The following is a 72,089-nucleotide window of genomic DNA, read 5'->3' on the forward strand; positions in this document are numbered from 1 at the left end:
TTCTCTACCCTATTACAGGGTCACTGGCTTACTGGAAATCTTTGTGGGCTATACTCGGCCTTGTCTCAGGATGGTAAGTTGGTGGTTGAAGATATCCCTCTAGTGGTGTGGGGGCTGTGCTTTGGCAAAGTGGGTGGGGTTATATCCTGCCTGTTTGGCCCTGTCCGGGGCTATCGTCGGATGGGGCCACAGTGTCTCCTGACCCCTCCTGTCTCAGCCTCCAGTATTTATGTGGCAGTAGTTTGTGTGTCGGGGGGCTAGGGTCAGTCTGTTATATCTGGAGTATTTCTCCTGTCTTATCCTGTGTCCTGTGTAAATTTAAGTATGCTCTCTCTAATTCTCTCTTTCTCTCTTTCTTTCTCTCTCTCGGAGGACCTGAGCCCTTGGTCCATGCCTTAGGACTACCTGGCATGATGACTACTTGCTGTCCCCAGTCCACCTGGCCGTGCTGCTGCTCCAGTTTAAACTGTTCTGAGGGAGAGAGAGACAATTAGAGGAGAGCGGGCTGGAGAGGAGAAGATAGGACGAGAGGAGAAGAGGAGAAGAGGAGAGAGGGCTGGAGAGGAGAATATAGGACGAGAGGAGAGGAGGAGAGAGGGCTGGAGAGGAGAATATAGGACGAGAGGAAAAAAGGAGAGAGGGCTGGAGAAGAGAAGATAGGACGAGAGGAGATAAGGAGAGAGGGCTGGAGAAGATAGGATGAGAGGAGAGAAGGAGAGGAGAGGAGAGGACGGGAGAGGAGAGAAGAGGAGAGAGAGGAGAGATGAGAGAAGTTGAGAGGGCTGGAGAAGATAGGAAGAGGGGAGAAATGTAGAGAAGGCTGGAGAAGATAGGACGAGAGGAGAAGAGGAGAGAGGGCTGGAGAGGATACGATAGGACAAGAGGAGATAAGGAGAGAGGGCTGGAGAGGAGAAGATAGGACGAGAGGAGATAAGGAGAGAGGGCTGGAGAAGATAGGATGAGAGGAGAAGAGGAGAGAGGGCTGGAGAGGAGAAGATAGTACGAGAGGAGAGGAGGAGAGAGGGCTATTCTGTAACATCTTAAAGGTTTAGTCATGTTCAGTGACATATTAGTCATGTTCTGTAACATCTTAGTCATGTTCAGTAACATCTTAGTCATGTTCTGTAACATCTTAGTCATGTTCTGTAACATCTTAAAGGTTTAGTCATGTTCTGTAACATCTTAAAGGTTTAGTCATGTTCAGTAACATCTTAAAGGTTTAGTCATGTTCTGTAACATCTTAGTCATGTTCAGTAACATCTTAAAGGTTTAGTCATGTTCAGTAACATCTTAAAGGTTTAGTCATGTTCAGTAACATCTTAAAGGTTTAGTCATGTTCTGTAACATCTTAAAGGTTTAGTCATGTTCTGTAACATCTTAAAGGTTTAGTCATGTTCTGTAACATCTTAAAGGTTTAGTCATGTTCTGTAACATCTTAGTCATGTTCTGTAACATCTTAAAGGTTTAGTCATGTTCAGTAACATCTTAAAGGTTTAGTCATGTTCTGTAACATCTTAGTCATGTTCAGTAACATCTTAAAGGTTTAGTCATGTTCAGTAACATCTTAAAGGTTTAGTCATGTTCAGTAACATCTTAAAGGTTTAGTCATGTTCAGTAACATCTTAAAGGTTTAGTCATGTTCTGTAACATCTTAAAGGTTTAGTCATGTTCAGTAACATCTTAGTCATGTTCATTAACATCTTAAAGGTTTAGTCATGTTCTGTAACATCTTAAAGGTTTAGTCATGTTCAGTAACATCTTAGTCATGTTCAGTGACATCTTAAAGGTTTAGTCATGTTCAGTAACATCTTAGTCATGTTCTGTAACATCTTAGTCATGTTCTGTAACATCTTAGTCATGTTCAGTAACATCTTAGTCATGTTCTGTAACATCTTAAAGGTTTAGTCATGTTCTGTAACATCTTAGTCATGTTCTGTAACATCTTAGTCATGTTCTGTAACATCTTAAAGGTTTAGTCATGTTCTGTAACATCTTAGTCATGTTCTGTAACATCTTAGTCATGTTCTGTAACATCTTAGTCATGTTCTGTAACATCGTAAAGGTTTAGTCATGTTCAGTAACATCTTAAAGGTTTAGTCATGTTCTGTAACATCTTAGTCATGTTCTGTAACATCTTAAAGGTTTAGTCATGTTCAGTAACATCTTAAAGGTTTAGTCATGTTCTGTAACATCTTAGTCATGTTCAGTAACATCTTAAAGGTTTAGTCATGTTCTGTAACATCTTAGTCATGTTCTGTAACATCTTAAAGGTTTAGTCATGTTCAGTAACATCTTAAAGGTTTAGTCATGTTCTGTAACATCTTAGTCATGTTCTGTAACATCTTAGTCATGTTCTGTAACATCTTAAAGGTTTAGTCATGTTCTGTAACATCTTAAAGGTTTAGTCATGTTCTGTAACATCTTAAAGGTTTGGTCATGTTCTGTAACATCTTAAAGGTTTAGTCATGTTCTGTAACATCTTAAAGGTTTAGTCATGTTCTGTAACATCTTAAAGGTTTAGTCATGTTCTGTAACATCTTAAAGGTTTAGTCATGTTCTGTAACATCTTAAAGGTTTAGTCATGTTCAGTAACATCTTAGTCATGTTCATTAACATCTTAAAGGTTTAGTCATGTTCTGTAACATCTTAAAGGTTTAGTCATGTTCAGTAACATCTTAGTCATGTTCAGTGACATCTTAAAGGTTTAGTCATGTTCTGTAACATCTTAGTCATGTTCTGTAACATCTTAGTCATGTTCTGTAACATCTTAGTCATGTTCAGTAACATCTTAAAGGTTTAGTCATGTTCTGTAACATCTTAAAGGTTTAGTCATGTTCTGTAACATGTTAGTCATGTTCTGTAACATCTTAGTCATGTTCTGTAACATCTTAGTCATGTTCTGTAACATCTTAAAGGTTTAGTCATGTTCAGTAACATCTTAAAGGTTTAGTCATGTTCTGTAACATCTTAAAGGTTTAGTCATGTTCTGTAACATCTTAAAGGTTTAGTCATGTTCTGTAACATCTTAGTCATGTTCAGTAACATCTTAAAGGTTTAGTCATGTTCTGTAACATCTTAAAGGTTTAGTCATGTTCTGTAACATCTTAAAGATTTAGTCATGTTCTGTCACATCTTAGTCATGTTCTGTAACATCTCAGTCATGTTCTATGACATCTTAAAGGTTTAGTCATGTTCTGTAACATCTTAAAGGTTTAGTCATGTTCTGTAACATCTTAAAGGTTTAGTCATGTTCTGTAACATCTTAAAGGTTTAGTCATGTTCTGTAACATCTTAAAGGTTTAGTCATGTTCTGTAACATCTTAAAGGTTTAGTCATGTTCTGTAACATCTTAAAGGTTTAGTCATGTTCTGTAACATCTTAAAGGTTTAGTCATATTCTGTAACATCTTAAAGGCTTAGTCATGTTCTGTAACATCTTAGTCATGTTCTGTAACATCTTAAAGGTTTAGTCATGTTCTGTAACATCTTAAAGGTTTAGTCATGTTCTGTAACATCTTAAAGGTTTAGTCATGTTCTGTAACATCTTAGTCATGTTCTGTAACATCTTAAAGGTTTAGTCATATTCTGTAACATCTTAAAGGTTTAGTCATGTTCTGTAACATCTTAGTCATGTTCTGTAACATCTTAAAGGTTTAGTCATGTTCTGTAACATCTTAGTCATGTTCAGTAACATCTTAAAGGTTTAGTCATGTTCTGTAACATCTTAGTCATGTTCTATGACATCTTAAAGGTTTAGTCATATTCTGTAAAATCTTAAAGGTTCAGACATGGGTTTAAACCAGAGAAGTAGTTTTTTTGGTTCAGTTGCTCTTTAATGCTTTAAAGACTCATATAAGGTATTGTTGGCAGCTAGCTCCTTAATAATTTGCCATATAGAGTTTATATATTTATAGTACCAGTCCAAAGGTGTGTATTTACAGTGAAAGAGTGTAATAGTTTCTGAGAAACAATCTATTGTCAGTGTTTCCTCATTCTTTGGTCAACACAGTTTATTGTACAGTTTACCATCAACACTTAATTTCCTTGATTTACCTGGCATCCATCTATCTTCCTGAGCCTTTGTTTCTTTGACCTGCATGGATAACAATGAGATGAAGTAGGATTAAACAGAGATTGTGTCATAACAACACCTTAGAGCTGTTTCCATTTTCTTGTTCCATTATTTCCTCAAGGGGAAGAAAAGACGATAGAACTAAATATACCCGGATGGCTTGACTGTAATAATAATCATCTCACGAGAAAATAAATCAGCTTTTCATTAATGGCATGAGAGCCTATTGTATGAGCAATGAGTAGACATATGCTGTTGAACAGTATCTATATCCTGAAGGACCGAACATCTCTGAACTGTTCATCTTAGTGGTGATATGTGTGAACAGCAACTGACAGACAACAACAGATGTATTAACTCACTGTAATACAATCTACCATAGGTTTCAATCATGGACTATATGAAGGGGTTGTAATATATCAGATATATAAAGGCCACCTGATACTCATTTATGAATGAAGACCGGAGATTGAGTCACGCCTCATAAACAGCAGACCCCCCCTCTAATGTACGTGATTGTCAACCTGAAAGTTGGAGTGGTGAGTTCAAGGAAATGGAACGCTATGAGAGAGAGAGAAAAGACAACCTCTCAGCCTGTCTACTGACGTGACAGGGCTGTTGACTTGTCCTCTGAAACTTCCTCATGGCCATACCCTAAGTAATGATTTGGTATTTGAGTCCTTATGGCTTTTACTTCTCCATCACCTGTTAGCTCCTTCACAATGGGGGGGGAGGTAGGAGGCGGGGAGGAGGAAGAGGAGGGGGAGTCCAATGAGTAAATGACTTCCTCTTGGATGATTTCCAGCTAAACCTTGTTACCTGCAGGAGGCCTTTTGGTCCTCACCACCACCTGTTATCTCTAAACACTGTTGCAATCTCCACCCATTCCTGGCAAGCCGGAGCGCCAAGCCTAGGTCCAAGAAGCTTCTAAACAGCTTCTACCCCCAAGCCACCCCCATTCCTGGAAAACAGCTTCTACCCCCAAGCCACAAGACTAACTGGCTTGACTCTGCTGTGTAAACCCACCCTGACTGTGGAGTGACTCTGCTGTGTAAACCCACCCTGACTGTGGAGTGACTCTGCTGTGTAAAACCCACCCTGACTGTGGAGTGACTCTGCTGTGTAAACCCACCCTGACTGTGGTGTGACTCTGCTGTGTAAAACCCACCCTGACTGTGGAGTGACTCTGCTGTGTAAAACCCACCCTGACTGTGGAGTGACTCTGCTGTGTAAAACCCACCCTGACTGTGGAGTGACTCTGCTGTGTAAAACCACAGTGACTGTGGTGTGACTCTGCTGTGGAAAACAACGGACTAGTCTCTACCCAAACACTGACTGTTTTCTGCCCCTCCCAAAATATATAATTTGTAGATAATTGGCCCTCTTTCTGGGACTCACCCACAAACAGGACCATGCCTGACCTGCTGAGGAGTGACGGACTCCATCCTAGCTGGAGGGGTGCTCTCATCTTATCTACCAACATAGACAGGGCTCTAACTCCTCTAGCTCCACAATGAAATAGGGTGCAGGCCAGGCAACAGGCTGTTAGCCAGCCTGCCAGCATAGTGGAGTCTGCCACTAGCACAGTCAGTGTAGTCAGCTCAGCTATCCCCATTGAGACCGTGTCTGTGCCTCGACCTAGGTTGGCGGTGTTCGCCTTAGCAATCTCACTAGGATAAAGACCACCTCCATTCCTGTCATTACCGAAAGAGATCACGATACCTCACATCTCAAAATAGGGCTACTTAATGTTAGATCCCTTACTTCAAAGGCAATTATAGTCAATGAACTAATCACTGATCATAATCTGGATGTGATTGGCCTGACTGAAACATGGCTTAAACCTGATGAATTTACTGTGTTAAATGAGAACGAGTGACCATATCCCCCGTGCATCCCACAAAGGCGGAGGTGTTGCTAACATTTACAATAGCAAATTTCAATTTACAGAAAAAAATGACGTTTTCGTCTTTTGAGCTTCTAGTCATGAAATCTATGCAGCCTACTCAATCACTTTTCATAGCTACAGTTTACAGGCCTCCTGGGCCATATACAGCGTTCCTCATTGAGTTCCCTGAATTCCTATCGGACCTTGTAGTCATAGCAGATAATATTCTAATTTTTGGTGACTTTAATATTCACATGGAAAAGTCCACAGACCCACTCCAAAAGGCTTTCGGAGCCATCATCGACTCAGTGGGTTTTGTCCAACATGTCTCTGGACCCACTCACTGTCACAGTCATACTCTGGACCTAGTTTTGTTTGTCCCATGGAATAAATGTTGTGGATCTTAATGTTTTTCCTCATAATCCTGGACTATCGGACCACCATTTTATTACGTTTGCAATTGCAACAAATAATCTGCTCAGACACCAACCAAGGAACATCAAAAGTCATGCTATAAATTCACAGACAACACAAAGATTCCTTGATGTCCTTCCAGATTCCCTCTGTCTACCCAAGGACGCCATAGGACAAAAATCAGTTAACCACCTAACTGAGGAACTCAATTTAACATTGCTCAATACCCTAGATGCAGTTGCACCCCTAAAAACTAAAAACATTTCTCATAAGAAACTCGCTCCCTGGTACACAGAAAATACCCGAGCTCTGAAGCAAGCTTCCAGAAAATTGGAACGGAAATGGCGCCACACCAAACTGGAAGTCTTCCGACTAGCTTGGAAAGACAGTACCGTGCAGTACCGAAGAGCCCTAACTGCTGCTCGATCATCCTATTTTTGTAACTTAATTGAGGAAAATAAGAACAATCCGAAATTCCTTTTTGATACTGTCGCAAAACTAACTAAAAAGCAGCATTCCCCAAGAGAGGATGGCTTTCACTTTAGCAGTGATAAATTCATGAACTTCTTTGAGGAAAAGATCATGATTATTAGAAACCAAATTACGGACTCCTCTTTAAATCTGCGTATTCCTTCAATGCTCAGTTGTCCTGAGTCTGCACAACTCTGCCAGGACTTAGGATCAAGAGAGACGCTCAAGTGTTTTAGTACTATATCTCTTGACACAATGATGAAAATAATCATGGCCTCTAAACCTTCAAGCTGTAAACTGGACCCTATTCCAACTAAACTACTGAAAGAGCTGCTTCCCGGCCCTCCTATGCTGAACATAATAAACGGCTCTCTATCCACTGGATGTGTACCAAACTCACTAAAAGTGGCAGTAATAAAGCCTCTCTTGAAAAAGCCAAACCTTGACCCAGAAATCATTTAAAAAACTATCGGCCTATATCGAATCTTCCATTCCTCTCAAAAATTGTAGAAAAGGCTGTTGCGCAGCAACTCACTGCCTTCCTGAAGACAAACAATGTATACGAAATGCTTCAGTCTGGTTTTAGACCCCATCATAGCACTGAGACGGCACTTGTGAAGGTGGTAAATTACATTTTAATGGCATCAGACCGAGGCTCTGCATCTATCCTCGTGCTCCTAGACCTTAGTGCTGCTTTTGATACCATCGATCACCACATTCTTTTGGAGAGATTGGAAACCCAAATTGGTCTACACGGACAAGTTCTGGCCTGGTTTAGATCTTATCTGTTGGAAAGATATCAGTTTGTCTCTGTGAATGGTTTGTCTTCTGACAAATCAACTGTAAATTTCGGTGTTCCTCAAGGTTCCGTTTTAGGACCACTATTGTTTTCACTATTTATTTTACCTCTTGGGGATGTCATTCGAAAACATAATGTTAACTTTCACTGCTATGCGGATGACACACAGCTGTACATTTCAATGAAACATGGTGAAGCCCCAAAATTGCCCTCGCAAGAAGCATGTGTTTCAGACATAAGGAAGTGGAAGGCTGCAAACTTTCTTCTTTTAAACTGGGACAAAACAAAGATGCTTGTTATAGGTCCCAAGAAACAAAGAGATCTTCTGTTGAATCTGACAATTAATCTTAATGGTTGTACAGTCGTCTCAAATAAAATTGTGAAGGACCTCGGCGTTACTCTGGACCCTGATCTCTCTTTTGAAGAACATATCAAGACCATTTCAAGGACAGCTTTTTTCAATCTACATAACATTGCAAAAATCAGAAACTTTCTGGCCAAAAATGATGCAGAAAAATTAATCCATGCTTTTGTCACTTCTAGGTTAGACTACTGCAATGCTCTACTTTCCGGCTACCCGGATAAAGCACTAAATAAACTTCAGTTAGTGCTAAATACGGCTGCTAGAATCCTGACTAGAACCAAAAAATGTGATCATATTACTCCAGTGCTAGCCTCCCTAAACTGGCTTCCTGTCAAGGCAAGGGCTGATTTCAAGGTTTTACTGCTAACCTACAAAGCATTACATGGGCTTGCTCCTACCTATCTCTCTGATTTGGTCATGCCATACATACCTACACGTATGCTACGGTCACAAGACGCAGGCCTCCTTACTGTCCCTAGAATTTCTAAGCAAACAGCTGGAGGCAGGGCTTTCTCCTATAGAGCTCCATTTTTATGGAATGGTCTGCCTACCCATGTAAGAGATGCAAACTCGGTCTCAACCTTTAAGTCTTTACTGAAGAGTCATCTCTTCAGTGGGTCATATGATTGAGTGTAGTCTGGCCCAGGAGTGTGAAGGTGAACGGAAAGGCTCTGGAGTAACGAACCGCCCTTGCTGTCTCTGCCTGGCCAGTTCCCCTCTTTCCACTGGGATTCTCTGCCTATAACCCTATTACAGGGGATGAGTCACTGGCTTACTGGGGCTCTTTCATACTGTCCCTGGGGGGGGGGTGTGTCACTTGAGTGGGTTGAGTCACTGATGTGATCTTCCTGTCTGGGTTGGCACCCCCCCCCCCCCTTGAGTTGTGCCGTGGCAGAGATCTTTGTGGGCTATACTCGGCCTTGTCTCAGGATGGTAAGTTGGTGGATGAAGATATCCCTCTATTGGTGTGGGGGCTGTGCTTTGGCAAAGTGGGTGGGGTTATATCCTTCCTGTTTGGCCCTGTCCGGGGGGTGTCCTCGGATGAGGTCACAGTGTCTCCTGACCCCTCCTGTCTCAGCCTCCAGTATTTATGCTGCAGTAGTTTATGTGTCAGGGGCTATGGTCAGTTTGTTATATCTGGAGTACTTCTCCTGTCCTATTCGGTGTCTTGTGTGAATTTAATTGTGCTCTCTCTAATTCTCTCTTTTTCTCTCTCTCGGAGGACCTGAGCCCTAGGACCATGCCTCGGACTACCTCACATGATGACTCCTTGCTGTCCCCAGTCCACCTGGCCGTGATGCTGCTCCAGTTTCAACTGTTCTGCCTTATTATTATTGGACCTTGCTGGTCATTTATGAACATTTGAACATCTTGGTCATGTTCTGTTATAATCTCTACCCGGCACAGCCAGAAGAGGACTGGCCACCCCACATAGCCCGGTTCCTCTCTAGGTTTCTTCCTAGGTTTTGGCCTTTCTAGGGAGTTTTTCCTAGCCACCGTGCTTTTACACCTGCATTGTTTGCTGTTTGGGGTTTTAGGCTGGGTTTCTGTACAGCACTTTGAGATATCAGCTGATGTACGAAGGGCTATATAAATAAATTTGATTTGATTTGATTTGATTTGATTGACTCCGCTGTCCTGGCGTCGTGAGGGAGTTTGTTCCACCATTGGGGGGCCAGAGCTGTCATGTTTTGTCTTATATTGTCTTGTCATTTTGCTTTCCCTTCTGTTCGTTTTCCCCCTGCTGGTCTTTTTAGGTTCGTTCCCTTTTTTCTCTCTCCCTCCCTCTCTCTCTTCTCTCTATCGTTCCGTTCCTGCTCCCAGCTGTTCCTATTCCCCTAATCAATCATTTAGTCTTTCCACACCTGTTCCCTATCTTTTCCTCTGATTAGAGTCCCTATTTCTCCCCTTGTTTTCCGTTTCTGTCCTGTCGGATCCTTGTATATTGTTCACCGTGCTGTGTCTTTGTCTCGCCCTGTCGTGTCGTGTTTCCCTCAGATGCTGCGTGGTGAGCAGGTGTCTGAGTCTGCTACGGTCAGTGCCTTCCCGAGGCAACCTACAGTTTATGGTCGAGTCTCCAGTCTGTCCTCGTCATTACGAGTGGAATTGTTTTTATGCTTTGTTTACCGCTCCGATTTGTCTAGGAGTTTTGCATATTTCCTTTACTGGAATAAAGACTCTGTTTTCGCCAAGTCGCTTTTGGGTCCTCATTCACCTGCATAACAAGAGCAGCAAACAGTTTTGACTGGGCTGAGCGGGAACTGTACTTCCTCAGTGGTAGGGAGGCGAGCAGGCCAGAGGTGGATGAACGCAGTGCCCTTGTTTGGGTGTAGGGCCTGATCAGAGCCTGGAGGTACTGAGGTGCCGTTCCCCTCACAGCTCCGTAGGCAAGCACCATGGTCTTGTAGCGGATGCGAGCTTCAACTGGAAGCCAGTGGAGAGAGCGGAGGAGCGGGGTGACGTGAGAGAACTTGGGAAGGTTGAACACCAGACGGGCTGCGGCGTTCTGGATGAGTTGTAGGGGTTTAATGGCACAGGCAGGGAGCCCAGCCAACAGCGAGTTGCAGTAATCCAGACGGGAGATGACAAGTGCCTGGATTAGGACCTGCGCCGCTTCCTGTGTGAGGCAGGGTCGTACTCTGCGGATGTTGTAGAGCATGAACCTACAGGAACGGGCCACCGCCTTGATGTTAGTTGAGAACGACAGGGTGTTGTCCAGGATCACGCCAAGGTTCTTAGCGCTCTGGGAGGAGGACACAATGGAGTTGTCAACCGTGATGGCGAGATCATGGAACGGGCAGTCCTTCCCCGGGAGGAAGAGCAGCTCCGTCTTGCCGAGGTTCAGCTTGAGGTGGTGATCCGTCATCCACACTGATATGTCTGCCAGACATGCAGAGATGCGATTCGCCACCTGGTCATCAGAAGGGGGAAAGGAGAAGATTAATTGTGTGTCGTCTGCATAGCAATGATAGGAGAGACCATGTGAGGTTATGACAGAGCCAAGTGACTTGGTGTATAGCGAGAATAGGAGAGGGCCTAGAACAGAGCCCTGGGGGACACCAGTGGTGAGAGCGCGTGGTGAGGAGACAGATTCTCGCCACGTCACCTGGTAGGAGCGACCTGTCAGGTAGGACGCAATCCAAGCGTGGGCCGCGCCGGAGATGCCCAACTCGGAGAGGGTGGAGAGGAGGATCTGATGGTTCACAGTATCGAAGGCAGCCGATAGGTCTAGAAGGATGAGAGCAGAGGAGAGAGAGTTAGCTTTAGCAGTGCGGAGCGCCTCCATGATACAGAGAAGAGCAGTCTCAGTTGAATGACTAGTCTTGAAACCTGACTGATTTGGATCAAGAAGGTCATTCTGAGAGAGATAGCGGGAGAGCTGGCCAAGGACGGCACGTTCAAGAGTTTTGGAGAGAAAAGAAAGAAGGGATACTGGTCTGTAGTTGTTGACATCGGAAGGATCGAGTGTAGGTTTTTTCAGAAGGGGTGCAACTCTCACTCTCTTGAAGACGGAAGGGACGTCTTCAAGAGAGCGAGAGGTACTCCCTGTATATAGCCATGTTACTACCTGATACTCCCTGTATATAGCCATGTTACTACCTGATACTCCCTGTTTATAGCCATGTTACTACCTGATACTCCCTGTATATAGCCATGTTACTACCTGATACTCCCTGTGTATAGCCATGTTACTACATGGTACCCCCTGTATATAGCCATGTTATTACCTGGTACTTCCTGTATATAGCCATGTTATTACCTGGTACTCCCTGTATATAGCCATGTTATTACCTGGTACTTCTTGTATATAACAATGTTATTACCTGGTACTTCCTGTATATAGCCATGTTATTACCTGGTACTCCCTGTATATAGCCATCTGAATACCTGGTACTTCCTGTATATAGCCATGTTATTACCTGGTACTTCCTGTATATAGCCATGTTATTACCTGGTACATCCTGTATATAGCCATGTTATTACCTGGTACTCCCTATATATAGCCATGTTATTACCTGGTACTCCCTGTATATAGCCATGTTATTACCTGGTACTTCCTGTATATAGCCATGTTGTTACCTCCCTGTATATAGCCATGTTATTACCTCCCTGTATATAACCATGTTATTACCTGATACTCCCTGTGTATAGCCATGTTACTACCTGGTACCCCTGTATATAGCCATGTTATTACCTGGTACTCCCTGTGTATAGCCATGTTATTACCTGGTACTCCCTGTATATAGCCATGTTACTACCTGATACCCCCTGTATATAGCCATGTTATTACCTGGTACTCCCCGTATATAGCCATGTTACTACCTGGTACCCCCTGTATATAGCCATGTTATTAGCTGGTACTCCCTGTATATAGCCATGTTATTACCTGGTACTCCCTGTATATAGCCATGTTATTACCTGATACTCCCTGTATATAGCCATGTTATTACCTGGTACTCCCCGTATATAGCCATGTTACTACCTGGTACTCCCCGTATATAGCCATGTTATTACCTCCCTGTATATAGCCATGATATTAAACCAAATCAAATCAAATCAAATTTATTTATATAGCCCTTCGTACATCAGCTGATATCTCAAAGTGCTGTACAGAAACCCAGCCTAAAACCCCAAACAGCAAACAATGCAGGTGTAAAAGCACGGTGGCTAGGAAAAACTCCCTAGAAAGGCCAAAACCTAGGAAGAAACCTAGAGAGGAACCGGGCTATGTGGGGTGGCCAGTCCTCTTCTGGCTGTGCCGGGTAGAGATTATAACAGAACATGACCAAGATGTTCAAATGTTCATAAATGACCAGCATGGTCAAATAACAATAAGGCAGAACAGTTGAAACTGGAGCAGCAGCACAGTCAGGTGGACTGGGGACAGCAAGGAGCCATCATGTCAGGTAGTCCTGGGGCACGGTCCTAGGGCTCAGGTCCTCCGAGAGAGAGAAAGAAAGAGAGAATTAGAGAGAGCATATGTGGGGTGGCCAGTCCTCTTCTGGCTGTGCCGGGTGGAGATTATAACAGAACGTGGCCAAGATGTTCAAATGTTCATAAATGACCAGCATGGTTGAATAATAGTAAGGCAGAACAGTTGAAACTGGAGCAGGAGCATGGCCAGGTGGACTGGGGACAGCAAGGAGTCCTCATGTCAGGTAGTCCTGGGACATGGTCCTAGGGCCCAGGCCAGTTGAAACTGGAGCAGCAGCATGGCCAGGTGGACTGGGGACAGCAAGGAGTCATCATGTCAGGTAGTCCTGGGGCATGGTTCTAGGGCTCAGGTCCTCCGAGAGAGAGAAAGAAAGAGAGAAGGAGAGAATTAGAGAACGCACACTTAGATTTACACAGGACACCGAATAGGACAGGAGAAGTACTCCAGATAAACAAACTGACCCTAGCCCCCCGACACATAAACTGCTGCAGCATAAATACTGGAGGCTGAGACAGGAGGGGTCAGGAGACACTGTGGCCCCATCCGAGGACACCCCCGGACAGGGCCAAACAGGAAGGATATAACCCCACCCACTTTGCCAAAGCACAGCCCCCACACCACTAGAGGGAAATCTTCAACCACCAACTTACCATCCTGAGACAAGGCCGAGTATAGCCCACAAAGATCTCCGACACGGTACAACCCAAGGGGGGGGACCCAGACAGGCCGACCACAACAGTGAATCAACCCACCCAGGTGACGCACCCCCCCCAGGGACGGCACGAGAGAGCCCCAGCAAGCCAGTGACTCAGCCCCCGTAACAGGGTTAGAGGCAAAGAATCCCAGTGAAAAAAGGGGAACCGGCCAGGCAGAGACAGCAAGGGCGGTTCGTTGCTCCAGAGCCTTTCCGTTCACCTTCCCACTCCTGGGCCAGACTACACTCAATCATATGACCCACTGAAGAGATGAGTCTTCAGTAAAGACTTAAAGGTTGAGACCGAGTTTGCGTCTCTGACATGGGTAGGCAGACCATTCCATAAAAATGGAGCTCTATAGGAGAAAGCCCTGCCTCCAGCTGTTTGCTTAGAAATTCTAGGGACAATTAGGAGGCCTGCGTCTTGTGACCGTAGCGTACGTGTAGGTATGTACGGCAGGACCATTACCTGGTACTTCCTGTATATAGTCATGTTATTACCTGGTACTCCCTGTATATAGCCATGGTATTACCTCCCTGTATATAGCCATGTTATTACCTCCCTGTATATAGCCATGTTATTACCTGATACTCCCTGTATATAGCCATGTTACTACCTGGTACTTCTTGTATATAGCCATGTGATTACCTGGTACTCCCTGTATATAGCCATGTTATTACCTGGTACTCCCTATATATAGCCATGTTATTACCTGGTACTCCCTGTATATAGCCATGTTATTACCTCCCTGTATATAGCCATGCTATTACCTGGTACTCCCTGTATATAACCATGTTATTACCTGGTACTCCCTGTATATAACCATGTTATTACCTGGTACTCCCTGTATATAACCATGTTATTACCTGGTACTCCCTGTATATAGCCATGTTATTACCTCCCTGTATATAACCATGTTATTACCTGGTACTCCCTGTATATAACCATGTTATTACCTGGTACTCCCTGTATATAACCATGTTATTACCTGGTACTCCCTGTTTATAGCCATGTTATTACCTGGTACTCCCTGTTCATAGCCATGTTATTACCTGGTACTTCCTATTTATAGCCATGTTACTACCTGGTACTTCCTGTTTATAGCCATGTTATTACCTGCTACTTCCTGTTTATAGCCATGTTATTACCTGCTACTTCCTGTTTATAGGCATGTTATTACCTGGTACTTCCTGTTTATAGCCATGTTATTACCTGCTACTTCCTGTTTATAGCCATTTTATTACCTGCTACTTCCTGTTTATAGTAATGTTACTACCTGGTACTTCCTGTTTATAGCCATGTTACTACCTGGTACTTCCGGTTTATAGCCATGTTATTACCTGCTACTTCCTGTTTATAGCCATGTTACTACCTGGTACTTTCTGTTTATAGCCATGTTATTACCTGCTACTTCCTGTTTATAGCCATGTTACTACCTGGTACTTCCTGTTTATAGCCATGTTATTACCTGCTACTTCCTGTTTATAGCCATGTTACTACCTTGTACTTCCTGTTTATAGCCATGTTATTACCTGGTACTTCCTGTTTATAGCCATGTTATTATCTGCTACTTCCTGTTTATAGCCATGTTATTACCTGGTACTTCCTGTTTCTAGCCATGTTATTACCTGGTACTTCCTGTTTATAGCCATGTTATTACCTGGTACTTCCTGTTTATAGCCATGTTACTACCTGCTACTTCCTGTTTATAGCCATGTTATTACCTGCTACTTCCTGTTTATAGCCTCGTTATTGTTTTCATTGTCTTCCTTTTTCCTTATTAATTTAGCAAATATGTGTCTTACTTTTTAACTTCACCGTTGGTTAAGGTCTCGTAAGTCTACCCCTGCTGTATTTGGCACATGTGGAAAATAACATTTGATTTGATGATCTGAAATGTTGGTTACAGAGCAGAACAAAAGTAGAGAAATAAGTATATTTAATTAGAGTTTTATTCTGGAAGTATAACTTCACTATATACATGGATCTACAACAGTTTTTAAAAAAAGTATAACTTCACTATGTACATGGATCTATTGCAGTAAATTGCCAAAGCAAATAATGCTTTTCAATGTTGCATGTATGCATTTGGCCTGCGTCAATCTCCCATATTAAACAATATATATATTCCCAGTTAAACAGTACTTCACAATAATGTATTATTAATTTATACCCAGCAGCATCGTACATTCACATACATCATCCTTCATTAATCCCTCATTTAGAGCACTACATCATCCTTCATTAATCCCTCATTTAGAGTACTACATCATCCTTCATTAATCCCTCATTTAGAGCACTACATCATCCTTCATTAATCCCTCATTTAGAGCACTACATCATCGGTCACAAGACGCAGGCCTCCTAATTGTCCCTAGAATTGCTAAGCAAACAGCTGGAGGCAGGGCTTTCTCCTATAGAGCTCCATTTTTATGGAACGGTCTGCCTACCCATGTCAGAGACGCAAACTCGGTCTCAACCTTTAAGTCTTTACTGAAGACTCATCTCTTCAGTGGGTCATATGATTGAGTGTAGTCTGGCCCAGGAGTGGGAGGGTGAACGGAAAGGCTCTGGAGCAACGAACCGCCCTTGCTGTCTCTGCCTGGCCGGTTCCCCTTTTTCCACTGGGATTCTCTGCCTCTAACCCTGTTACGGGGCTGAGTCACTGGCTTGCTGGGGCTCTCTCGTGCCGTCCCTGGGGGGGATGCGTCACCTGGGGGGTTGATTCACTGTTGTGGTCGGCCTGTCTGGGTTCCCCCCTTGGGTTGTACCGTGTCGGAGATCTTTGTGGGCTATACTCGGCCTTGTCTCAGGATGGTAAGTTGGTGGTTGAAGATTTCCCTCTAGTGGTGTGGGGGCTGTGCTTTGGCAAAGTGGGTGGGGTTATATCCTTCCTGTTTGGCCCTGTCCGGGGGTGTCCTCGGATGGGGCCACAGTGTCTCCTGACCCCTCCTGTCTCAGCCTCCAGTATTTATGCTGCAGTAGTTTATGTGTCGGGGGGCTAGGGTCAGTTTGTTTATCTGGAGTACTTCTCCTGTCCTATTCGGTGTCCTGTGTAAATCTAAGTGTGCGTTCTCTAATTCTCTCCTTCTCTCTTTCTTTCTCTCTCTCGGAGGACCTGAGCCCTAGAACCATGCCCCAGGACTACCTGACATGATGACTCCTTGCTGTCCCCAGTCCACCTGGCCATGCTGCTGCTCCAGTTTCAACTGGCCTGGGCCCTAGGACCATGTCCCAGGACTACCTGACATGAGGACTCCTTGCTGTCCCCAGTCCACCTGGCCATGCTCCTGCTCCAGTTTCAACTGTTCTGCCTTACTATTATTCAACCATGCTGGTCATTTATGAACATTTGAACATCTTGGCCACGTTCTGTTATAATCTCCACCCGGCACAGCCAGAAGAGGACTGGCCACCCCACATATGCTCTCTCTAATTCTCTCTTTCTTTCTCTCTCTCGGAGGACCTGAGCCCTAGGACCGTGCCCCAGGACTACCTGACATGATGGCTCCTTGCTGTCCCCAGTCCACCTGACTGTGCTGCTGCTCCAGTTTCAACTGTTCTGCCTTATTATTATTTGACCATGCTGGTCATTTATGAACATTTGAACATCTTGGTCATGTTCTGTTATAATCTCTACCCGGCACAGCCAGAAGAGGACTGGCCACCCCACATAGCCCGGTTCCTCTCTAGGTTTCTTCCTAGGTTTTGGCCTTTCTAGGGAGTTTTTCCTAGCCACCGTGCTTTTACACCTGCATTGTTTGCTGTTTGGGGTTTTAGGCTGGGTTTCTGTACAGCACTTTGAGATATCAGCTGATGTACGAAGGGCTATATAAATAAATTTGATTTGATTTGATTTGATCATCCTTCATTAATCCCTCATTTAGAGTTGTACATCATAAGAGTATAATTTCTGTTAAACTTCATTTTACATAATCAAATCATACAGAACAAAACAAAACATACTTATAATCCGAAAATCGAATCTAAAATGCACATATTTATATATGATTACATCGACAACATACAGAATAAATATGGAACAAATGTTCCTCAACATGTTTGAGAGACACATTGGATGGTGGCCTGAGGTGGGTGGGTCCAGAATCTGATCTGAGTGTCGTCATTGGTCAACAGAGGATGGAGGGAGAGAATGGGGGAGGGGAGCTGGATGGAAGAGAGGATAGAGGGACGGAGGGAAAGGTCCTCCTCACAACATACTGGTCTTCACCATCTCAAAGATCTGTCGGACCTTCACCGCCGGGACGCAGCCTTCCCTCACGATACTAATCGTGCCTGGAGGAGGAGGAAACACAATATTGACTGAGTGATCACTGACACACAATGAATCATAGGGTGGGTTGCAATGTCCCGGTAACTTTCCCAGGTTTTCCAGAAATCCTGGTCAGAGGATTCTTTCAAATCCAGGAATCTTTCAACCTGTATTTCTGGAAAGCCTGGGAATTTAGGGAATGTTTCCAGAATGTTCCATCCCAAGACAGGACAACACAACCTAAGAGGTTAGTAATTAGTTATTGTAGTGTGCGTCTGTTCTGTAACATCATACCTTCATCTATCTTGAGGCAGTTCACCACCGTTGAGGCTACGATCTCGTTGGAATCCCCGTCACACAGAACCCCCTGGATCTTATGGCCCAGCCGACTAGGATACACATAGAGACAGACAGAATAGGTTCAGGTTTAGGTTAGGTTTAGATTGGCCCAGTCGACTAGGATACACATAGAGACAGACAGTGTCAGAGTAGGTTCAGGTTCAGGTTAGGTTTACACCTTGTATATTGACTCTGTACTGGTACCCCCTGTATATAGCCTCCACATTGACTCTGTACCGGTACCCCCTGTATATAGTCTCCACATTGACTCTTTACCAGTACCCCCTGTATATAGCCTCCACATTGACTTTGTACCGGTACCTCCTGTATATAGCCTCCACCTTGACTCTGTACCGGTACCCCCTGTATATAGCCTCCACATTGACTCAGTACCGTAATACCCTGTATATAGCCTCCACGTTGACTCAGTACCGTAATACCCTGTATATAGTCTCCACATTGACTCTGTACCGTAATACCCTGTATATAGCCTCCACATTGACTCAGTACCGTAATACCCTGTATATAGCCTCCACCTTGACTCTGTACTGTAATACCCTGTATATAGCCTCCACATTGACTCAGTACCGTAATACCCTGTATATAGCCCCCACATTGACTCTGTACCGGTACCCCCTGTATATAGCCTCCACATTGACTCAGTACCGTAATACCCTGTATATAGCCTCCACATTGACTCAGTACCATAATACCCTGTATATAGCCTCCACCTTGACTCTGTACTGTAATACCCTGTATATAGCCTCCACATTGACTCAGTACCGTAATACCCTGTATATAGCCTCCACGTTGACTCTGTATCGTAATACCCTGTATATAGCCTCCACATTGACTCAGTACCGTAATACCCTGTATATAGCCTCCACATTGACTCTGTACCGGTACCCCCTGTATATAGTCTCCACATTGACTCTCTACCGTAATACCCTGTATATAGCCTCCACATTGACTCTGTACCGGTACCCCCTGTATATAGCCTCCGCATTGACTCAGTACTGTAATACCCTGTACATGGCCTCCACATTGACTCTGTACCGGTACCCCCTGTATATAGCCTCCACATTGACTCTCTACCGTAATACCCTGTATATAGCCTCCACATTGACTCAGTACTGTAATACCCTGTATATAGCCTCCACATTGACTCTGTACTGTAATACCCTGTATATAGCCTCCACATTGACTCTCTACCGTAATACCCTGTATATAGCCTCCACATTGACTCAGTACTGTAATACCCTGTATATAGCCTCCACATTGACTCTGTACTGTAATACCCTGTATATAGCCTCCACATTGACTCTCTACCATAATACCCTGTATATAGCCTCCACATTGACTCTGTACCGGTACCCCCTGTATATAGCCTCCACATTGACTCTCTACCGTAATACCCTGTATATAGCCTCCACATTGACTCAGTACTGTAATACCCTGTATATAGCCTCCACATTGACTCAGTACCGTAATACCCTGTATATAGCCTCCACATTGACTCAGTACCGTAATACCCTGTATATAGACTCCACATTGACTCAGTACTGTAATACCCTGTATATAGCCTCCACATTGACTCAGTACCGTAATACCCTGTATATAGCCTCCACATTGACTCAGTACCGTAATACCCTGTATATAGTCTCCACATTGACTCAGTACCGTAATACCCTGTATATAGCCTCCACATTGACTCAGTACCGTAATACCCTGTATAGTCTCCACATTGACTCAGTACCGTAATACCCTGTATATAGTCTCCACATTAACTCTGTACCGTAATACCCTGTATATAGTCTCCACATTGACTCAGTACCGTAATACCCTGTATATAGCCTCCACATTGACTCAGTACCGTAATACCCTGTATATAGCCTCCACATTGTTATTTTGATTATTGGTTACTTTTATTTTTTATTAATTATTTTTTGTACTTAACACTTGTTCTTTAACATTGTTAGTTAAGGGCTTGTAAGTAAGCATTTCACTGTAAGGTCTACTACACCTGTGTATTTGGCGCAAGTGACAAATAACATTTGATTTGATTTGATTTTGTTTGTACGAAAGATTCCACCCGAGATCAGCTAGATGCAGGCAAGATTGTGAAAGGCGGTATTGAATGTGTCACTGTCTGTCACCTTGATTACACGACCTGGAACGAACTACAAAAATCTCTGAAACTGGAAATACTTATCTCCCTCACTAGCTTTAAGCACCAACTGTCAGAGCAGCTCACAGATTACTGCACCTGTACATAGCCCACTTATAATTTAGCCCAAACAACTACCTCTTTCCCTACTGTATTTAATGTATTTATTTATTTTGCTCCTTTGCGCCCCATTATTTTTAATTCTACTTTGCACATTCTTCCACTGCAAATCTACCATTCCAGTGTTTTACTTGCTATATTGTATTTACTTTGCCACCATGGCCTTTTGTTGCCTTTACCTCCCTTCACACCTCATTTGCTCACATTGTATATAGACTTGTTTATACTGTATTATTGACTGTATGTTTGTTTTACTCCATGTGTAACTCTGTGTTGTTGTATCTGTCGAACTGCTTTGCTTTATCTTGGCCAGGTCGCAATTGTAAATGAGAACTTGTTCTCAACTTGCCTACCTGGCAAAACCCGAAATGCAGCCTCAATCTGTCTCTCTCATATCCTCCTCTAGGGAAATAACCCCCACCTGGTTAAATAAAGGTGATTTTTTTTAAAAAATTTAAAGAAAAAGTGAAAGGCGGTATTGAATGTGTCACAGAATGTGTCACTGTTGTAAACGTTCATTCGTAGGCTAGGTTGTAGCAACCTCATGATGGGTAGAGGGAAAATTAGAGTATCATGTAGTAAACCGATCACTGTTACATTGAACTGGGTGAATGACAGTAACCTAAACCTGTCACTGTTACATTGAACTGGGTGAATGACAGTAACCTAAACCTGTCACTGTTACATTGAACTGGGTGAATGACAGTAACCTAAACCTGTCACTGTTACATTGAACTGGGTGAATGACAGTAACCTAAACCTGTCACTGTTACATTGAACTGGGTGAATGGAATAATGAATTCCAGTCATTCAATATGCTGTAATAGATTTAAGGCCATGCTCTTAGAAAAATAATCGTCCTCACTATTCTTAAACGGCACCTACCATCACTGGAATCTAATCATCATGACCCTACAGCCAGCAGGACACAAGGCAGAGGACTGATTAACACAGATATATTAGTAGAACTGGATATTTACACAGCAGGCTGACTGATATGAAACCAGTCTGACAGGAAATATCAGACCAGTTTACAATACAACCAGCAATCCAAGATAGAAAAATACTTCTATACTGACATCACTTTCAGTATCACGATCAGCATGAAGGGAGCATAGCTGTTCAAACTATCTGATGAAGGCAGCATAGCTGTTCAAACTATCTGATGAAGGCAGCATAGCTGTTCAAACTATCTGATGAAGGGAGCATAGCTGTTCAAACTATCTGATGAAGACAGCATAGCTGTTCAAACTATCTGATGAAGACAGCATAGCTGTTCAAACTATCTGATGAAGACAGCATAGCTGTTCAAACTATCTGATGAAGACAGCATAGCTGTTCAAACTATCTGATGAAGACAGCATAGCTGTTCAAACTATCTGATGAAGACAGCATAGCTGTTCAAACTATCTGATGAAGACAGCATAGCTGTTCAAACTATCTGATGAAGACAGCATAGCTGTTCAAACTATCTGATGAAGACAGCATAGCTGTTCAAACTATCTGATGAAGACAGCATAGCTGTTCAAACTATCTGATGAAGACAGCATAGCTGTTCAAACTATCTGATGAAGACAGCATAGCTGTTCAAACTATCTGATGAAGACAGCATAGCTGTTCAAACTATCTGATGAAGACAGCATAGCTGTTCAAACTATCTGATGAAGACAGCATAGCTGTTCAAACTATCTGATGAAGACAGCATAGCTGTTCAAACTATCTGATGAAGACAGCATAGCTGTTCAAACTATCTGATGAAGACAGCATAGCTGTTCAAACTATCTGATGAAGACAGCATAGCTGTTCAAACTATCTGATGAAGACAGCATAGCTGTTCAAACTATCTGATGAAGGCAGCATAGCATACCAACAGGCTTAAGTGCTTAAGTATAGGTGAGTACAGGGTACAGGTGAGTACAGGTGAGTACAGGTGGGTACAGGTGGGTATAGGTGAGTACAGGTGAGTACAGGTGAGTACAGGTGGGTATAGGTGAGTACAGGTGGGTACAGGTGGGTACAGGTGGGTAGAGGTGAGAACAGGTGAGTACAGGTGGGTAGAGGTGAGAACAGGCGAGTACAGGTGGGTAGAGGTGAGAACAGGTGAGTACAGGTGGGTAGAGGTGAGAACAGGTGAGTACAGGTGGGTAGAGGTGAGAACAGGTGAGTACAGGTGGGTAGAGGTGAGAACAGGCGAGTACAGGTAGGTAGAGGTGAGAACAGGCGAGTACAGGTGGGTAGAGGTGAGAACAGGTGAGTACAGGTGGGTAGAGGTGAGAACAGGTGAGTACAGGTGGGTAGAGGTGAGAACAGGTGAGTACAGGTGGGTAGAGGTGAGAACAGGCGAGTACAGGTGGGTAGAGGTGAGAACAGGCGAGTACAGGTAGGTAGAGGTGAGAACAGGCGAGTACAGGTGGGTAGAGGTGAGAACAGGCGAGTACAGGTGGATAGAGGTGAGAACAGGCGAGTACAGGTAGGTAGAGGTGAGAACAGGCGAGTACAGGTAGATAGAGGTGAGAACAGGCGAGTACAGGTGGGTAGAGGTGAGAACAGGCGAGTACAGGTGGTGAGAGGTGAGAACAGGCGAGTACAGGTGGGTAGAGGTGAGAACAGGTGAGTACAGGTGGGTAGAGGTGAGAACAGGTGAGTACAGGTGGATAGAGGTGAGAACAGGCGAGTACAGGTGGGTAGAGGTGAGAACAGGCGAGTAAAGGTGGGTAGAGGTGAGAACAGGCGAGTACAGGTGGTGAGAGGTGAGAACAGGCGAGTACAGGTGGGTAGAGGTGAGAACAGGTGAGTACAGGTGTGTAGAGTTGGGTAGAGGTGAGAACAGGCGAGTACAGGTGGGTAGAGGTGAGAACAGGTGGGTAGAGGTGAGAACAGGCGAGTACAGGTGGGTAGAGGTGAGAACAGGTGAGTACAGGTGGGTAGAGGTGAGAACAGGCGAGTACAGGTGGGTAGAGGTGAGAACAGGCGAGTACAGGTGGGTAGAGGTGAGAACAGGCGAGTACAGGTGGGTAGAGGTGAGAACAGGCGAGTACAGGTGGGTAGAGGTGAGAACAGGCGAGTACAGGTGGGTAGAGGTGAGTAAAGGCGAGTAAAGGTGGGTAGAGGTGAGAACAGGCGAGTACAGGTGGTGAGAGGTGAGAACAGGCGAGTACAGGTGGGTAGAGGTGAGAACAGGTGAGTACAGGTAGGTAGAGGTGGGTAGAGGTGAGAACAGGCGAGTACAGGTGGGTAGAGGTGAAAACAGGTGGGTAGAGGTGAGAACAGGCGAGTACAGGTGGGTAGAGGTGAGAACAGGCGAGTACAGGTGGGTAGAGGTGAGTACAGCTGGGTAGAGGTGAGAACAGGCGAGTACAGGTGGGTAGAGGTGAGAACAGGCGAGTACAGGGGGGTAGAGGTGAGAACAGGCGAGTACATGTGGGTAGAGGTGAGAACAGGCGAGTACAGGTGGGTAGAGGTGAGAACAGGCGAGTACAGGTGGGTAGAGGTGAGAACAGGCGAGTACAGGTGGGTAGAGGTGAGAACAGGTGGGTAGAGGTGAGAACAGGCGAGTACAGGTGGATAGAGGTGAGAACAGGCGAGTACAGGTGGTGAGAGGTGAGAACAGGCGAGTACAGGTGGGTAGAGGTGAGAACAGGTGAGTACAGGTGGGTAGAGGTGAGAACAGGTGAGTACAGGTGGATAGAGGTGAGAACAGGCGAGTACAGGTGGGTAGAGGTGAGAACAGGCGAGTACAGGTGGGTACAGGTGAGTACAGGTGGGTAGAGGTGAGAACAGGTGAGTACAGGTGGGTACAGGTGAGTACAGGTGGGTAGAGGTGAGATCAGGCGAGTACAGGTGGGTAGAGGTGAGAACAGGCGAGTACAGGTGGGTAGAGGTGAGAACAGGCGAGTACAGGTGGGTAGAGGTGAGAACAGGCGAGTAAAGGTGGGTAGAGGTGAGAACAGGTGAGTACAGGTGGGTAGAGGTGGGTAGAGGTATGAACAGGTGAGTACAGGTGGGTAGAGGTGAGAACAGGTGGGTAGAGGGGAGAACAGGCGAGTACAGGTGGGTAGAGGTGAGAACAGGCGAGTACAGGTGGGTAGAGGTGAGTACAGCTGGGTAGAGGTGAGAACAGGTGAGTACAGGTGGGTAGAGGTGAGAACAGGCGAGTACAGGTGGGTAGAGGTGAGAACAGGCGAGTACAGGTGGGTAGAGGAGAGAACAGGTGAGTACAGGTGGGTAGAGGTGAGAACAGGCGAGTACAGGTGGGTAGAGGTGAGAACAGGTGAGTACAGGTGGGTAGAGGTGAGAACAGGCGAGTACAGGTGGGTAGAAGTGAGAACAGGCGAGTACAGGTGGGTAGAGGTGAGAACAGGCGAGTACAGGTGGGTAGAGGTGAGAACAGGCGAGTACAGGTGGGTAGAGGTGGGAACAGGCGAGTACAGGTGGGTAGAGGTGAGAACAGGTGGGGAGAGGTGAGAACAGGTGAGTACAGGTGGGTAGAGGTGAGAACAGGCGAGTACAGGTGGGTAGAGGTGAGAACAGGCGAGTACAGGTGGGTAGAGGTGAGAACAGGTGAGTACAGGTGGGTAGAGGTGAGAACAGGCGAGTACAGGTGGGTAGAGGTGAGAATAGGTGAGTACAGGTGGGTAGAGGTGAGAACAGGTGAGTACAGGTGGGTAGAGGTGAGTACAGGTGGGTAGAGGTGAGTACAGGTGGGTAGAGGTGAGTACAGGTGGGTAGAGGTGAGTACAGGTGGGTAGACGTGAGAACAGGTGAGTACAGGTGGGTAGAGGTGAGAACAGGTGAGTACAGGTGGGTACAGGTGAGTACAGGTGGGTAGAGATGAGTACAGGTTGGTAGAGGTGAGTACAGGTGGGTAGAAGTGAGTACAGGTGGGTAGAGGTGAGAACAGGTGAGTACAGGTGGGTAGAGGTGAGTACAGATGGGTAGAGGTGAGTACAGGTGGGTAGAGGTGAGAACAGGTGAGTACAGGTGGGTAGAGGTGAGTACAGGTGGGTAGAGGTGAGTACAGGTGGGTAGAGGTGAGTACAGGTGGGTAGAGGTGAGAACAGGTGAGTACAGGTGGGTAGAGGTGAGTACAGGTGGGTAGAGGTGAGAACAGGTGAGTACAGGTGGGTAGAGGTGAGAACAGGTGAGTACAGGTGGGTAGAGGTGAGAACAGGTGAGTACAGGTGGGTAGAGTGTGAGAACAGGTGAGTACAGGTGGGTAGAGGTGACAACAGGTGAGTACAGGTGGGTAGAGGTGAGAACAGGTGAGTACAGGTGGGTAGAGGTGAGAACAGGTGAGTACAGGTGGGTAGAGGTGAGAACAGGTGAGTACAGGTGGGTAGAGGTGAGAACAGGTGAGTACAGGTGGGTAGAGGGGAGAACAGGCGAGTACAGGTGGGTAGAGGTGAGAACAGGTGAGTACAGGTGGGTCGAGGTGAGAACAGGCGAGTACAGGTGGGTAGAGGTGGGTACTGGTGGGTACAGGTGAGTGTTATGATAGGACTTTACCTGATGACCATGTCGTGGTGCGTACTGTCGGGTTCTCCACTGGGATTGGCTGAGGTGATGGCAAGTGGTCCGGTGATGTCACACAGGTGTCCTGTGACGGTGTGGTCAGGGACTCGGATCATGATGCTATCATTGGTCCCCACGCGGTCGTAGGCCGGACCCACACCTGGACAACATAGGTAAACAATTAGAACATCAATCGAATGATCGCTCACAATATAGAATAAAGAAACCATTTCTGAGAGAATCCCTAACTCTAATCCAATGTAGCCCGGCAGGGTAGCCTAGTGTTTAGAGCGTTGGACTAGTAACCAGAAGGTTGCAAGTTCAAACCCCTGAGCTGACAAGGTACCAATCTGTCATTCTGCACCTGAACAGGCAGTTAACCCACTGTTCCTAGGCCATCATTGAAATAAGAATTTGTTCTTAACTGACTTGCTTAGTTAAATAAAGTTTTTTAAAACTATTTAAAATCCCAATGCAGTTGAAGCCACCCTCCTCCTCCCCTCTCCTCCCCTCCACACTCCTTACCCAGTGTGAGTAGCCAGTCTCCCTTGCTGACGATGCAGCTGATCCCTCCAGGGTAGACGTTCCTCATGAATTCCCAGAGTAGAGAGCTGAATGGGGGCTTGGCTGCCACCAGCTGCTCCACACTGGAGATACAGATACAGATGGGCTTCTCTGCTGGACGGTCCTTAATGTTGTAGATGTTCTCGATGGCCTGAGGGTTCTTGCAGGATGCGGCCAGGGCGTAGACCGTATCGGTGGGGATTCCACAGACCCCCCCGTCGTCCAGCAGTCTGGAGATCTTCAGAAGACCGCTGGTCAGTCTGGAGTCTGCTACGGGACAAGGCAGAGCAGGGGAGGACTTCTGCTGCTGATTCACATCCTGAGACACAACAACACAGGGAGAGAGACACACGATATGGAACACGATAGAAAAGGAATGAACTGGATTGGAGAAAAGTAGAATAAAATGTAATGAAACACATGAACCCACTGCATTCTACTTGTCAGCTCATCCAGTGGAAAGCAACAGAATGGAATAGTGCCTTGTTCTCACCTTAACCAGTGGAGGCCCCATGGGCATCACACTCTGACGGAAGGTACAGTTGACCAGTGATGCCAGGGTTCCATATAGACAGATGACAGAGAACACAGCTAGCATGGCAACTACAAGAACAACGCCAGAAATGTGTTAGAACAGTAACACAGCTGACATCTAGATTGCAAAATAATGTGTACATTTTACAGTTACTGTTTGAGCAGCAAACGTATTGATGGATACCACATAACACTGTCTGAATCACAAACCCAACACTTCAACCACTCCGATCACTCCATAAAGGGCAGATGGCCAAGTGTTGCTTTTGGGTTTCAGCCTTACTGTATATCACAATAGGTTGGTGGAACCGTCATTGGGGAGAAATGAGGGCTTGTCATTAGGCTTGTTCTATTGACTGGAACAGAATCAGTGGAATGGTAGCAAATACATCAAACACATAGTTTCAAGGTGATTGATGCCATTCCATTTGCTCCGTTCCGGCCATTATTATGAGCCGTTCTCCCCTCAGGAGCCTCCTGAGCCGTTTATGTAGAATGTGAGTCCTGTCAGTGTAGGGAGGTGAAAAGCAGGTCACTTACTCTCCAGCTGGTAGGGGAGCTGTTGCAGAGTGGACAGGAGGAAACACACCAGAACCGCCTCCATGACCACGGTCAGAGACAAGAGGACCAGGTTACCATACGCAGCTGGAGGGGACATGGAGAGGGTTAGGACCAGGTTACCATGGAGAGGGTTAGGACCAGGTTACCATGGAGAGGGTTAGGACCAGGTTACCATGGAGAGAGTTAGGACCAGGTTACCATGGAGAGGGTTAGGACCAGGTTACCATGGAGAGGGTTAGGACCAGGTTATCATACGCAGCTGGAAGGGACATGGAGAGGGTTAGGACCAGGTTACCATGGAGAGGGTTAGGACCAGGTTACCATGGAGAGGGTTAGGACCAAGTTATCATACGCAGCTGGAAGGGACATGGAGAGGGTTAGTACCAGGTTACCATGGAGAGGGTTAGGACCAGGTTACCATGGAGAGGGTTAGGACCAGGTTACCATGGAGAGGGTTAGGACCAGGTTACCATGGGGAGGGTTAGGACCAGGTTACCATGGAGAGGGTTAGGACCAGGTTACCATGGAGAGGTTTAGGACCAGGTTACCATGGAGAGGTTTAGGACCAGGTTACCATGGAGAGGGTTAGGACCAGGTTACCATGGAGAGGGTTAGGACCAGGTTACCATGGAGAGGGTTAGGACCAGGTTACCATGGAGAGGTTTAGGACCAGGTTACCATGGAGAGGTTTAGGACCAGGTTACCATGGAGAGGGTTAGGACCAGGTTACCATGGAGAGGGTTAGGACCAGGTTACCATGGAGAGGGTTAGGACCAGGTTACCATGGAGAGGTTTAGGACCAGGTTACCATACACAGCTGGAAGGGACATGGAGAGGGTTAGGACCAGGTTACCATGGAGAGGGTTAGGACCAGGTTACCATATGCAGCTGGAAGGGACATGGAGAGGGTTAGGACCAGGTTACCATGGAGAGGGTTAGGACCAGGTTACCATGGAGAGGGTTAGGACCAGGTTACCATGGAGAGGTTTAGGACCAGGTTACCATACGCAGTTGGAAGGGACATGGAGAGGGTTAGGACCAGGTTACCATGGAGAGGTTTAGGACCAGGTTACCATGGAGAGGTTTAGGACCAGGTTACCATGGAGAGGTTTAGGACCAGGTTACCATGGAGAGGGTTAGGACCAGGTTACCATGGAGAGGGTTAGGACCAGGTTACCATGGAGAGGGTTAGGACCAGGTTATCATGGAGAGGGTTAGGACCAGGTTACCATGGAGAGGTTTAGGACCATGTTACCATGGAGAGGGTTAGGACCAGGTTACCATGGAGAGGTTTAGGACCAGGTTACCATGGAGAGGGTTAGGACCAGGTTACCATGAAGAGGGTTAGGACCGGGTTACCATGGAGAGGTTTAGAACCAGGTTACCATGGAGAGGGTTAGGACCAGGTTACCATGGAGAGGGTTAGGACCAGGTTACCATGGAGAGGGTTAGGACCAGGTTACCATGGAGAGGGTTAGGACCAGGTTACCATGGAGAGGTTTAGGACCAGGTTACCATACACAGCTGGAAGGGACATGGAGAGGGTTAGGACCAGGTTACCATGGAGAGGGTTAGGACCAGGTTACCATATGCAGCTGGAAGGGACATGGAGAGGGTTAGGACCAGGTTACCATGGAGAGGGTTAGGACCAGGTTACCATGGAGAGGGTTAGGACCAGGTTACCATGGAGAGGTTTAGGACCAGGTTACCATACGCAGTTGGAAGGGACATGGAGAGGGTTAGGACCAGGTTACCATGGAGAGGTTTAGGACCAGATTACCATGGAGAGGTTTAGGACCAGGTTACCATGGAGAGGTTTAGGACCAGGTTACCATGGAGAGGGTTAGGACCAGGTTACCATGGAGAGGGTTAGGACCAGGTTACCATGGAGAGGTTTAGGACCAGGTTACCATGGAGAGGGTTAGGACCAGGTTACCATGGAGTGGGCACTACTTTAGACCAGGGCCCTATTCTCTATATAGTGCACTACTATAGACCAGGGCCCTATTCTCTGTATAGTGCACTACTATAGACCAGTGCCCTATTCCCTATATAGTGCACTACTTTTGACCAGGGCCCTATTCCCTATATAGTGCACTACTATAGACCAGTGCCCTATTTCCTATATAGTGCACTACTTTTGACCAGGGCCCTATTCTCTATATAGTGCACTACTATAGACCAGTGCCCTATTCTCTATATAGTGCAGTACTTTAGACCAGGGCCCTATTCTCTATATAGTGCACTACTATAGACCAGTGCCCTATTCTCTATATAGTGCACTACTATAGACCAGTGCCCTATTCTCTATATAGTGCACTAATTTAGACCAGGGCCCTATTCTCTATATAGTGCACTACTATGCACCAGTGCCCTATTCTCTATATAGTGCACTACTTTAGATCAGGGCCCTATTCTCTATATAGTGCACTACTTTAGACCAGGGCCCTATTCTCTATATAGTGCACTACTTTAGACCAGGGCCCTATTCTCTATATAGTGCACTACTTTAGATCAGGGCCCTATTCTCTATATAGTGCACTACTTTAGACCAGGGCCCTATTCTCTATATAGTGCACTACTTTAGACCAGGGCCCTATTCTCTATATAGTGCACTACTTTAGACCAGGGCCCTATTCTCTATATAGTGCACTACTTTAGACCAGGGCCCTATTCTCTATATAGTGCACTACTTTAGACCAGGGCCCTATTCTCTATATAGTGCACTACTTTAGACCAGGGCCCTATTCTCTATATAGTGCACTACTTTAGACCAGGGCCCTATTCTCTATATAGTGCACTACTTTAGACCAGGGCCCTATTCTCTATATAGTGCACTACTTTAGACCAGGGCCCTATTCTCTATATAGTGCACTACTTTAGATCAGGGCCCTATTCTCTATATAGTGCACTACTTTAGACCAGGGCCCTATTCTCTATATAGTGCACTACTTTAGACCAGGACCCATGGGGCTGTGTAGGGAATAGAATGCCATTAGGGAAAACCCATGGAGAGGTTTAGGACCAGGTTACCATGGAGAGGGTTAGGACCAGGTTACCATGGAGATGTTTAGGACCAGGTTACCATGGAGAGGGTTAGGACCAGGTTACCATGGAGAGGGTTAGGACCAGGTTACCATGGAGTGGGCACTACTTTAGACCAGGGCCCTATTCTCTATATAGTGCACTACTATAGACCAGGGCCCTATTCTCTATATAGTGCACTACTTTAGATCAGGGCCCTATTCTCTATATAGTGCACTACTTTAGACCAGGGCCCTATTCTCTATATAGTGCACTACTTTAGACCAGGACCCATGGGGCTGTGTAGGGAATAGAATGCCATTAGGGAAAACCCACTCCGTTCTTCTCTCCCTCTGTGTTGCAGCAGGAGAAGAGGTAGATATAGTTGTGTTGTTTAGGTTTAGAGTGTGTAGTCTTAGAGTGATTATCTTAATTTACCGAGGTTAGCTAGCCAGCTATTTGTCGTCCTTAACGTAGGTGACTCTGCTAGCTAGCCAACAGCTAGCCAACGCTAGCCAACGTCTTCTGTATAGAACTCAACTACCCGGTCGCATTCACAGGTTGTATCACATTTTCACTTCATTTTCATTACAGTACAACGGTTTGATTTGTTTGATCGTAGCTAGCTACTTAGCTAGCTACATAGCCGTCTTTGTATCAAAGATAATTGTGTAGTCTAGAGCGATTTTCTAGGTTCGCTAGCCATCTATTGTCGTTCTTTTAACGCAACGTAACGTAAACAACACTGCTAGCTAGCCTGCTAGCCCCCGAATAGCAACACTGCAGAAACTATTACACTCAACGGAACGACTTGATTAGTGTAGTGTCAACAACGCACCCACTGCCAGCTGACCTACTTCAGCAGTACTGTATCATTTTAATCATTTTAGTCAATAAGATTCTTGCTACGTAGCTTAACTTTCTGAACATTCGAGACGTGTAGTCCACTTGTCATTCCAATCTCCTTTGCATTAGCGTAGCCTCTTCTGTAGCCTGTCAACTATGTGTCGGTTTATCCCTGTTCTCTCCTCTCTGCACAGACCATACAAACGCTCCTCACCGCGTGGCCGCGGCCACCCTACTCTGGTGGTCCCAGCGCGCACGACCCACGTGGAGTTCCAGGTCTCCGGTAGCCTCTGGAACTGCCAATCTGCGGTCAACAAGGCAGAGTTCATCTCAGCCCATGCCTCCCTCCAGTCCCTCGACTTCTTGGCCCTGACGGAAACATGGATCACCACAGACAACACTGCTACTCCTACTGCTCTCTCTTCGTCCGCCCACGTGTTCTCGCACACCCCGAGAGCGTCTGGTCAGCGGGGTGGTGGCACCGGGATCCTCATCTCTCCCAAGTGGTCATTCTCTCTTTCTCCCCTTACCCATCTGTCTATCGCCTCCTTTGAATTCCATGCTGTCACAGTTACTAGCCCTTTCAAGCTTAACATCCTTATCATTTATCGCCCTCCAGGTTCCCTCGGAGAGTTCATCAATGAGCTTGATGCCTTGATAAGCTCCTTTCCTGAGGACGGCTCACCTCTCACAGTTCTGGGCGACTTTAACCTCCCCACGTCTACCTTTGACTCTTTCCTCTCTGCCTCCTTCTTTCCACTCCTCTCCTCTTTTGACCTCACCCTCTCACCTTCCCCCCCTACTCACAAGGCAGGCAATACGCTCGACCTCATCTTTACTAGATGCTGTTCTTCCACTAACCTCATTGCAACTCCCCTCCAAGTCTCCGACCACTGCCTTGTATCCTTTTCCCTCTCGCTCTCATCCAACACCTCCCACACTGCCCCTACTCGGATGGTATCGCGCCGTCCCTTCGCTCTCTCTCCCCCGCTACTCTCTCCTCTTCCATCCTATCATCTCTTCCCTCCGCTCAAACCTTCTCCCACCTATCTCCTGATTCTGCCTCCTCAACCCTCCTCTCCTCCCTCTCTGCATCCCTTGACTCTCTATGTCCCCTATCCTCCAGGCCGGCTCGGTCCTCCCCTCCCGCTCCGTGGCTCGATGACTCATTGCGAGCTTACAGAACAGGGCTCCGGGCAGCCGAGCGGAAATGGAGGAAAACTCGCCTCCCTGCGGACCTGGCATCCTTTCACTCCCTCCTCTCTACATTTTCCTCCTCTGTCTCTGCTGCTAAAGCCACTTTCTACCACGCTAAATTCCAAGCTTCTGCCTCCAACCCTAGGAAGCTCTTTGCCACCTTCTCCTCCCTCCTGAATCCTCCGCCCCCTCCCCCCTCCTCCCTCTCTGCAGATGACTTCGTCAACCATTTTGAAAAGAAGGTCGACGACATCCGATCCTCGTTTGCTAAGTCAAACGACACCGCTGGTTCTGCTCACACTGCCCTACCCTGTGCTCTGACCTCTTTCTCCCCTCTCTCTCCAGATGAAATCTCGCGTCTTGTGACGGCCGGCCGCCCAACAACCTGCCCGCTTGACCCTATCCCCTCCTCTCTTCTCCAGACCATTTCCGGAGACCTTCTCCCTTACCTCACCTCGCTCATCAACTCATCCCTGACCGTTGGCTACGTCCCTTCCGTCTTCAAGAGAGCGAGAGTTGCACCCCTTCTGAAAAAACCTACACTCGATCCCTCCGATGTCAACAATTACAGACCAGTATCCCTTCTTTCTTTTCTCTCCAAAACTCTTGAACGTGCCGTCCTTGGCCAGCTCTCCCGCTATCTCTCTCTGAATGACCTTCTTGATCCAAATCAGTCAGGTTTCAAGACTAGTCATTCAACTGAGACTGCTCTCCTCTGTATCACGGAGGCGCTCCGCACTGCTAAAGCTAACTCTCTCTCCTCTGCTCTCATCCTTCTAGATCTATCGGCTGCCTTCGATACTGTGAACCATCAGATCCTCCTCTCCACCCTCTCCGAGTTGGGCATCTCCGGCGCGGCCCACGCTTGGATTGCGTCCTACCTGACAGGTCGCTCCTACCAGGTGGCGTGGCGAGAATCTGTCTCCTCACCACGCGCTCTCACCACTGGTGTCCCCCAGGGCTCTGTTCTTGGCCCTCTCCTATTCTCGCTATACACCAAGTCACTTGGCTCTGTCATAACCTCACATGGTCTCTCTTATCATTGCTATGCAGACGACACACAATTAATCTTCTCCTTTCCCCCTTCTGATGACCAGGTGGCGAATCGCATCTCTGCATGTCTGGCAGACATATCAGTGTGGATGACGGATCACCACCTCAAGCTGAACCTCGGCAAGACGGAGCTGCTCTTCCTCCCGGGGAAGGACTGCCCGTTCCATGATCTCGCCATCACGGTTGACAACTCCATTGTGTCCTCCTCCCAGAGTGCCAAGAACCTTGGCGTGATCCTGGACAACACCCTGTCGTTCTCAACTAACATCAAGGCGGTGGCCCGTTCCTGTAGGTTCATGCTCTACAACATCCGCAGAGTACGACCCTGCCTCACACAGGAAGCGGCGCAGGTCCTAATCCAGGCACTTGTCATCTCCCGTCTGGATTACTGCAACTCGCTGTTGGCTGGGCTCCCTGCCTGTGCCATTAAACCCCTTCAACTCATCCAGAACGCCGCAGCCCGTCTGGTGTTCAACCTTCCCAAGTTCTCTCACGTCACCCCGCTCCTCCGTTCTCTCCACTGGCTTCCAGTTGAAGCTCGCATCCGCTACAAGACCATGGTGCTTGCCTACGGAGCTGTGAGGGGAACGGCACCTCAGTACCTCCAGGCTCTGATCAGGCCCTACACCCAAACAAGGGCACTGCGTTCATCCACCTCTGGCCTGCTCGCCTCCCTACCACTGAGGAAGTACAGCTCCCGCTCAGCCCAGTCAAAACTGTTCGCTGCCCTGGCCCCCCAATGGTGGAACAAACTCCCTCACGACGCCAGGACAGCGGAGTCAATCACCACCTTCCGGAGACACCTGAAACCCCACCTCTTTAAGGAATACCTAGGATAGGTTAAGTAATCCCTCTCACCCCACCCCCCCTAAGTTTTAGATGCACTATTGTTAAGTGACTGTCCCACTGGATGTCATAAGGTGATTGCACCAATTTGTAAGTCGCTCTGGATAAGAGCGTCTGCTAAATGACTTAAATGTAAATGTAAATGTAAATATAGGTGATTTCATGTAAAGACTGACCGATGATCATGAGGAAAGCGTTGATGACCAGGAAAGCGATGGCTCCAGCTGTAAACCCATAGGATCCTACTGGAGAGATCTGCAGCAAGGGGCCTGAGAAAAGAACACAGAGATGTTTTACTGAAACAGGCAACAGAGCATGGAGACAGCAACAACAACAACAGCAACAACAGCAATAACATCAACAACCACATCATCAACCACATCAACAACAACATCAACAACATGAACAACAACATTAACAACAAGCACATCAACATCAACAACATCAACAACCACATCAATAACATGAACAACAACATCAACAACAACAACAGCAACAACAACAACAGCAACAACAACAACAACCACATCAACAACAACATGAACAACCACATCAACAACAACATCAACAACAAGCACATCAACATCAACAACAACATTAACAACAAGCACATCAACATCAACAACAAAATTAACAACATCAACAACAACAACATCAACAACAACAACAACAACATGAACAACAACATCAACAACAACAAGCACATCAACATCAACAACCACATCAACAACAACATCAACAACATGAACAACAACATCAACAACAACAAGCACATCAACATCAACAACATCAACAACCACATCAATAACATGGATATATATACAGGGTATCAGATAATAACATGGCTATATATACAGGGTATCAGATAATAACATGGCTATATATACAGGGTATCAGGTAATAACATGGCTATATATACAGGGTATCAGATAATAACATGGCTATATATACAGGGTATCAGGTAATAACATGGCTATATACACAGGGTATCAGGTAATAACATGGCTATATATACAGGGTATCAGATAATAACATGGCTATATATACAGGGTATCAGGTAATAACATGGCTATATACACAGGGTATCAGGTAATAACATGGCTATATATACTGGGTATCAGATAATATCATGGCTATATATACAGGGTATCAGGTAATAACATGGATATATATACAGGGTATCAGATAATATCATGGCTATATATACGGGGTATCAGATAATAACATGGCTATATATACAGGGTATCAGATAATAACATGGCTATATATACAGGGTTTCAGATAATAACATGGCTATATATACAGGGTATCAGATAATAACATGGCTATATATATGGGGTATCAGGTAATAACATGGATATATATACAGGGTATCAGGTAATAACATGGCTGTATATACAGGGTATCAGATAATAACATGGCTGTATATACGGGGTATCAGATAATATCATGGCTATATATACAGGGTTTCAGATAATAACATGGCTATATATACAGGGTATCAGATAATAACATGGCTATATATATGGGGTATCAGGTAATAACATGGATATATATACAGGGTATCAGGTAATAACATGGCTGTATATACAGGGTATCAGGTAATAACATGCATATATATACAGGGTACCAGATAATAACATGGCTATATATACAGGGTAGAAGAGGTAGAAGCGTTTCAGGGTCCTATTGGTTGCAGACTTGGTACATTGGCACTGCTTGCCGCGCGGTAGCAGAGAGAACATTCTATGGCTTGGGTGGCTGTAGTCTGAATCTTTATGGGGCTTTTCCTATTTATGCAAAAAGTTAACTCCAGTTAGGATTGGTTAGTGTTAGCTTGAAGTCATCCACATACCTGCGAAGCGATACCATGTCCAGGTGGCCCAGACAGACAGGTAGAAGGATGGGATGACGGAGCCAAACCTCTGTCCTCCTCTGACCTGCAGCCTGCTGACGAACCCCTGTACCACCGCTCCAGATACCAGAACCCAGGGAACACTCAGTCGCAGGAAGGACACGCTCTGACTGGATGAGGCCGCGTGGAGCGCCGAGAGAGAGGCCACGCCATTGGTCAGGTAGAACAGAGCGTCAGGGATCTGATTGGTCGGGGAGGATGCTGATGATGATGAAGGCAGCGCCCCCTGGAGTTTCCCCGGGGAGCGAAAGCAGGACAGGAAGGAGTGGAGACGGTCGGAGGAGATGGGCTGAGGACCCACCGGGATCAGACTCTTCTCAGCGATGGAGTTGATCAGGCGGCAAAATGTCCCGTAGAGCGAAGCGGAGGCAAACAGGGAACAGGACACCCCGAAGAACACATAGTACCCCTGGAGGGGGATCTGGGGGACTGTGGAGATGGACAGCAGCAGGAACAGAGCATTATGGGTAACCTCCAGGGTGTCATTACTCAGACTGACAACTAGGAGGAGGAGTGCCACCGCCACGAAGAACCAATCACCAACCATCGCCTGTCTCCCAGTAGCCACCTCTCCCTCCGGCTCCGACACGATCACAGCCGACAACACAAACTCCTCCCACGCCTTGGTAAGCCAGTAGGTGGCATGCAGGCCGGCCTTGGTGACCAGGTAGCCATCTTGCCGCAGGTGAGCGTAGTAGCTAGAGAGGAGTTGAGCAGCAGAGATGATGGAGACCCACACAGCACCCAGGGAGAAGGACGTGACGTATCCAAAGCTGTAGAACAACATGATGAAGGGAGACACCATGTCACAGAAGAAGAAGAGCGCCTGGGGTTCAGCGTACTTGGTGTTCTTCTTCTTCTCCTGTCCCAGGCTCTGGGCGCTGGCCGCAGGGCTGTTGGTCCCCAGCAGGAGCACGTTGAACAGGGGCGTGCCGAACCCCTTGAGGACATAGCGCTGCGCCAGACCTTTCACCAACAGGGCGGCGCTGCCGTACACGGCGAAAAGGAGGATGAGGAGTTCTAGAATGCCAGAGACGACCAGTGGCCAGGCCGAGGACACGCCCACCGCCACAGCCTCAAACAGCAGGGTAAGCGTGATGGCACCGAACACGAAGGGCATGATGACGTTTACCGTGGCAGAGCAGAAGGCCAATAGGAAGGATAGAAGGATGTAGGGGACCAATCCCGCGATGGCAGACTGGGGGATGAGCAGGAGAGACAGCCAATCAGGGCTCTGCGAGGTGCTGTTCCAGAGTTCAGCCGACAGAGATAGGTTGGTCGTGAGGGCGGTGAGCGGGGTCGCGTTACTCATCAGGTCATGTGACATGGTCAGGTTAGTTGTGATTGATTGGGATGCACCCAGGAAGATGCGTGTGGCACCATAGCTGCCCCAGAGAGCTGCATAGCCAATGAAGGCGGTGCCACTCAGGTGGTCGTATTTACGGAACGACAGGAGGCCGGCAATCAGCTGACACACTCCACCTATCAGGATGAGATGAACACCTGAAACACAACACAATGATGTTAACAAACCTGAAACACAACACGATGATGTTGAACAACACCTGAAACACAACACGATGATGTTGGACAACACCTGAAACACAGCACATTAAGAACAGGGAAAAGAGTAGGGTTTGTCATTGTGAACAGGGAAAAGAGTAGGGTTTGTCATTGTGAACAGGGAAACGAGTAGGGTTAGTCATTGTGAACAGGGAAACGAGTAGGGTTAGTCATTGTGAACAGGGAAACTGTCATGTTTTGTCATTGATTATCATGTCTTGTCCCTGTGCTTCCCCTTCTATTCGTTTCCCTCTGCTGGTCTTATTAGGTTCTTTCCCTCTTTCTATCCCTCTCTCTCCCCCTCCCTCTCTCACTCTCTCGCTCTCTCTTCTCTCTATCGTTCCGTTCCTGCTCCCAGCTGTTCCTATTCCCCTAATCAATCATTTAGTCTTCCCACACCTGTTCCTTATCTTTTCCCCTGATTAGAGTCCCTATTTCTTCCCTTGTTTTCCGTTCCTGTCCTGTCGGATCCTTGTCTATTATTCACCGTGCTGTGTCTATGTATTGCCCTGTCGTGTCGTGTTTCCCTCAGATGCTGCGTGGTGAGCAGGTGTCTGAGTCTGCTACGTTCAAGTGCCTTCCCGAGGCAACCTGCAGTTCTTGATCAAGTCTCCAGTCTGTTCTCGTCATTACGAGTAGTATTATGCCTTTTGTTTGTAAAGTAACTTTACTGGATTAAAAACTCTGTTTTCGCCAAGTCGCTTTTGGGTCCTCATTCACCTGCATAACAGAAACGAGTAGGGTTAGTCATTGTGAACAGGGAAAAGAGTAGGGTTAGTCATTGTGAACAAGGAAAAGAGTAGGGTTAGTCATTGTGAACAGGGAAAAGAGTAGGGTTAGTCATTGTGAACAGGGAAAAGAGTAGGCTTAGTCATTGTGAACAGGGAAAGAGTAGGGTTAGTCATTGTGAACAGGGAAAGAGTAGGGTTAGTCATTGTGAACAGGGAAAAGAGTAGGGTTAGTCATTGTGAACAGGGAAAAGAGTAGGGTTAGTCATTGTGAACAGGGAAAAGAGTAGGGTTAGTCATTGTGAACAGGGAAAAGAGTAGGGTTAGTCATTGTGAACAGGGAAAAGAGTAGGGTTAGTCATTATGAAAGCGATCGTGATGATGGATTGATTAGCGTACCTGCCAGAATGTTCTCCACCCCCTCGGCAGATACTCCGGTTCTTGCTGTGTTGAAGTTCTGCAGTAGAACCAGGAACGCACTGATCCCATTGGCCAACATACCCAACACCCCCGGCTCCCCATAGAAACTGGCGGGAAAACCATCCAAGGTTGCCATGGCGCAGTGGTTTAGCTACAGCTGTAAAACAACAGAGAAGATCCTAATATCATGTCACCATGAGAGAGACAACTGGAAAAGGAAGAAAGAGTGAGAGACGGCTGAATGATGAAAATAGACGTTATTCAGTCGGCTTTTATTCGAGCCTTAGGTCTAATGTTTAACCCCAAGGTTGTAGACTGAGCCCCCCTTGGCTCCCTCTCTCCTATGGGGAACCTGGTCAAAAGTAGTGCACTACAGTATATAGGGAGGAGGGGGTCATTTAGGATGCAGCCTAGCTGGAGTGGTTGGCTTGTCTGTCTGTCAACACGCTCCTCCAACCCAGGGCTGAGACTAGCTAAGCCTTCCTCTAGCTATACTCTTAAACCTAATATTTGCTCTTTTCTATATCCTGTGGAATGGAAGGACAGTATAAATGTGTTTCTGGTATAAATGTGTTTTGGATAATAAACCTGAAGATATATTTGGAGAGCTGATGATATCACCGAGCCTGGCCATCATGAAGGATAAATGTTTTGTTGACTGGAGAGATGACACATCCTAGACAGACAGACAGACAGACAGACAGACAGACAGACAGACAGACAGACAGACAGACAGACAGACAGACAGACAGACAGACAGACAGACAGACAGACAGACAGACAGACAGACAGACAGACAGACAGACAGACAGACAGACAGACAGACAGACAGACAGACAGACAGACAGACAGACAGACAGACAGACAGACAGACAGACAGACAGACAGACAGACAGACAGTAGGGGGGCATTAGAGAGACAGACAGACAGACAGACAGACAGACAGACAGACAGACAGACAGACAGACAGACAGACAGACAGACAGACAGACAGACAGACAGACAGACAGACAGACAGACAGACAGACAGACAGACAGACAGACAGACAGACAGACAGACAGACAGACAGACAGACAGACAGACAGACAGACAGACAGACAGACAGACAGACAGACAGACAGACAGACAGACAGACAGACAGACAGACAGACAGACAGACAGACAGACAGACAGACAGACAGACAGACAGACAGACAGACAGACATTCTTCATGTTAACTGATCCTATCTCAGCAGGCCTAGTCTGACAGACTTCCTGGATACGAAGCAGGCCAGATTTATCTCAATACTTCATGTTATGTATCAGTGAACATAAAGATCACAGCTCCCTCTAGATGGAACACAGAAAACTACACTTATTATGAGAAAACATTTAGGAATTATTACAGAATATCTGTTAGACTGTCATACTGTATATCTGTTAGACTGTCATACTGTATATCTGTTAGACTGTCATACTGTATATCTGTTAGACTGTCATACTGTATATCTGTTAGACTGTCATACTGTATATCTGTTAGACTGTCATACTGTATATCTGTTAGACTGTCATACTGTATATCTGTTAGACTGTCATACTGTATATCTGTTAGACTGTCAAACATCAAGTATATTATTAAGTTGAGGACTGTTTTTAGTTTACTAGAGGTCTTCTACTGATATCAGACCTCTCACTCTCTCTCTCTCTCTCCCTCTCTCACTCTCTCTCTCTCTCACTCGCTCACTTTCACTCTCTCTCACTCACACTCGCTCTCACTCACACTCGCTCTCACTCTCTACTCTCCACTCTCCACTCTGCTCTCCTGTCCTCATCTCTCTCTCTCACCATTTTACCATTTCTCCACTGAGTCGCTGCTAACTTGTCAGACAACTTCTCCACGGTGCTAAAAGCTGTTTTTAACTTTCTTTAACATTCATATTTACATCAAATATATGTTATTTCTAATCATGCCATGAATGTTTTAATATAATATATTGTTTGATCTGAAACTAGCCTATACAGTGCATTTACAGAGGGAAGAGATGGACAGATTATTCAGTGACAAGTAAGACAGAGTTTTTACCTGGCGGTGGACAAGATGGTGATAATGATGATTGTCAGGCTGAGAGAGAGAAGAGGTGATGCTGGGACGGAGAGAGAGAAAGGCTGTTAATCTGATGCTCTGGAGGAATATTGATGTTTATCACCAGAAATATCCTGTCTTCAGGGTGGGAGGAGTTTCTGGAGTTCCCCTGGTCCCACCCTTGAGTGGTGACATCATACCTTACCTAAGAAATCAATTACTTCCTTCTGATGATGATGAGGAGGAGGAACAATCTCAGCTTGTGATTGGAATAGAGGTGGTGTTTTGGAAGTTCCTGCCCCTCTCCCTGTTGTCTATCAGTTTAGACCTTTTGTCCGTTCTGCAGTATATAAGACAGGCAGAGCTCACCTGAGAGACAACCTGCATCCTCCCTACCTACGCTACATCATCCACCCATCCATCCATCCCACGCCGACAAAGAAGAGAGAGGAGAAACAGAGAGAAGAGATCAAAAACAGACAGACAGACAGACATGCTCTCCAAAGTACAGGTAAGACTCAGTCATGTAGTCAATATGGTCACCAGGCATAACCTACAGTATATGAGACATATATTAAATTATTTAGTTTGAAATGTATAGGTCTCTTTCTCTTCAACTGCCTCATTGTGTTAGAGACCTAGAAACCTGTCTGTACATTAGTAGAGGTTAGAGATTAGAGACCTATAAACCTGTCTGTACATTAGTAGAGGTTAGAGATTAGAGACCTAGAAACCTGTCAGTACATTAGTAGAGGTTAGAGGTTAGAGACCTATAAACCTGTCTGTACATTAGTAGAGGTTAGAGATTAGAGACCTAGAAACCTGTCAGTACATTAGTAGAGGTTAGAGGTTAGAGACCTATAAACCTGTCTGTACATTAGTAGAGGTTAGAGATTAGAGACCTAGAAACCTGTCAGTACATTAGTAGAGGTTAGAGGTTAGAGACCTATAAACCTGTCTGTACATTAGTAGAGGTTAGAGATTAGAGACCTAGAAACCTGTCAGTACATTAGTAGAGGTTAGAGGTTAGAGACCTATAAACCTGTCTGTACATTAGTAGAGGTTAGAGATTAGAGACCTAGAAACCTGTCTGTGGCATGTTGAGCTTTAACCATGTTGTGCTGCTACCATTTTATGCTGCTACTATGTTGTGTTGCCACCGTGTTGTGCTGTTACAATGTTTTGCTGATACCATGTTGCTCTGCTACCATGTTGTGCTGTTACAATGTTTTGCTGATACCATGTTGCTCTGCTACCATGTTGTGCTGTTGTACTGGTACAATGTTGTGCTGCTACCATGTTGTAATTCTACCATGTTGTGTTGCTACCATGTTGTGTTGCTTCTATGTTGTGTTGCTTCCCTGTTGTGTTGCTACCATGTTGTGTTGCTTCTATGTTGTGTTGCTTCCCTGTTGTGTTGCTTCTATGTTGTGTTGCTTCCCTGTTGTGCTGCTTCCATGTTGTGTTGCTTCTATGTTGTGTTGCTTCCCTGTTGTGTTGCTTCTATGTTGTGTTGCTTCCCTGTTGTGCTGCTTCCCTGTTGTGTTGCTACCATGTTGTGTTGCTTCTATGTTGTGTTGCTTCCCTGTTGTGTTGCTTCTATGTTGTGTTGCTTCCCTGTTGTGCTGCTTCCATGTTGTGTTGCTTCTATGTTGTGTTGCTTCCCTGTTGTGTTGCTTCTATGTTGTGTTGCTTCCCTGTTGTGCTGCTTCCATGTTGTGTTGCTTCTATGTTGTGTTGCTTCCCTGTTGTGTTGCTACCATGTTGTGTTGCTTCTATGTTGTGTTGCTTCCATGTTGTGTTGCTTCTATGTTGTGTTGCTACCATGTTGTGTTGCTTCCCTGTTGTGTTGCTACCATGTTGTGCTGCTTCCCTGTTGTGTTGCTTCCCTGTTGTGTTGCTTCTATGTTGTGTTGCTTCCATGTTGTGTTGCTTCTATGTTGTGTTGCTACCATGTTGTGTTGCTTCCCTGTTGTGTTGCTTCCCTGTTGAGTTGCTTCCCTGTTGTGTTGCTACCATGTTGTGTTGCTTCCCTGTTGTGTTGCTACCATGTTGTGTTGCTTCCCTGTTGTGCTGCTACCATGTTGTGTTGCAACCATGTTGTGCTGCTACCATGCTGCGTTGCTACCATGTTGTGCTACTACCATGGTGCTCTGCTACCATGTTGTGCTGCTACCATGGTGCTCTGCTACCATGTTGTGTTGCTTCCATGTTGTGATGCTACCATGCTGTGCTGCTATTCTGTTGTGCTGCTACATGTTGTGTTGCTTCCATATTGTGCTTCTTCCATGCTTCACTGCTACCATACTGCGCCTCTACCATGTTAAGCTGTTGTGCTGCTACCATGTTGTGCTGTTGTGCTTCTGCCATGTTGTGCTTCTGCCATGTTGTGTTACTACCATATGCTTCTGCCATGTTGTGCTTCTGCCATGTTGTGCTTCTGCCATGTTGTGTTACTACCATATGCTTCTGCCATGTTGTGTTACTACCATATGCTTCTGCCATGTTGTGCTGCTACCATGTTGTGTTGTTTCCATGTTGTGTTGCTACCATGTTGTGCTGTTGTTCTGCTACCGTGCTGTGTTGCTTCCATGTTGTGCTGCTACCATGTTGTTCTGCTACCATGTGGTGATGCTACCATGTGGTGATATGAGTATTGTTAGCATGTACATTTACATTTGAGTATTGTTAGCATGTACATTTACATTTAAGTCATTTAGCAGACGCTCTTATCCAGAGCGACTTACAAATTGGTGCATTCACCTTATGACATCGAGTGGAACAGTCACTTTACAATAGTGCATCTAAATCTTAAAGGGGAGGGGGTGAGAGGGATTACTTATCCTATCCTAGGTATTCCTTAAAGAGGTGGGGTTTCAGGTGTCTCCGGAAGGTGGTGATTGACTCCGCTGTCCTGGCGTCGTGAGGGAGTTTGTTCCACCATTGGGGGGCCAGAGCAGCGAACAGTTTTGACTGGGCTGAGCGGGAGCTGTACTTCCTCAGTGGTAGGCTCAGTATCTGGCAGAGTATTGTTAACCTCTGGCTCAGTATCTGGCAGAGTATTGTTAACCTCTGGCTCAGTATCTGGCAGAGTATTGTTACCCTCTGGCTCAGTATCTGGCATAGTATTGTTAACCTCTGGCTCAGTATCTGGCAGAGTATCGTTACCCTCTGGCTCAGTATCTGGCAGAGTATTGTAACCCTCTTGCTCAGTATCTGGGAGAGTATTGTTACCCTCTGGCTCAGTATCTGGCAGAGTATTGTTAACCTCTGGCTCAGTATCTGGCAGAGTATTGTTAACCTCTGGCTCAGTATCTGGCAGAGTATTGTGCCTTAGTAACCAAGGAAGAGAGTCTACATCAATGTTTCATGTTTTGATTCACACTGTGAACCTGTCATTCAGTAACTCATATGCAACAGTAAGCTGTGGTTTGATATTATGCTGTTTTCTGTCTGTTTCTCAGAGATCCTTCAGACCTGCGTCTGTTACGCTGAGACGACTCCACCAGTCAGCCCTGGATGGTCAGTAACATATCTCTCTCTCTCTCTCTCTCTCTCTCTCTCTCTCTCTCTCTCTCTCTCTCTCTCTCTCTCTCTCTCTCTCTCTCTCTCTCTCTCTCTCTCTCTCTCTCTCTCTCTCTCTCTCTCTCTCTCTCTCTCTCTCTCTCTCTCTCTCTCTCTCTCTCTCTCTCTCTCTCTCTCTCTCTCTCTCTCTCTCTCTCTCTCTCTCTCTCTCTCTCTCTCTCTCTCTCTCTCTCTCTCTCTCTCTCACATTAAGCTTCTTCGGTCCTCAGTCTTTTCTGACAGTATGTATAGTATGTATAGTATATAGTATGTATAGTATATAGTATGTATAGTATATATATATATATATATATATATATATATATATATATATATATATATATATAGGCTGTTGGTCGGATCTATACTAACATAGAACTAGGCTATATAGACCTTCCTAGATACAGGCTGTGTTGGTTCTATACCAACCTCTCCTCTTGTCTCAGTTCAGACATCAGTAAACTGAGCTTGGAACACACTGGGGAGGTGTAAAACATTCCTGACTTCTTTCCTCGTCTCTCTCTCCTCCTCCTCCTCCTCCTCCTCCTGCTCCTCTCCTCTCCTCCTCCTCCTGCTCCTCTCCTCTCCTCCTCCTTCTCCCCCTCCTCTTCAACCCCTCTCCTATCCTCTCCACCTCTCCTCCTCCTCCTCCTGCTCCTCTCCTCTCCTCCTCCTTCTCCCCTCCTCTTCAACCCCTCTCCTATCCTCTCCATCTCTCCTCCTCCTCCTCCTCCTGCTCCTCTCCTCCTCCTTCTCCCCTCCTCTTCAACCCCTCTCCTATCCTCTCCACCTCTCCTCCTCCTCTCCTCCTCCTCCTCCCTCCTCCTCCTCCTCCTCCTTCTCCCCCTCCTCTTCAACCCCTCTCCCTATCCTCTCCACCTCTCCTCTTCCTCCTCCTCCTCCACCTCTCCTCCTCCTCCTCCTCCTCCTCCTCCCTCCTCCTCCTCCCCTCTCCTCTTCAACCCCTCTCCTATCCTCTCCACCTCTCCTCCTTCTCCTCCTCCTCCACCTCTCCTCCTCCGCCTCCCCTTCTCCCCTCTCCTCTTCAACCCCTCTCCTATCCTCTCCACCTCCTCCTGCTCCACCTCTCCTCCTCCTCCTCCTCCTCTCCTCATCCTCCTCCTCCTCCTCCTCCTCCTTCTTCTCCCCTCTCCTCTTCAACCCCTCTCCTATCCTCTCCTCCTCTCCTCCTCTCCTTCTCCTCCTCCTACTCCTCCTCCTCCTCCTCCCCCTCCTCCTCCTCTAATCCTCTCCTCCTCCCCCTCTCCTCCTCCTCCTCCTCCTCCCCCTCTCCTCCTCCTCCTCCTCCCCCCTCTCCTCCTCCTCCTCCTCCTCTCCTCCTCATCTCCTCCTCCTCTCCCTCTCCTCCTCCCCTCTCCTCTTCAACCCCTCTCCTTCTCCTCCTCCATATCCTCCTCCTCTCCTCCTCCCTCCTCCTCCTCCTCTTCCCCTGTCCTCCTCCTCCTCCTCCTCCTCCTCCCTCCTCCTCCTCCTCCTCCTCTCCTCCTCCCTCCTCCTCCTCCTCTTCCCCTGTCCTCCTCCTCCTCCTCTCCTCTCCTCCTCCTCCTCTCCTCCTCCTCCGGCCCCTCTTCCTCCTCTTCCTCCTCTCCTCTTCCTCTCCTCCTCCTTCACCCCTCCAGTGGTAGATCATCCAGCCTCAGAGGACAGTGTGACAGACAGTTTTGGCAGGTTCATCCAGGGTGTCCAGCCCCACCAGCTGACCCCCACTGTGCTCCACCGCAGTAAGAGAATGGTCCTTGACTCCATCGGAGTGGGACTACTGGGCAGCACCACACATGTCTTCCAGCTGGCCCTGCAACACTGTCAGGTGAGAGAACAGAAGACAACTTTATTGTCCATTGGTTAGAATGTTTAATGTTACTGTCTATCCTCTGTCTGTCTGTCTGCCTGTCAGATTGTCTGTCTGTCTCTCTAACGCCCCCCTACTGTCTATCCTCTGTCTGTCTGTCTGATTGTCTGTCTGTCTAACGCCCCCCTACTGTCTATCCTCTGTCTGTCTGTCTGATTGTCTGTCTGTCTAACGCCCCCCTACTGTCTATCCTCTGTCTGTCTGTCTGATTGTCTGTCTGTCTAACGCCCCCCTGCTGTCTGTCTGTCTGTCTGTCTGTCTAACGCCCCCCTGCTGTCTGTCTGTCTGTCTGTCTGTCTGTCTGTCTGTCTGTCTAACGCCCCCCTACTGTCTATCCTCTGTCTGTCTGTCTGATTGTCTGTCTGTCTAACGCCCCCCTGCTGTCTGTCTGTCTGATTGTCTGTCTGTCTAACGCCCCCTGCTGTCTGTCTGTCTGATTGTCTGTCTGTCTAACGCCCCCCTGCTGTCTGTCTGTCTGTCTGTCTGTCTGTCTGTCTAACGCCCCCCTACTGTCTATCCTCTGTCTGTCTGTCTGATTGTCTGTCTGTCTAACGCCCCCCTGCTGTCTGTCTGTCTGTCTGTCTAACGCCCCCCTGCTGTCTGTCTGTCTGTCTGTCTAACGCCCCCCTGCTGTCTGTCTGTCTGTCTGTCTGTCTGTCTGTCTAACGCCCCCCTGCTGTCTGTCTGTCTGTCTGTCTGTCTGTCTGTCTAACGCCCCCCTGCTGTCTGTCTGTCTGTCTGTCTGTCTAACGCCCCCTGCTGTCTGTCTGTCTGTCTGTCTGTCTAACGCCCCCTGCTGTCTGTCTGTCTGTCTGTCTGTCTGTCTGTCTAACGCCCCCTGCTGTCTGTCTGTCTGTCTGTCTAACGCCCCCTGCTGTCTGTCTGTCTGTCTGTCTAACGCCCCCTGCTGTCTGTCTGTCTGTCTGTCTAACGCCCCCTGCTGTCTGTCTGTCTGTCTGTCTAACGCCCCCTGCTGTCTGTCTGTCTGTCTAACGCCCCCTGCTGTCTGTCTGTCTGTCTAACGCCCCCTGCTGTCTGTCTGTCTGTCTAACGCCCCCTGCTGTCTGTCTGTCTGTCTAACGCCCCCTGCTGTCTGTCTGTCTGTCTGTCTAACGCCCCCTGCTGTCTGTCTGTCTGTCTAACGCCCCCTGCTGTCTGTCTGTCTGTCTAACGCCCCCTGCTGTCTGTCTGTCTGTCTAACGCCCCCTGCTGTCTGTCTGTCTGTCTAACGCCCCCTGCTGTCTGTCTGTCTGTCTAACGCCCCCTGCTGTCTGTCTGTCTGTCTAACGCCCCCTGCTGTCTGTCTGTCTGTCTAACGCCCCCTGCTGTCTGTCTGTCTGTCTGTCTAACGCCCCCTGCTGTCTGTCTGTCTGTCTAACGCCCCCTGCTGTCTGTCTGTCTGTCTGTCTAACGCCCCCTGCTGTCTGTCTGTCTGTCTAACGCCCCCTGCTGTCTGTCTGTCTGTCTAACGCCCCCTGCTGTCTGTCTGTCTGTCTAACGCCCCCTGCTGTCTGTCTGTCTGTCTAACGCCCCCTGCTGTCTGTCTGTCTGTCTAACGCCCCCTGCTGTCTGTCTGTCTGTCTAACGCCCCCTGCTGTCTGTCTGTCTGTCTAACGCCCCCTGCTGTCTGTCTGTCTGTCTAACGCCCCCTGCTGTCTGTCTGTCTGTCTAACGCCCCCCTGCTGTCTGTCTGTCTGTCTAACGCCCCCCTGCTGTCTGTCTGTCTGTCTAACGCCCCCCTGCTGTCTGTCTGTCTGTCTGTCTGTCTGTCTGTCTGTCTGTCTGTCTGTCTGTCTGTCTGTCTGTCTGTCTGTCTGTCTGTCTGTCTGTCTGTCTGTCTGTCTGTCTGTCTGTCTGTCTGTCTGTCTGTCTGTCTGTCTGTCTGTCTGTCTGTCTAACGCCCCCCTACTGTCTATCCTGTGTCTGATTGTCTGTCTGTCTGTCTAATGCCCCCCTACTGTCTCTGCAGCATATGTATGGTACTGATGACATCAGCAGTGTGTACGGACGCAGAGGAACCAGACTCTCCCCAACCCTGGCTGCCTTTGTCAACGGAGTGGCTGTGAGTAGATATATTTACACTAGATCTGAACAGACACATGTTGAGTAGATAGATTTACACTAGATCTGAACAGACACACAGTGAGTAGATATATTTACACTAGATCTGAACAGACACACGTTGAGTAGATATATTTACACCAGATCTGAACAGACACACAGTGAGTAGATATATTTACACCAGATCTGAACAGACACACAGTGAGTAGATATATTTACACTAGATCTGAACAGACACACAGTGAGTAGATATACTAGCATGCGCCGCCCACCGGAGGATCTGTCATTTTCAGCCATCTATTTCCTGTATTTGAGGGGTGCAAAAATCCACTTGTCACTTAAAACCTCTTAAATGTGAAGTCCCCAAATTTGTGGTATTTGAATGTTGTTATTAAATTCAATCTGGTATGAGAACGGCAGCCCCTCTCTGCAGAAGCAGGGTGTCTGCGGAAAGCTGAGTATCTTGGCTATTGATCAATGCCGTCAAATATCTGGTATGACTTACTACCTTATATGGGCATACGAATTTATAATAACAGAATGAGCCGATGACCCTATTTCAAGATGGCTGCTACCTACATTCCGGTTAGCGTTGTGAAGCATAAAGGAAATAAACACATAAGACGTAATACACCGAAAGCCGGGACTCCACAGATCATGAGGATGTCTTATTTGTCTTCCTGTGACCTTCCGTTATTGATCACCAGCCCAGAGATTCAAAATGTTTTCACCAAACAGCAAACATCTTCCAAGGTAAGATTCCATTTGTTCTGTGTTTGAGCTGTAGCTACATGGGGGGAACAGATCTAGCCTATTGCCATCTGATGATGTATGACTTAATGGGAACATCGAATGTCCACCGAGAGACTATCTGTGCACATCAAAAATATGATGTTGCCTGCAAACCAAGATTGAACGCTTTGGCCTGAATGTCACGTCTGGAGGAAACCTGTGAAGCACGGTGAAGCATGGTGGTGGCAGCATCATGCTGTGGGGAGGTTGGGAGACTAGTCAGGATCGAGGCAAAGATAAAGGGAGCGAAGTTGGTGAATCCACCAATTTGTAAGTCGCTCTGGATAAGAGCGTCTGCTAAATGACTTAAATGTAAATGTAAATGTAATCCGTGATGAAAACCTGCTCCAGAGTGCTCAAGACCTCAGACTGGGGAAATGGTTCATCTTCCAACAGGACAATGACCCTAATCACACAGTCAAGACAATGCTTTGGGACAAGTCCTTGAGTGGACCAGCAAGAGCCCGGACTTGAACCCAATCAAACATCTCTGGAGAGACCTGAAAATAGATGTGCAGCGATGCTCCCCATCCAACCTGACAGAGCTTGAGAGAATATGCAGAGAGGAATGGGAGAAACTCCCCAAATACAGGTGTAGCGTCATACCCAAGAAGACTCATGGCTGTAATCGCTTCCAGAGGTTCTTCAACAAAGTACTAAGTAAAAGGTCTGAATACTTATGTAAACGTGATATTTCAGGATTTTTAAAATACATTCTGTCTAACACCTGTTTTTGCTTTATCATTATGGGGTATTGTGATGTCATTATGGGGTATTGCGATGTCATTATGGGGTATTGTGATGTCATTATGGGGTATTGCGATGTCATTATGGGGTATTGTGATGTCATTATGGGGTGTTGTGATGTCATTATGGGCTATTGTGATGTCAATATAGGGTATTGAGGTGTCATTATGGGGTATTGTGATGTCATAATGGAGTATTGTGATGTCATTATGGGGTATTGTGTGTAGATTGTAGAGAGATTGTAGAGATCTGGGGCGGCAGGGTAGCCTAGTGGTTAGAGTGTTGGACTAGTAACTGCAAGTTCAAACCCCTGAGCTGACAAGGTACAAATCTGTCGTTCTGCCCCTGAACTGTTCCTAGGCCGTCATTGAAAATAAGAATTTGTTCTTAACTGACTTGCCTAGTTAAACAAAGGTCCCCAAAAAAAATACAAAAAATTGATGAGAGTGAAAAAACAATTGAATCCATTTTAGAATAAGGCTGTAACGTAACAAAATGTGGAAAAAGGTCAAGGGGCCTGAATACTTTCTGAATGCACTTACGCAAATGAGGCACATCTAATTTTCTTCATTTTAACACAAAATATAAATGATAATATGTGAAACAATGAGGATATAGGTCAGGTTGAACATTAACCATAAGGGTACAGTGCTCTAATGCCATGGCAGTACTTCAGCCAGACGGTGAGGATGGTGATAATGCACCCAGCAGCCAGCCATGAAAACCCTGGCCTCACCTCACCTCACCTCACCTCTCCAGGGTTTCCCTGCTCTGTCTGAGTGTTAGAGACAGACAGACAGACACCTCTCCAGGGTTTCCCTGCTCTGTCTGAGTGTTAGAGACAGACAGACAGACAGACAGACAGACAGACAGACAGACAGACAGACAGACAGACAGACAGACAGACAGACAGACAGACAGACAGACAGACAGACAGACAGACAGACAGACAGACAGACAGACAGACAGACAGACAGACAGACAGACAGACAGACAGACAGACAGACAGACAGACAGACAGACAGACAGACAGACAGACAGACAGACAGACAGACAGACAGACAGACAGACAGACAGACAGACAGACAGACAGACAGACAGACACCTCTCCAGGGTTTCCCTGCTCTGTCTGAGTGTTAGAGACAGACAGACAGACACCTCTCCAGGGTTTCCCTGCTCTGTCTGAGTGTTAGAGACAGACAGACAGACACCTCTCCAGGGTATCCCTGCTCTGTCTGAGTATTAGAGACAGACAGACAGACACCTCTCCAGGGTTTCCCTGCTCTGTCTGAGTGTTAGAGACAGACAGACAGACACCTCTCCAGGGTTTCCCTGCTCTGTCTGAGTGTTAGAGACAGACAGACAGACACCTCTCCAGGGTTTCCCTGCTCTGTCTGAGTGTTAGAGACAGACAGACAGACAGACACCTCTCCAGGGTTTCCCTGCTCCGTCTGAGTGTTAGAGACAGACAGACAGACACCTCTCCAGGGTTTCCCTGCTCTGTCTGAGTGTTAGAGACAGACAGACAGACACCTCTCCAGGGTTTCCCTGCTCTGTCTGAGTGTTAGAGACAGACAGACAGACAGACACCTCTCCAGGGTTTCCCTGCTCTGTCTGAGTGTTAGAGACAGACAGACAGACAGACAGACAGACAGACAGACAGACAGACAGACAGACAGACAGACAGACAGACAGACAGACAGACAGACAGACAGACAGACAGACAGACAGACAGACAGACAGACAGACAGACAGACAGACAGACAGACAGACAGACAGACAGACAGACAGACAGACACCTCTCCAGGGTTTCCCTGCTCTGTCAGAGCGTTAGAGACAGACAGACACAGACGGCAGAGAGGTAAAAATATCAGAGAGCTGACAGGCAGATCGTCATCTTGTCCTGCTAAGATCATTTAGCTCCACCCTTGGCAGAGCTCAGGACTAAAACAGAACTAGAACAGAGATTAGAGTCCTGATGTCCAAAACAAGCTGGATTTGTCAATAGGGTGGAGTCCAGCAGACTGGACTGGCTGAAGTACATGCTGAGTGAACATCCTTGTTGTTAAAACAATCTGCCCTCTGTGCCCAATAACATGCTTAACTTAGAGCCTCTCTCTGTGGGATACATAAAGAGATATTCATGACTCTACAGTCACTACACAGTCACTCTGACAGACCTGCTACCGTTATTATATTCCTGGGTCTCTACAGTCACTACACAGTCACTCTGACAGACCTGCTACCGTTACTATATTCCTGGGCCTCTACAGTCACGACACAGTCACTACACAGTCACTCTGCCAGACCTGCTACTGTTATTATATTCCTGGGCCTCTACAGTCACGACACAGTCACTACACAGTCACTCTGACAGACCTGCTACTGTTATTATATTCCTGGGTCACGACACAGTCACTCTGACAGACCTGCTACTGTTATTATATTCCTGGGCCTCTACAGTCACTACACAGTCACTACACAGTCACTACACAGTTACTACACAGTCACTCTGCCAGACCTGCTACTGTTATTATATTCCTGGGCCTCTACAGTGACTACACAGTCACTCTGACAGACCTGCTACTGTTATTATATTCCTGGGCCTCTACAGTCACTACACAGTCACTACACAGTCACTACACAGTCACTCTGCCAGACCTGCTACTGTTATTATATTCCTGGGCCTCTACAGTCACTACACAGTCACTCTGACAGACCTTCTACTGTTATTATATTCCTGGGTCTCTACAGTCACTACACAGTCACTACACAGTCACTCTGACAGACCTGCTACTGTTATTATATTCCTGGGTCTCTACAGTCACTACACAGTCACTCTGACAGACCTGCTACTGTTATTATATTCCTGGGCCTCTACAGTCACTACACAGTCACTCTGACAGACCTGCTACTGTTATTATATTCCTGGGCCTCTACAGTCACCACACAGTCACTCTGACAGACCTGCTACTGTTATTATATTCCTGGGCCTCTACAGTCACTACACAGTCACTCTGACAGGCCTGCTACTGTTATTATATTCCTGGGTCTCTACAGTCACTACACAGTCACTCTGACAGACCTGCTACTGTTATTATATTCCTGGGCCTCTACAGTCACTACACAGTCACTACACAGTCACTACACAGTCACTCTGACAGACCTGCTACTGTTATTATATCTACTGTTATTATATTCCTGGGTCTCTACAGTCACTACACAGTCACTCTGACAGACCTGCTACTGTTATTATATTCCTGGGCCTCTACAGTCACTACACAGTCACTCTGACAGACCTGCTACTGTTATTATATTCCTGGGCCTCTACAGTCACCACACAGTCACTCTGACAGACCTGCTACTGTTATTATATTCCTGGGCCTCTACAGTCACTACACAGTCACTCTGACAGGCCTGCTACTGTTATTATATTCCTGGGTCTCTACAGTCACTACACAGTCACTCTGACAGACCTGCTACTGTTATTATATTCCTGGGCCTCTACAGTCACTACACAGTCACTACACAGTCACTCTGACTGACAAGCTACTGTTATTATATTCCTGGGCCTCTACAGTCACGACACAGTCACTCTGACAGACCTGCTATAGTTATTATATTCCTGGGTCTCTACAGTCACTACACAGTCACTCTGACAGACCTGCTACTGTTATTATATTCCTGGGCCTCTACAGTCACTACACAGTCACTCTGACAGACCTGCTACTGTTATTATATTCCTGGGTCTCTACAGTCACCACACAGTCACTCTGACAGACCTGCTACTGTTATTATATTCCTGGGCCTCTACAGTCACTACACAGTCACTACACAGTCACTCTGACTGACAAGCTACTGTTATTATATTCCTGGGCCTCTACAGTCACGACACAGTCACTCTGACAGACCTGCTATAGTTATTATATTCCTGGGTCTCTACAGTCACTACACAGTCACTCTGACAGACCTGCTACTGTTATTATATTCCTGGGCCTCTACAGTCACTACACAGTCACTCTGACAGGCCTGCTACTGTTATTATATTCCTGGGTCTCTACAGTCACTACACAGTCACTACACAGTCACTCTGACAGACCTGCTACTGTTATTATATTCCTGGGCCTCTACAGTCACTACACAGTCACTCTGACAGTGTCTGTTCTCCAGCCTAACTGTGTTTGTTGTGTGTCTGTTCTCCAGGCTAATGTGTGTTTGTTATTCAGGCTAACTCTGTCTGTTCTGTGTCTGTTGTCCAGGCTAACTGTGTTTGTTGTGTGTCTGTTCTCCAGGCTAACTGTGTCTGTTCTCCAGGCAAACTGTGTCTGTTCTCCATGCTAACTGTGTTTGTTGTGTGTCTGTTCTCCAGGCTAACTGTGTTTGTTATTCAGGCTAACTGTGTTTGTTGTGTGTCTGCACTCCAGGCTAACTGTGTCTGTTGTCCAGGCTAACTGTGTTTGTTGTGTGTCTGTTCTCCAGGCTAACTGTGTTTGTTGTGTGTCTGTTCTCCATGCTAACTGTGTTTGTTGTGTGTCTGTTGACCAGGCTAACTGTGTTTGTTGTGTGTCTGTTCTCCAGGCTAACTGTGTCTGTTATTCAGGCTAACTGTGTTTGTTGTGTGTCTGTTCTCCAGGCTAACTGTGTCTGTTGTGTGTCTGTTCTCCAGGTTAACTGTGTTTGTTGTGTGTCTGTTCTCCAGGCTAACTGTGTTTGTTGTGTGTCTGTTCTCCAGGCTAACTGTGTTTGTTGTGTGTTTGTTATTCAGGCTAACTGTGTTTGTTGTGTGTCTGTTCTCCAGGCTAACTGTGTTTGTTATTCAGGCTAACTGTGTCTGTTGTGTGTCTGTTCTCCAGGCTAACTGTGTCTGTTCTCCAGGCTAACTGTGTCTGTTGTGTGTCTGTTCTCCAGGTTAACTGTGTTTGTTGTGTGTCTGTTCTCCAGGCTAACTGTGTTTGTTGTGTGTCTGTTCTCCAGGCTAACTGTGTCTGTTGTGTGTTTGTTATTCAGGCTAACTGTGTTTGTTGTGTGTCTGTTCTCCAGGCTAACTGTGTTTGTTATTCAGGCTAACTGTGTCTGTTGTGTGTCTGTTCTCCAGGCTAACTGTGTCTGTTCTCCAGGCTAACTGTGTTTGTTGTGTGTCTGTTCTCCAGGTTAACTGTGTTTGTTGTGTGTCTGTTGTCCAGGCTAACTGTGTTTGTTGTGTGTCTGTTCTCCAGGTTAACTGTGTTTGTTATTCAGGCTAACTGTGTTTGTTGTGTGTCTGTTCTCCAGGCTAACTGTGTCTGTTCTCCAGGCTAACCGTGTCTGTTCTCCAGGCTAACTGTGTTTGTTGTGTGTCTGTACTCCAGGCTAACTGTGTTTGTTCTCCAGGCTAACTGTGTTTGTTGTGTGTCTGTTCTCCAGGCCCACTCAATGGACTTTGATGACACCTGGCACCCTGCCACTCACCCGTCAGGGGCAGTCCTTCCTGCCCTGCTGGCAGTCAGCGATATGCTGCCCAGTAACAGCAAGCCTAGTGGGCGGGACTTCCTGCTTGCGTTCAATGTGGGTATAGAGATCCAGGGACGACTGATGAGATTCTCCAACGAGGCTCACAACATCCCCAAGAGGTAAGGACTCTGACCCCTGACCCCTAACCTAAACCTAACCCTGACACTAACCCACCACATCCCCAAGAGGTAAGGACTCTGACCCCTGACCCCTAAACCTAACCCTGACACTAACCCACCACATCCCCAAGAGGTAAGGACTCTGACCCCTGACCCCTAACCTAAACCTAACCCTGACACTAACCCACCACATCCCCAAGAGGTAAGGACTCTGACCCCTGACCCCTAAACCTAACCCCGACACTAACCCACAACATCCCCAAGAGGTGAGTTCGGTAACAGCAGAACCTTGGAGTGTACACTTTTTTTCGTGTTGTGCTTCCTTAACAACTGAGCCCCCCCTCCCCCACCACCCCCTCTCTCTCCAGGTTCCACACCCCTACTGTTGTTATTCCTTAACATCTGACCCCCCCCTCTCCCTCCAGGTTCCACCCTCTAGTGTTGTTATATTCCTTAACATCTGACCCCCTCCTCTCCCTCCAGGTTCCACCCTCTACTGTTGTTATTCCTTAACATCTGACCCCCCTCTCCCTCCAGGTTCCACCCCCTCTCCCCCCTCTCCCTCCAGGTTCCACCCCCTCTCCCTCCCCCCTCTCCCTCCAGGTTCCACCCTCTACTGTTGTTATTCCTTAACATCTGACCTGTCTCTCCCTCCACCCCCTCTCCCTCCAGTTTCCACCCCCTCTCCCTCCAGGTTCCACCCTCTACTGTTGTTATTCCTTAACATCTGACCTCTCTCTCCCTCCACCCCCTCTCCCTCCACCCCCTCTCCCTCCAGGTTCCACCCCCTACTGTTGTGGGTACTCTGGGTAGTGCAGCAGCCTGCGCCCGCCTCCTCTCTCTGGAACACTCCCAGTGTAGCCACGCCCTGGCCATCGCTGCCAGCCTATCAGGAGCCCCCATGGCTAATGCCGCCACCCAGTCCAAACCCCTCCACATCGGCAACGCAGCGCGGCTGGGGCTTGAGGCGGCTCTACTGGCCTCTAGAGGTCTGGAGGCCTCACCCAGGGTCCTGGATGACACCGCCGGGGTCGCAGGGTTCAGCGCCTTCTACGAGGACTACGCCCCACAACCTTTGGCCTCCCCAGAGGAAGAGGGGTTGCAGTTCCTCCTAGAGAACCAGGATATAGGGTTTAAGAGGTTCCCGGCCCACCTGGGGATGCACTGGGTGGCCGACGCTGCTGCCGCCGTACACAAACTGCTGCTGAGGGAGCAGGGGTCAGGGGGAGTGGTCAGGGTCAGGGGTCGTAGGTCAGGTCCAGGACATCCTGCTCAGGGTTCCCCGCTCCAAGTACATTGATCGTCCGTTCCCGGAGTCGGAGCATGAGGCCAGACACTCCTTCCAGTTCAACGCCTGCTCTGCCCTGCTGGACGGAGAGGTCACCGTGGACTCATTCTCCCAGGAAGCACTGCAGCGCCCCGACCTCTACTCCCTGCTGGGGCGTGTCCACGTTGAGCATCCCCATGACAACCCCGCTAACTTTGACCGCATGTACGGCGAGGTGCAGGTGACGCTGGTGGGCGGGGACATCCTGAAGGGACGCTGTGATACTTTTTATGGTCACTGGCGTAACCCTTTGACCAATGAGAGCCTAAGGAAGAAGTTCCGTAGCAACGCTGGGCGGTCCTTCCCAGAGAGAAGGTGGAGGGTCTGATAGAGGCAGTAGAGGGACTAGACCGACTGGAGGACTGCTGTCCTCTGCTGGAGCAGCTACAGTGATGACACACAGAGCTACAGGGGTCACACACAGAGCTACAGGGGTCACACACAGAGCTACAGGGATCACACACAGAGCTACAGGGGTCACACACAGAGCTACAGGGTCACACACAGAGCTACAGGGGTCACACACAGAGCTACAGGGGTCACACACAGAGCTACAGGGGTCACACACAGAGCTACAGGGATCACACACAGAGCTACAGGGATCACACACAGAGCTACAGGGGTCACACACAGAGCTACAGGGATCACACACAGAGCTACAGGGATCACACACAGAGCTACAGGGTCACACACAGAGCTACAGGGGTCACACACAGAGTTACAGGGGTCACACACAGAGCTACAGGGGTCACACAGAGCTACAGGGGTCACACACAGAGCTACAGGGGTCACACACAGAGCTACAGGGGTCACACACAGAGCTACAGGGATCACACACAGAGCTACAGGGGTCACACACAGAGCTACAGGGGTCACACACAGAGCTACAGGGGTCACACACAGAGCTACAGGGATCACACACAGAGCTACAGGGGTCACACACAGAGCTACAGGGGTCACACACAGAGCTACAGGGGTCACACACAGAGCTACAGGGGTCACACACAGAGCTACAGGGGTCACACACAGAGCTACAGGGGTCACACACAGAGCTACAGGGGTCACACACAGAGCTACAGGGGTCACACACAGAGCTACAGGGGTCACACACAGAGCTACAGGGGTCACACACATCACGTCACAGAACTCCTGACCAGTTGATGTTTCTGCCTTTTACAATATCATGTTAACACTTTACATTGTGAGCTGAGTTACAATGAAGAATCTACTTCCAATGTGAGGGAAGAGACAAGTAAATTATTTAAAGAATCAAACATAAATTAAGTTAAAATGAAGAATCTACTTCCAATGTGAGGGAAGAGACAAGTAAATTATTTAAAGAATCAAACATAAATGAAGTTAAAATGAAGAATCTACTTCCAATGTGAGAAGAGACAAGTAAATTATTTAAAGAATCAAACATAAATTAAGTTAAAATGAAGAATCTACTTCCAATGTGAGGGAAGAGACAAGTAAATTATTTAAAGAATCAAACATAAATGAAGTTAAAATGAAGAATCTACTTCCAATGTGAGGGAAGAGACAAGTAAATTATTTAAAGAATCAAACATAAATGAAGTTAAAATGAAGAATCTACTTCCAATGTGAGGGAAGAGACAAGTAAATTATTTAAAGAATCAAACATAAATTAAGTTAAAATGAAGAATCTACTTCCAATGTGAGGGAAGAGACAAGTAAATTATTTAAAGAATCAAACATAAATGAAGTTAAAATGAAGAATCTACTTCCAATGTGAGGGAAGAGACAAGTAAATTATTTAAAGAATCAAACATAAATGAAGTTGAAATGAAGAATCTACTTCCAATGTGAGAAGAGACAAGTAAATTATTTAAAGAATCAAACATAAATGAAGTTAAAATGAAGAATCTACTTCCAATGTGGGAAGAGGGAGAGTCGATAGGTGATTAACTTTATCTGTACATTAAATTATATAAACAATCAAAGCTAAATGATTAAGTACAGTATATTTTGGTGTATCCATTTCTATGACCCCGATTAGGGTCCCTGTGTTTCCTTGACAACGTATCTCTACAGTCCTGAGTGGATGTTGACAATAACAACAATTCATTTGAAGGATGAAGTGTATGTACATATGATTTTATTATGAAGTTTATTTTCTATTTTGTTGAACAGTCTTGTATTCTACCAAACATGTATATTATTCTGATTCTATACTTGAATCTTCATTAAATAATTATATTAACCTAATTACAGCCTTGATCTGTTTATCCTTCTTCATTTACCTCACTGAATCAGAAGAACAGCAGCAAACAATAACATGGGAATGTTACCTGACAAAAACAACACATAGATACTATATATATATATACACTGTAACGGTTTTGACTTGAGGTTATTATTTATAGGGGTGCCAGGTAGGTTGTGCCTACCAGAGAAAACATTGGTTTCTCCTTTTAGTTTGGGTGGGAATGAGTCCCATCTGGTCCGTCAAGTCTACACCAATACAAAGGACTTATGTAAAAGTCAGGATGGAAATAAACTTTTCATAAACCCTTAAAACATTGGAAAGAACATCAAAAACAACTATACTCTTTTGCGTGGGTTGTATTAACAACATCAATGATTACACACACATATAATAATATAACACAATGAGTTCTGGTTCCTCCAGAAATGTCCTGTACCTCGGGCCTAAAAAGAGTCCTGCCAGGTAGAGTTCAGCGAACTCAAGTGACTTCTGTCACGCAATGTTTGTCCGTTCATTCCGTGTAGCATAAACCCAGTATTAATCATACCATCAATAGAACAATAAGTTTACCACAGAACTTTAAAGCGTATCACTCTTAATAAGTCCTCAACTACAACTAACTACATAAATCACAGTATACATCACATCAAAACAAATGAAATACCGTATACAAAAAGGTGGTAGTCAGTCGGTCAGTCAGACAATCCAATCCGCCAATAGATCTCCCGCGGAGAAAGGCCACGAAGAACGGAGAGGTGTAGTCCAGGGACGCAAAGAGTGGATCCGATCCTGGGTAAACTCTATTAGGCAACAAAACACACGTTTAACGGCAACAAAACAACGGAATAGAGAAGCTTCGGGAACTGAGGGTTGAATACATCCTCAGTTACGTCTCCATCACAACCCCACTTTTGTGCAGCTGATACTGGCTATTTAATTGGGAATTAAAGGGAAAGCGCCCTATTGGAAGGAGCTGCACTGAGACGGTTCAGAAAAATTCAGGGCCGTCACACACCCCCTCCCCTGGAAAAAGCCGACCATTGCCCTGGAAGGCACATCTTGGTCGGGGAAACCGAGAAAGGTCTCCTCATCACTTTCCTCTACAAAAATATTCATTACTTTTTGGAGCTCACGCTCCTCAGCTGAGGGGTCACAGGCCTTAAGGTGCGAGACTTCTGGGTCTGGGAATCCGAGAAAAGTCTCCTCACTTTCCTCTTCAAAGATATCCAGGACCTTGCGGCGCTCAATCGCCTCCATTTCCTCAGCCGAGGGGTAACAGGCCTTAAGGCGTGAGACATGAACAACGCGCATATCTTCACCTGTGTCCTCTTTCACCACTCGGTAGTTCAAAGGGCCCATCTGCTCCACAATCCTATATGGTCCTTGCCATTTAGGAGCTTGGCCGAGAAGAATTGTTCAGCTTTCGAGTAAGGATGAGAGCGAAGCCACACCCGATCACGAAGCTGGAACTGCATGTCTCGTCTGTTCTTATCATAATTTCTCTTCTGCTTGAGTCGAGCCTGGATCATGTTCTTTGAGACAAGAGCTCTCAAGTCATGGAGATGGCCTACCTGGTCATAGCAAGCAGCATCTGGAGTAAGCTGCTGGGGCTGTAGCACCATATCCAAGGGTCCTCTGAGAGGACGACTTAGGTTCAGCTCTGCAGGTGTGACTCCAGTGGACTCTTGCACAGCAGAATTCAGGGCAAATCGAAACTTGTGAAGGTGCTTGTCCCAGTGTTTGTGCTGCGTCCCTACATAGGAAGCAATCATTGTCTTCAAGGTTCGATTTACTCTCTCAGTGAGATTGGTCTGTGGGTGATAGGCCGTGGTCAACTTCTGTCTCAGGTTCCATCTTTGGCAGGTCTCCTCAAAGAGATCAGAGACAAATTGGGAACCTCGATCAGACAGGATGTAATCAGACACTCCCCAGCGAGTCAGGATCTCTTTTGTAAGGATGTTAGAGACGGTCCTTGCTGTGGCCTGACGCAGGGAAAAGAGTTCCACCCACTTTGAATAATAATCAACAAAAACAAGCATGTACACATTCTGATTGGAGCTTCTAGGAAATGGACCCATCAAATCCACTCCTAACATTTCCCAAGGTCGGGTAACCACCGTTTGCTGCAACATGCCAGCAGGCTTTCTACCTTCTGGTTTGTACATTTGACAAACCTGACAGTTTCGGATGTGTGACTTCACATCCATGCTCAGATGTGGCCAGTACAGTAACGCTTGCAACCGCTTGTAGGTTTTGAACCTGCCCAAATGACCAGCTAATGGGTCTTCATGGAAATGTTGAAGCAGTTGAAGGCGTAGAGTTTCAGGTATGTACATTTGGTAGAGTGTTCTGTGAGGTAGTTGTACAACTCGGTAGACTTTGTCTTCCATGATGGTCAGCTTTGTGGTAGGATTGACCATCTTTTCTCCATCTTCCAGGATAGTCTGGTACAAAGCCTGTACTTCTGGATCATCCTGTTGGGCTTTCCATATGGCCTCATCAGAGATAGGAAAGTCCGTTTTGGGCGAGTCTTGACTGCTTGACAGGACAGTAGCACATGTAAAATGAGGGCCACCATTATCACAAGCAGGAGCTCTGGACAAGGCATCTGGAACAGTGTTGTATTTTCCTTTCCTGTATTCCACTGCAAAGGTGAACTCTTGCAACCGTAGAGCCCATCTTATGAGTCTGGTGCTTGGTTTGTTGGTCTTGAACACCCACACAAGGGAGGAATGGTCAGTGACCACAGTGAAGTGTCTACCCTCCAAGTAGTACCTCCACACAACTGCAAGGCACTCTTGCTCGGTTGTGGAGTAGTTCCGTTCTGCTCCATTCAATGTCCGACTGGCGAACGCTAGCACTTCTTCAGTGCCAAGTCCAGTCTGTTGGACTAGGACAGCACCAAGTCCAACATCACTTGCATCAGTGTAAACAACAAAAGGGCAATCAAAGTTGGGATGACCTAAAATGGGAGGTGTGACGAGATGTCGTTTCAGGGTTTCAAAGGAGGTCTGGCACTCTGCCGTCCATTGGAATTTCGCTCCTTTTCGCTTCAACGCTTTGAGGGGTTCTGCCACCTGGGAGAAGTTCGACACAAACCGATGGTACCATCCAGCCATACCAAGGAACCGTTGAAGGGCCTTGAGTGTGGTTGGCACAGGGAAGTCTTGTACAGCCTTTGTCTTTTCAGAATCCACATGAATGCCGTCGAAAGACACAATATGGCCAAGGAACTTCAGGGAGGTTTGGCAGAAGTTGCTCTTCTTCATATTCAAGGTCAGACCAGCTTCTCGTAGCTTATCCAACACTGCTTGAACATCTTGAAAGTGTCTTTCTCTGTTCTGAGAGTAGATAATTATATCGTCCAGGTAGACGAAACAGATCTTCCCTTTGAGCTCACCTAACGCAATCTCCATGAGTCTTTGGAAAGTGGCAGGGGCATTCTTTAATCCAAAGGGCATCACCTTAAAGGAAAACAAGCCCTCAGCACAGACAAAAGCAGTCTTGTCCTTGCTTTCCTGGTCCATCTCAACCTGCCAATAACCACTATTGAGGTCAAGGGTAGTGAACACAACAGCGCCAGACAATGACTCCAAGATCTCATGGATGGTAGGAAGAGGATAGGCATCAGTCTGAGAAACATTGTTGGTCTTCCTATAGTCCACACAAAATCTAAGACCACCAGTCTTTTTTGGGATGAGGACAACAGGAGCAGCCAAGGGAGAGGAGGAACGTTCTATTATATCTTGTGCTAACATATCATTAATGAGTCCCTTTTGGATGATTAGCTTCGCTGGGGACAAACGATATGGCTTTTGCTTGATCGGCATTTCCTGTGTAAGGAATATTTTGTGCTTCAGGAGCCCGGTACGTCCTAGCTTTGAAGTACATACATCAGCATTATTCTGCAGCTGTTCCAACAGCCGTAACTCCTCTGGCTGTTCCAGCTGAGCTCTTCTCACAGCCTGTAAAAGGAGACCGTCAGAAGGATTATCAAGGGTTAGTGGTACCGGAGCAACGGCAGAGAAGAGTGCCACATTTGAACCCCAATCATGTAACTTTTTAGCTTCTGATTGGTGCGGTATTAACTGAAAGGAAGGGGATGTCGATGGGTGGGCGTAGGCAGTGACTCTTGGGGTTTCAGCTCTGGTTAAAGCACCCAGAGAAGGATGGTCATTGCTGCGAAGAGAGTTAGGTGTGTTGGCCTGTTGTGATTTGTGGTTTCTGGAAGGGTTTACTTGATACGGTCTTGGACATGTAGCTGAAGAATGTCCCTTTTGGCTACATCTCCAACAGAACATGAGAGGGGTCTTGGCTGGAGACTCTGGCTGTTGTTGATGGTCTGTCTTGGGCAACTGTTTGGGTGTCTGTTTCTTTCTCTGGTCATATTGCTGTTGGCATTCTCTGTCCTTCTCAAACTGCTGTCCCAAGCGAACCAGTCCATCGACAGTGGTGACTGTAGCATGGCCTTGTCTTGGCTGTTCAGAGGTGCCAGCTTGGCCCTCAGTGGTCTGAACAGAAGTGGACACCAGAGAAACTCTGTGTAAGGAGTTGTGCCTAATGGAGGCCATGTCCACAGACACGTCATCCAACATTTTAACACAATTAGAGAGTTCTCTCTGCAAGTGGCCTACAGTGTTAACCATGGGAGAAAAACACAGAATTAACGTCCTTGAGGACCTCAGTGTGGTGATGTTGCAGGCGCCATTGGAGAGTGGCAGTGAGTTGGTTTCGTTGGTAGTCAAACTGCCTGTCCATGGCACCAGTAATTTCCCGTCTTCCACTCTCACTGAGCTCTGTCAGCATGTGGGTTAGAGTGCTCAGTGAGTTTCTGAATTCCATGGCACTCTGTTGTTGCTCTTCCCTCAGACATTTGAAATTATGGTGGATAAGAGTTTGGAGATGTTGTTGAGTCCGACGAATATCAAGGATGTCACCTTGAAGTTGTAAGACTACAACCTCTGGAGATAACCCCGACAATGGAGGAAGGTTGGGTGTCAGAGGGAGGGCTAGCTCAGTACTTCCACACAGATCCATGTCAATAAGTGAGTAACTGGTTAGACCTCCTGTGGCCTGTGGCTCAGGCCGAGCATTCAGATTCCCAGGGCTCTGGCCCAAAGCAACTCCATTATCTCCATTCACATTATGATTATGAGACATAGAGAAAAGTAGATCTAGCTGGTCTGTCATAATATAATAGAGGCAGTAGATATAGCTGGTCTTTAATAATATAATAGAGACAGTAGATCTAGCTGGTCTGTCATAACATAATAGAGACAGTAGATCTAGCTGGTCTGTCATAATATAATAGAGACATAGAGACAGAAGATCTAGCTGGTCTGTCATAATATAATAGAGGCAGTAGATATAGCTGGTCTTTAATAATATAATAGAGACAGTAGATCTAGCTGGTCTGTCATAACATAATAGAGACAGTATATCTAGCTGGTCTGTAATAATATAATAGAGACAGTAGATCTGGCTGGTCTGTCATATTATAAAAGCGACAATAGAGCTAGCTGGTCTGTCATAATGTAATAGAGACAGTAGATATAGCTGGTCTTTAATAATATAATAGAGACAGTAGATCTAGCTGGTCTGTCATAACATAATAGAGACAGTAGATCTAGCTGGTCTGTCATAATATAATAGAGGCAGTAGTTATAGCTGGTCTTTAATAATATAATAGAGACAGTAGATCTAGCTGGTCTGTCATAACATAATAGAGATAGTAGATCTAGCTGGTCTGTCATAATATAATAGAGATAGTAGATCTAGCTGGTCTGTCATGATGTAATAGAGACAGTAGATCTAGCTGGTCTGTCATAACATAATAGAGACAGTAGATCTAGCTGGTCTGTCATGTTATAATAGAGACAGTAGATCTAGCTGGTCTGTCATAATATAATAGAGACATAGAGACAGAAGATCTAGCTGGTCTGTCATAATATAAAAGAGACATAGAGAAAAGTAGATCTAGCTGGTCTCTCATAATATAATAGAGACAGTAGATCTAGCTGGTCTGTCGTAATATAATAGAGGCAGTAGATATAGCTGGTCTTTAATAATATAATAGAGACAGTAGATCTAGCTGGTCTGTCATAACATAATAGAGACAGTAGATCTAGCTGGTCTGTCATAATATAATAGAGACATAGAGACAGAAGATCTAGCTGGTCTGTCATAATATAATAGAGGCAGTAGATATAGCTGGTCTTTAATAATATAATAGAGACAATAGATCTAGCTGGTCTGTCATAACATAATAGAGACAGTATATCTAGCTGGTCTGTCATAATATAATAGAGACAGTAGATCTAGCTGGTCTGTCATATTATAAAAGCGACAATAGAGCTAGCTGGTCTGTCATAATGTAATAGAGACAGTAGATATAGCTGGTCTTTAATAATATAATAGAGACAGTAGATCTAGCTGGTCTGTCATAACATAATAGAGACAGTAGATCTAGCTGGTCTGTCATAATATAATAGAGGCAGTAGATATAGCTGGTCTTTAATAATATAATAGAGACAGTAGGTATAGATGGTCTCTCATAATATAATAGAGAAAGTAGATCTTTCTGGTCTGTCATAATATAATAGAGACATTAGATCTAGCTGGTCTGTCATAATAAAAGAGAGACATAGAGAAAAGTAGAACTTGCTGGTCTGTCAAAATACAATAGAGACAGTAGATCTAGCTGGTCTGTCATAACATAATAGAGACAGTAGATCTAGCTGGTCTGTCATAATATAATAGAGACATTAGATCTAGCTGGTCTGTCATAATGTAATAGAGACAGTAGGTCTAGCCTGTCTGTCATGATAAGATAGAGACAGTAGATCAAGCTGGTCTGTCATAATAAAAGAGAGACATAGAGAAAAGTAGAACTTGCTGGTCTGTCAAAATACAATAGAGACAGTAGATCTAGCTGGTCTGTCATATTATAATAGAGACAGTAGAACCAACTTGTCTGTCATAATACAATAGAGACAGTAGATCTAGCTGGCCTGTCGTATTATAATAGAGACAGTAGATCTAGCTGGGCTGTCATATTATAATAGAGACAGTAGATCTAGCTGGTCTGTCATAATATAAAAGAGACATGGAGAAAAGTAGATCTAGCTGGTCTGTCATAATATAATATAGGCAGAAGATATAGCTGGTATTTAATAATATAATAGAGACAGTAGATCTAGCTAGTCTGTCATAACATAATAGAGACAGTAGATCTAGCTGGTCTGTCATAATATAATAGAGACAGTAGATCTAGCTGGTCTGTCATATTATAAAAGCGACAATAGATCTAGCTGGTCTGTCATAATGTAATAGAGACAGTAGAACCAACTAGTCTGTCATATTATAATAGAGACATAGAGAAAAGAAGATCTAGTTGGTCTGTCATATTATAATAGAGATAGTGGATCTAGCTGGTCTGTCATATTATAATAGAGACCGTAGATCTTGCTGGTCTGTCAAAATACAATAGAGACAGTAGATCAAACTGGTCTGTCATAATGTAATAAAGACAGTAGATCTAGCTGGTCTGTCATAATATAAAAGAGACATAGAGAAAAGTAGATCTAGCTGGTCTTTCAAAATACAGTAGAGACAGTAGATCAAGCTGGTCTGTCATATTATAATAGAGACAGTAGAACCAACTTGTCTGTCATAATACAATAGAGACAGTAGATCTAGCTGGCCTGTCGTATTATAATAGAGACAGTAGATCTAGCTGGGCTGTCATATTATAATAGAGACAGTAGATCTAGCTGGTCTGTCATAATATAAAAGAGACATGGAGAAAAGTAGATCTAGCTGGTCTGTCATAATATAATATAGGCAGAAGATATAGCTGGTATTTAATAATATAATAGAGACAGTAGATCTAGCTAGTCTGTCATAACATAATAGAGACAGTAGATCTAGCTGGTCTGTCATAATATAATAGAGACAGTAGATCTAGCTGGTCTGTCATATTATAAAAGCGACAATAGATCTAGCTGGTCTGTCATAATGTAATAGAGACAGTAGAACCAACTAGTCTGTCATATTATAATAGAGACATAGAGAAAAGTAGATCTAGTTGGTCTGTCATATTATAATAGAGATAGTGGATCTAGCTGGTCTGTCATATTATAATAGAGACCGTAGATCTTGCTGGTCTGTCAAAATACAATAGAGACCGTAGATCTTGCTGGTCTGTCAAAATACAATAGAGACAGTAGATCAAACTGGTCTGTCATAATGTAATAAAGACAGTAGATCTAGCTGGTCTGTCATAATATAAAAGAGACATAGAGAAAAGTAGATCTAGCTGGTCTGTCATATAATAGAAGCAGAAGATATAGCTGGTATTTAATAATATAATAGAGACAGTAGATCTAGCTAGTCTGTCATAACATAATAGAGACAGTAAATCTAGCTGGTCTGTCATAATATAATAGAGACAGTAGATCTAGCTGGTCTGTCATATTATAAAAGCGACAATAGATCCATCTGGTCTGTCATAATGTAATAGAGACAGTAGAACCAACTAGTCTGTCATATTATAATAGAGACATAGAGAAAAGTAGATCTAGCTGGTCTGTCATATTATAATAGAGATAGTGGATCTAGCTGGTCTGTCATAATATAATAGAGACAGTAGATCTAGCTAGTCTGTCATAACATAATAGAGACAGTAAATCTAGCTGGTCTGTCATATTATAATAGAGACAGTAGATCAAACTGGTCTGTCATAATGTAATAAAGACAGTAGATCTAACTGGTCTGTCCTATTGTAATAGACACAGTAGAACCAACTGGTCTGTTATAACATAATAGAGACAGCAGATTTAGCTGGACTGTCATTTTATAATAGAGACAGTAGATCTAGCTGGTCTGTCATAATATAATAGAAACAGTAGATCTAGCTGGTCTGTCATATTATAAAAGCGACAATAGATCTAGCTGGTCTGTCATAATGTAATAGAGACAGTAGAACCAACTGGTCTGTCATAACATAATAGAGACAGTAGATCTAGCTGGTCTGTCATATTATAATAGAGACAGTAGATCTAGCTGGTCTGTCATAATATAATAGAGTCAGTAGATCTAGCTGGTCTGTCATAGTAAAATAGAGACGTAGAGAAAAGTAGATCTAGCTGGTCTGTCATATTATAATAGAGACAGTAGAATTAGCTGGTCTGTCATAATATAAAAGAGAAAATAGATCTAGCTGGTCTGTCAAAATAAAATAGAGTCATAGAGAAAAGTAGAACTAGCTGGTATGTCAAAATACAATAGAGACAGTAGATCTAGCTGGTCTGTCATATTATAATAGAGACAGTAGATCTTTCTGGTCTGTCATAATATAATAGAGACAGTAGATCTAGCTGGTCTGTCATAACATAATAGAGACAGTAGATCTAGCTGGTCTGTCATAATATAATAGAGACATTAGATCTAGCTGGTCTGTCATAATAAAAGAGAGACATAGAGAAAAGTAGAACTTGCTGGTCTGTCAAAATACAATAGAGACAGTAGATCTAGCTGGTCTGTCATAATATAATAGAGACAGTTGATCTAGCTGGTCTGTCATAGTAAAATAGAGACATAGAGAAAAGTAGATCTAGCTGGTCTGTCATATTATAATAGAGACAGTAGAATTAGCTGGTCTGTAATAATATAAAAGAGAAAGTAGATCCAGCTGGTCTGTCATATTGTAATAGAGACAGTAGAACCAACTGGTCTGTCATAACATAATAGAGACAGTAGATCTAGCTGGACTGTCATATTATAATAGAGACAGTAGATCTGGCTGGACTGTCATATTATAAAAGCGACAGTACATCTAGCTGGTATGTCAAAATACAATAGAGACAGTAGATCTAGCTGGTCTGTCATATTATAATAGAGACAGTAGAATTAGCTGGTCTGTAATAATATAAAAGAGAAAGTAGATCTAGCTGGTCTGTCATATTGTAATAGAGACAGTAGAACCAACTGGTCTGTCATAACATAATAGAGACAGTAGATCTAGCTGGACTGTCATATTATAATAGAGACAGTAGATCTGGCTGGACTGTCATATTATAAAAGCGACAGTACATCTAGCTGGTCTGTCAAAATACAATAGAGACAGTAGATCTAGCTGGTCTGTCATAACATAATAGAGACAATAGATCTAGCTGGACGGTCATATTATAAAAGCGACAGTACATCTAGCTGGTCTGTCATAATGTAATAGAGACAGTAGATCTAGCTGGTCTGTCATATTATAATAGAGACAGTAGAATTAGCTGGTCTGTCATAATATAAAAGAGAATGTAGATCTAGCTGGTCTGTCAAAATACAATAGAGACAGTAGATCTAGCTGGTCTGTCATATTATAATAGAGACAGTAGATCTAGCTGGTCTGTCAATATAATAGAGACAGTAGATCTAGCTGGTTTGTCATAATATAATAGAGACAGTAGATCTAGCTGTTCTGTCATAACATAATAGAGACAGTAGATCTAGCTGGTCTGTCATAATATAATAGAGACAGTAGATCTAGCTGGTCTGTCATAATACAATAGAGACAGTAGATATAGATGGTATCTCACAATATAATAGAGACAGTAGATCTTTCTCGTCTGTCATAATATAATAGAGACATTAGATCTAGCAGGTCTGTCATAATGTAATAGAGACAGTAGGTCTAGCCTGTCTGTCATAATATAATAGAGGCAGTAGATATAGCTGGTCTTTAATAATATAATAGAGACAGTAGATCTAGCTGGTCTGTCATAACATAATAGAGACAGTAGATCTAGCTGGTCTGTCATAATATAATAGAGACATAGAGACAGAAGATCTAGCTGTTCTGTCATAATATAATAGAGGCAGTAGATATAGCTGGTCTTTAATAATATAATAGAGACAGTAGATCTAGCTGGTCTGTCATAACATAATAGAGACAGTATATCTAGCTGGTCTGTAATAATATAATAGAGACAGTAGATCTGGCTGGTCTGTCATATTATAAAAGCGACAATAGAGCTAGCTGGTCTGTCATAATGTAATAGAGACAGTAGATATAGCTGGTCTTTAATAATATAATAGAGACAGTAGATCTAGCTGGTCTGTCATAACATAATAGAGACAGTAGATCTAGCTGGTCTGTCATAATATAATAGAGGCAGTAGTTATAGCTGGTCTTTAATAATATAATAGAGACAGTAGATCTAGCTGGTCTGTCATAACATAATAGAGATAGTAGATCTAGCTGGTCTGTCATAATATAATAGAGATAGTAGATCTAGCTGGTCTGTCATGATGTAATAGAGACAGTAGATCTAGCTGGTCTGTCATAACATAATAGAGACAGTAGATCTAGCTGGTCTGTCATGTTATAATAGAGACAGTAGATCTAGCTGGTCTGTCATAATATAATAGAGACATAGAGACAGAAGATCTAGCTGGTCTGTCATAATATAAAAGAGACATAGAGAAAAGTAGATCTAGCTGGTCTCTCATAATATAATAGAGACAGTAGATCTAGCTGGTCTGTCGTAATATAATAGAGGCAGTAGATATAGCTGGTCTTTAATAATATAATAGAGACAGTAGATCTAGCTGGTCTGTCATAACATAATAGAGACAGTAGATCTAGCTGGTCTGTCATAATATAATAGAGACATAGAGACAGAAGATCTAGCTGGTCTGTCATAATATAATAGAGGCAGTAGATATAGCTGGTCTTTAATAATATAATAGAGACAGTAGATCTAGCTGGTCTGTCATAACATAATAGAGACAGTATATCTAGCTGGTCTGTCATAATATAATAGAGACAGTAGATCTAGCTGGTCTGTCATATTATAAAAGCGACAATAGAGCTAGCTGGTCTGTCATAATGTAATAGAGACAGTAGATATAGCTGGTCTTTAATAATATAATAGAGACAGTAGATCTAGCTGGTCTGTCATAACATAATAGAGACAGTAGATCTAGCTGGTCTGTCATAATATAATAGAGGCAGTAGATATAGCTGGTCTTTAATAATATAATAGAGACAGTAGATCTAGCTGGTCTGTCATAACATAATAGAGACAGTAGATCTAGCTGGTCTGTCATAATATAATAGAGATAGTAGATCTAGCTGGTCTGTCATAATGTAATAGAGACAGTAGATCTAGCTGGTCTGTCATAACATAATAAAGACAGTAGATCTAGCTGGTCTGTCATGTTATAATAGAGACAGTAGATCTAGCTGGTCTGTCATAATATAATAGAGACATAGAGACAGAAGATCTAGCTGGTCTGTCATAATATAAAAGAGACATAGAGAAAAGTAGATCTAGCTGGTCTCTCATAATATAATAGAGACAGTAGATCTAGCTGGTCTGTCGTAATGTAATAGAGACAGTAGATCTAGCTTGTCTGTCATATTATAAAAGCGACAGTAGATCTAGCTGGTCTGTCATAATGTAGTAGAGACAGAAGCGCTAGCTGGTCTATCATAATATAATAGAGACAGTAGATCTTTCTGGTCTGTCATA

General features: G+C 45.5%; 1 protein-coding gene and 1 pseudogene across 1 annotated transcript; one reads left to right on the forward strand and one right to left on the reverse strand.

Annotated features, from left to right (window-relative positions):
• Positions 1–17,396: 17,396 nt before the first annotated feature.
• On the reverse strand, positions 17,397–41,468 carry LOC124023253. The gene is made up of 10 exons (XM_046337787.1): positions 41,363–41,468; positions 39,279–39,456; positions 36,529–38,091; positions 34,850–34,942; positions 27,687–27,791; positions 27,106–27,215; positions 26,574–26,931; positions 26,043–26,208; positions 18,206–18,300; positions 17,397–17,934 (listed from the first exon to the last, which is right to left on the reverse strand). Exons 2-10 carry the CDS (start codon positions 39,433–39,435, stop codon positions 17,849–17,851), a joined length of 2,733 nt encoding a protein of 910 aa, XP_046193743.1. The 5' UTR covers positions 39,436–39,456; positions 41,363–41,468; the 3' UTR covers positions 17,397–17,848.
• A 219-nt stretch (positions 41,469–41,687) lies between these two features.
• LOC124023250 lies at positions 41,688–57,823 on the forward strand (annotated as a pseudogene).
• The last annotated feature ends 14,266 nt before the right edge of the window (positions 57,824–72,089 follow it).

This window comes from Oncorhynchus gorbuscha, unplaced genomic scaffold (assembly GCF_021184085.1).
Source record: "Oncorhynchus gorbuscha isolate QuinsamMale2020 ecotype Even-year unplaced genomic scaffold, OgorEven_v1.0 Un_scaffold_1567, whole genome shotgun sequence".
NCBI lineage: Eukaryota > Metazoa > Chordata > Actinopteri > Salmoniformes > Salmonidae > Oncorhynchus > Oncorhynchus gorbuscha.

Excerpts from the sequence above, each read along its gene's own strand:
- LOC124023253 (XM_046337787.1), bottom strand. The coding sequence starts at position 39,435 with ATGGCAACCTTGGATGGTTTTCCCGCCAGTTTCTATGGGGAGCCGGGG. Across the intron at positions 27,792-34,849 it reads CGCTTTCCTCATGATCATCG|CTGCGTATGGTAACCTGGTC; the intron begins GTCAGTCTTTAC and ends TGTCCCCTCCAG. Across the intron at positions 18,301-26,042 it reads CACCACGACATGGTCATCAG|TCGGCTGGGCCATAAGATCC; the intron begins GTAAAGTCCTAT and ends TGTGTATCCTAG.